This window comes from Dromiciops gliroides, chromosome 3 (assembly GCF_019393635.1).
Source record: "Dromiciops gliroides isolate mDroGli1 chromosome 3, mDroGli1.pri, whole genome shotgun sequence".
Taxonomy (NCBI): domain Eukaryota; kingdom Metazoa; phylum Chordata; class Mammalia; order Microbiotheria; family Microbiotheriidae; genus Dromiciops; species Dromiciops gliroides.
Window position 1 is genome coordinate 425,544,490 of NC_057863.1, and position 72,089 is coordinate 425,616,578.

At 35.8% G+C, this 72,089-nt stretch overlaps 2 protein-coding genes and 1 pseudogene across 2 annotated transcripts; 1 reads left to right on the plus strand and 2 right to left on the minus strand.

Moving 5' to 3' along the window:
* Window positions 1-2,020: 2,020 nt before the first annotated feature.
* LOC122751700 (chromobox protein homolog 3-like) lies at window positions 2,021-3,874 on the minus strand. Its single transcript, XM_043998847.1, has 2 exons — window positions 3,282-3,874; window positions 2,021-3,245 (listed from the first exon to the last, which is right to left on the minus strand). The coding sequence occupies exon 1, from the start codon at window positions 3,856-3,858 to the stop codon at window positions 3,307-3,309; it is 552 nt and encodes a 183-aa protein (XP_043854782.1). The 5' UTR covers window positions 3,859-3,874; the 3' UTR covers window positions 2,021-3,245; window positions 3,282-3,306.
* Window positions 3,875-22,097: 18,223 nt separating this feature from the next.
* LOC122747752 lies at window positions 22,098-45,003 on the minus strand (annotated as a pseudogene).
* A 39-nt stretch (window positions 45,004-45,042) lies between these two features.
* LOC122747754 (eukaryotic translation initiation factor 3 subunit J-like) lies at window positions 45,043-46,051 on the plus strand. Its single transcript, XM_043993607.1, is given in 3 exon segments — window positions 45,043-45,180; window positions 45,183-45,233; window positions 45,235-46,051. Coding segments are annotated over 3 exon segments (819 nt in total). The 3' UTR covers window positions 45,865-46,051.
* Window positions 46,052-72,089: the final 26,038 nt, after the last annotated feature.

The window sequence follows — 72,089 nt, forward strand, 5'->3', positions numbered from 1 at the left end:
GACATTTTATGATATATGGATCTGACACACGGTAGTGTTTTAGAATAATATTCTATATGATATCTTCATTATTTGTTTAATTGAAAATACTAAGAAGCATAGAAAGATTCTTATTAAACATGAATATTTTGTGGTTCAGAAAACAGTAGGATTTAAATCATGTTTTCTTTTCCCACTTGTTCACTTTATGAGGATAGTGAAACTATTTTTGAAACAACAAATAATATTTTACCAGTATGAATTTTATACAATGAGATTTAAAAAACAGATTTCCAAAAAGAATTAAGCAAATGAAAAAAAGAAAGGAAACTGGGCAGAAATGTATTTTTTTTTCTTCAGGAACTGAGCCAAAAATCTGTCCTCTAAAACCCTCTTGGGTTTCACTGACCTGAAACTCAGAGCAACAACTCAAGCTTTGAGTTATTTTTAATTCAATAAATTCCTGTGTTGGGAGAAATGTGATGACTAGGAGGTAGGGGGTGGGGATTCAAGTCATTACTGAATGTTAATGGGATTTCTGTAATGAATCATTTGTGGAGGTTACCCAGAGGTACCCATAATTAGACATTTCCAAATGTTACACTTAGGTTCTGGCCAAAGTGTGAATATAATTTTGGGGGGAGGATGCACATTCTGACTTCAAAATGACCTTGACAATGGTCATCATGAATATTTCATATTTGAATATATTTTAATGTCCAATCACAATATACAAATGAGATATTGCATGGAAGAGGGGCCAGAAGGATGGAGAGAATTTGAACTTAATTTGTTTTAAAAAGAATGTTAAAAGGAAAAAGACATATATATATATATATATATATATATATACACATATATACATATATACACATACATATATATATATACATATAAATGTATTTAGCAACTTTTTGGGGGGTGGCAAAGAATTGGAAGTCAAGGAGGAAGTCAAGGGGAAGGTCATCAGTTCATCAGTTGGAGAATAACAGAACAAGCTGTGGCATATGATTGTGATGGAGTACTATTGTGTTGTGGGAAATGACAAGGAGGTTGTATCAGAAAAAATAAAACAACACTAGAACTATGTAAACTGATGCAGTGTAATGAGAAGAACTGGCAGATCATTGTGCACAGGAACAGCACTGTTGCAAGGATGACCCACTGTGAAAGATTTGGCTCAATACAGAGAGCCAAGAAAATTTCAAAGTGCTTCCAATTAAAAATGCTATCCACCTCCAGATAGAGAGCAGTTCAACTCTGAGAGCAAATTGAAACATAATTTCCTCACTTTATTTATTTTTCTTGCTTTTTGAAAAAAATGAATAATAAGCTAATGTTTTGCAAGATTTCATATATTCATGATTTCATAATGCTTGCCTTCTTAACAGGTGGGGAAAGGCATGGGAGGGAAAGAATTTGAAATTCAAAATTTTAAAAAGAAAAGAATGTCAAAATAAATGAACATTTAAAAAAATAAAATGTAAAAAATAAATAATAAATTAAGGGCAAAAGAAAAAACCATATTATTATATTAATACTAAACAACCTTGTAAATGGAGCACCTATCTAGGTCACACAGACAGATCAATGAGTTCTTATTTGGCGTAAGGATTATTCCACAAAATTTTTCTGGTTCTCCCACCAAAAAAAAAAAAAAATACATGCAAAAGTATACTAGAGCACAGATATGCAGAAAACTTTAACAGATCTATTACTAGAATGGGAAAATAAGGATTGTGTCCATCAATCAGTTAAACAAACATTTTTGAATGCTTATGTTGTGCCTGTCACAATGTAATGTGCTGGATATACATATATAAGCAAATAGAATGACTGTCCCTGCCCATAAGGAGTTTACATCCTAATGTAAATTACAGATAAAAAGAAATAGAATAACAAAACAAGGAAGGGAAGATAGCAAAATCTGTTTATAGATCCTGATGAAGAATGCTGAGAAGGAAGGAATACTGACATAGGTCCTTCTTTTTTTTTTTTTAAAGGAAGAATATAAAACTATTTATTGACCACTGTTCACCAGTATTTACAATAAAGTAAACAATATACAGTTGTATAACATTCCAATGACTACAAAGTTATTTATTTTTGCCTGACTCCCACAGAGCCAAGGGACGGAAATACTCAAAAGGCTGGTTCTACATGGTGAAGGGATGGGGTGGGATAAAGAAGGAAAAACATGCACACTGAGAGTATAGAGACTACCTAACATGGGTGTGTTTGCTTCCCCATTTATGCCCATAGTTAGGAAAACACCCCCGCTGCAAAGGCCTGCCCTTTGGGCAGAATACTGAAGTTCCAGCAGATAGGGGGGTTACTACATGATTAAAAGAGGACCTTTGGTTAGTAAAATAAGATGGGACACCGAAGCAGAAGTCCGAGTCTCTCTGAAAATCAAGGCCAAAATGGTTCTAGTTCCACAGCATTTACCCATGCGTGCTTCTAACCTAGGACTGGACACCATCAATGATCGAGAAGTCAGCTGCAAACAAGCCTGGTCAGCCTTCCCCAAGTCCTGGCAGATGGGGCTCTGACCCACAAGGCTTCAGGGAGAGGATCCCTTCTGGATCAATGTGGAGCAGCCTCCTGGGTGTATCTGGGCGTCTGAGCATTACTGCCAGCACTCCAGCCAGGCTGCAAAGGGCCCACATTATCATTCTGTTCCCTTTAAAAACAGTTAGTGTTTGGAAAAGTGAAGACAGGACATTTTCTGTCAGTCTGGAGGAACAGAACAATAATGGGAAATGGCTGCCTCTAGGTATAAAATGTAGCTTTTAATTAGTAAGTTGGATTTCAAGTGAAATGTCAAAATTCTACACGGACACAACATTTTCTTGGAGAGCTAACCTTAGGCATACATGGGGGCTAAACATTTCTTAGGATTCAGAGTAGTGACTACACAGAAGGTATTAATCAGTATTTATAAAAGTTTTTCTCTACTGTGGAGGAAGTTAATAATTCCATCGTATCAAATGCTCTTCTGTGATCAACGTTAAGTAAATGCAGAAAGCTTGTATTTACTTGTTCAGTTACCAGTGCTATTGATGCAAAATAAAAACCAGCCCAAACAAAAAACAAATCAAACAAAAACAAAAACCTACTTAAAAACCTACCAACTCAGTTCTCATTAGATGTAGATGGTGCTCACACTGTTAACAAATCAAAGAATGCAACTGAGATCCAGATTGTATAATATATATATATATATATATAAAAGCACATATATATATATATATGTATGTATGTATGTATGTATGTATGTATGTATGTATGTATGTATGTATATGTTTTAAAAAGCAACACCAATGATTATTGTGCTTCATCTTCAGGACAGGAGTGCCAGGTCAGCCGCTCCTCGTAGAAGGCGATGACTATCTGAGGGCATTTCATGTTTGCTTCCTTGGCCAGCACCAAGTCGGCCTCATCAGAATCTTTCCACTTCATGAGAAACATCAGTTCTCCGCTGCTGTCTGTAGCACCAATGATTCGTTCTGGATCAAGGCCCCGAGCAAAGCTTCTCGGTTTGTCAGCCGACTCACGCTTCTTCTTGGACTTGCTGTCATCCGACTCGCTGTCCGATAAGGACTTTCTCTTGGCGCCATCTTTTTCTTTGCCGGCCTTCTGAGAATTCAGAAACGCTTCAATCAACTCAGGACAATCCAAGTTCTCCTCGGGCTCCCACGTGTTGTCGGCATCTGTGAATCCTTTCCATTTTAAGAAATATTCCACTTTCCCATTGACCACTCGCCGGTCCAGCACCTTTTCCACCACAAACTCCTCGGGCTCTGCTTCTTCCACTTTCTTACTCTTGCCATTCTGTTTCTTTCCCATCTTTTGCAATGTAGTTTTATTGGAGGCCATTTGTTATTGCAGACTTGAAGAGCTTTTACGTTGGGGGCCGCGGTGCGGTCCCCAGAAAAGAAGACAGGACTGGGGCGAGGGGGAGGAGGGCCGCTGCGGCTGTGGAGAGTCAGGCGGCCGCGCAGGCTCAAGCGGGGCTAGGCTAGGGTTCCGCGGCGCCGGCGTCACCGCTGGCGCCCAGGTCCTTCTTTAAAATGAAAGTTTGGGAAAAATTAATCAATGGGAAAAGAAAGTCACAAGCCAGAGTACCCTCTCACAGATACTAAGGGAATTTTCAGGATGAGAAAGCCACAGGGAATAAGACAATTTATAGGTTGAGAAGGCAGATGAAGTATCATGTTTATTTTTTAAATCATACATATTTTTATTTAATATTCTGAATTACAAATTTTATCCCCCCTTCTCTCCCTCCCCTTTCTCCTCCCTGAGGGGGTTTATAATCAGATATAGTTTAAACAATGCCATTATGTAAAATATTATCATATTAGCCATTTTATATGAGAAAACTTGAATAAAAGAAAAAATGAAAGTGAAAAATAGCTTGCTTCACTCTGTATTCAATCGATATCAGTTCTTTATTTTGAGGTGGGTAGTATGCTACATCATTAGTCCTTTGGGATTGTCTTGGATCATTGTATTGTTGAGAAAAGTCAAGTCATTCACAGTTCATCAAACAATATTGCTGTCACTCTGCACAATGTTCTCCTAGTCCTGCTCACTTCACCATACATCAGTTCATCCAAGTCTTTCCTGGCCTTCCTGAAATCATGCTGCTTGTCATTTTTTATATCACAATAGTATTTCATCAGCATCATATACCACAGCTCATTTAGCCATTCCCCAATTAATGGGCATTCCTTTGGTTTCCAATTCTTAGCCACTAAAAAAGGAGCTTCTATAAATATTTGTTTTTGTTTTTGTTCTTTTATTGTTTTGTTTTTGCATGGGGCAATGACTGTTAAGTTACTTGCCCAGGGTCACACAGCTAGTAAGTGTCTAGTGTCTGAGGATGGATTTGAACTCAGGTCCTCCTGAATCCAGGGCCTGTGCTTTATCCACTGCACCACCTATCTGCCCCCAATTTTATAAATATATTTGTACATACAGGTGTTTTTCTCTTTTTTGGGATGTCTTTGGGATATAAACCTAGCATGTATTGCTGGATCAAAGGGTATGCACAGTTTTATAGCCCTTTGGGTATAATTCCAAATGATGCATCGTGTCTAGAGAGTCAAAATCAGAACTGCAAGAACAATTTGTATAACTTACTCATATAGAGTTGGCACAATTTCCTATTTCCAGACAACTGATAGACTACTTCTCTAGCCCAACCCCTGGTTGGCAACTTGGCCTCCTTTTTGCCCAGGAGAGGAAGACTGTGTTTACCAATATGATAAATTCTTTACTTCCAGATTAACCTGGGGATCTATATCATGGAAATGAGGCAGGGACCACCATAAGTTCAACAGAAATGAAGGTTGTGAGCCTTGAGCTGTCTGAATTTACCAGCCACCACCACCCCCATAGTAAACTCAGACATTGCCCTATTCAAGTCACTATGATTTCTTTGTACTCTTTATCCATTGTTCAATATAAGATCTTTCATCCATTGTAGGATAGTGGAAAGTGCTTTTACATAGAGTCAAGGAGACCTGAATTCATATTCTGTTTTTGACATTTTTTTCTAATTTGGGTAACAAAGGACAGTCACTTTACTTCCATGCATCTCAGTTTCCTTTTTTGTAAAATGATGAATATTAATAATCATTTCAGCTCTAAATGTATGATTTTGTGATTTATCTTATATTTATTCCTATCAGATGCCTCCCATTTTCTGTTGTTCATTGAATTGTACTTTCTTCTTAAAATAACATATATTTTGGCTCTCTTCAAAAATAATTAATCTATAAGAAATGGCTTACTCCTTGTTTTTCCTTTAAAACCACTATCAAAGTAAGCCATCTCCTTATTACCATCACTCAGTAACCTTCTTTCCAAATTTAAGGTTCATTTCATCCTGTCTAAATCTTTCTCATATAGATCCCTATGGGTTACTCTTATTTCTTCTAAATAACTTCATCATCTGCCTTACAATCTTATTTTCTATCTCTTGCCTCCTCAGAACATGCTGAATTAGATGGTGGAGGCAAGATAAAGGGTAAAAGACCAAGGACTTTCCTGAGCTCTTCCAAATTTCCCTACAAACGACTATGAATAATGCCTCAAAACAAATTTTGGAGCAGAACCCACTAAAAGACAGATTGAAACAATTTTCCAGCCGGGACAACTTAGAAAGTTGTCAGGAAAAGTCTATTATCCCAGGGTAGGAGTGAAACTCAAGTTGTTCCAGCACAGGCCTCACCCCAGCAAATCAGCATAGGCTTTGGAAATCACTGAATCAGCTAGAACAGCAACATCTGCCTCTGCAGCTCTCAATCTGCAGAGAGGAAGTTGTGTCAGACAACTGGTTAGAAGGATATTACAAGCATTCCTTTGTTGTCACTGGGTTCAGGACTGTGTTGAATTACCTATACTTGAATCCAGGTTGCAGTCATTGGTTCCCAGGACTAGATGGGAATTACACTAGCACACCAGAATTCACAGATAAAGGGGAGTAGAGATCCTTGTCACAGTTCTACGGTAGAAAAGATTACTTGTGGTTGTTCACAGATTAGAGCAAAAGCCAGGAGGTTAGTAAACACCCATCTCCCTATATCATAACATCTGGGAAAAATTGAAAGTGTGAAGACCCTCAAAATTAGCTCTGAAAGCAGCTGTAGAAAAAAACTGAAGCTTGGGACAGTACCCCCTCCAACTTGAGAGAAAAGCCTAAATTTAATATAAAGATAAAATTCTAGAAATAGTCTGGGGAAATGAGCAAATGACAAGAAAAAGTAAGCATCATCTTTCAAAGCGTCATCAAGGTGAAGTGAGCAGAACCAGTAGAACATTGTGAAGAGTGACAGCAATATTGTTTGATGAAGAACTATGAATAACAACCAACCTTAGCAATACAATGATCCTGGACAATCCAGAAGGACTAATGATGAAGCATGCTATCCACCTCAAAAGAAAAAAAAACTGATATTGATTGACCACAGACTGAAGCATGCTATTATATATATATATATATATATATATATATATATATATATATATATATATATATATATATATATATATATATATATATATAATAAAGCATCCCTTTATTTCTTTCATTTTTTCTTTTATTTGTTTTCTTGTACAAAATGACTAATATGACAATGTTTTACATAATTGTACATATAGAATCTACATTAATTTTTACTGCCTCAGGGAGAGGGAGGGGAGAAAAGGAAGTAGGGACAGAATTTGGAACTCAAAACTTTAAATTAAAATGTTCATTATCAAAAAATAAAATTTAATTAAACAACAGATCATCAAGAAACAAATTTAAGAAACAACAAATCATCAAGAAAATGTGCCCTGATATTGGAGAACAAGAAGATAAATTAGAAATTGAAAGAAGCAACCAATAATATTCTAAAAGAGAATCCAAAATTAAAACTCCCAGAAATATTATAGCAATATTTCAGAGCTCCCAGGTCAAGGAGAAAATGTTGTGTGCAGTCAGAAAGAAACAATTGAAATATGGAGACACAGCCAGGATAACCCAGGATTTAGTAGCTTCTACATTACAGGACTGGAGGACTTGGAATAGTATATTCCAGAGGGTAAAGGAGATAGGATTATAACCAACAATCACCTACCCAGCAAAACTGAGCAAATTTTTTTTTGGTGGGGGAGGGGGCAGGAGGAGGAATGGATATATCAATGAAACAGAGGACTTTCAAGAATTCCTTATGAGAAGACCAGAGTTAAACAGACAACTTGATTTTCAAATACAAGAATCAAGAGAAGCATAAAAAGGTAACCAGGAAAAAAATATTAAGGATTTTGATAAGGTTAAATGGTTTACATTCCAATATTGGAAGATAATGCTTGTAACCCCTAAGAACTTCATGATTATTAGGGCAGTTAGAAAGAGTATACATAGAGAAAGGGAATGGGTGAGAGTTGAATATAATGGGATAATATATAAAAAATAAAATTATGGGGTGAGAAAGAGGAATGAGCTTGGAGAAGGGGAAAGGGAAAGGTAGAATGGGGCAAATTATCTCACGTAAATGAGGTATGAAAGAGCACTCACAATGAAGGGGAAGATGAAGAAGGTTGGAAAGAGCCCCTGAACTTTATTCATATCAAAATTGGTTCAAAAATGGAATGACATATACTCAGTTGGGTATAAAAATCTATATTATCCTACATAAAATAGGAGGGGATATTCAATAAGAGAAGGGAGATGCTGAGAGAAAGGAGGGAAGACTAGAGGAGGCAGCGGTAAGAAGCAAAACATTTTTGAAGATGGACCTGGTTAAAGGAAAGAATAGGATAAATGGGGAAAACAGAATTCAGGGAATTACACAGTAACCATAACTTTAAAAATTATTACAGTAAATGTCTCTGATGAAGGCTTCATTTTAAAAATAAATATAGAACTGAGTCAAATTTATAAAAATAAGAACAATTCACCAATTTATAAATTGGGCATAAGGGATAGAAGAGATCGTTTTCAGACAAAGTATTCAAAGCTATTTATAGTCACATGGAAAATTACTCTAAATCACTAATTATTAAAGTAATGCAAATTAAAATAGTTCTGGTCTATCATCCCACACCTATCAGATTGGCTAATATGAAAAACAAGGAAAATGACAAATGTTGGAGATGATGTAAGGAAATCAAGACATTAATGTACTTGTAGTTGTGAACTGATTCAAACATTTGTAAAGAAATTTTGAATTCTCCCCAAAGGGCTACAAAACCATATATTCCTATTGAACCAGCAATGCCATGACTAGATCTGTATTCAAAAGAGATAAAAACAAACCAAAAAAAGGAAAAGGACTTAAACAAACAAAAATATTTATAGCAGGTCCTTTAGTGGTGACAAGGAAATGGAAATTGAGGGGATGCCCATCAAATGGGGAATGGCTGACCAAGTTATGGTATATGATTGTGATGGAATACTAACAGAAGAAATTATATCAAAATATTTGCCTTCCTAAGGGACCCACATGTACAAAAATATTTATAGCTGCTCTTTATGTGGTAGCAAGGAATTGGAAGTTGAGGGGGTGCCCATCAACTGGGGAATGGCTGGACAAGTTGTGGTATATGAATACAATGGAATACTATTGTGCTGTAAGAAATGATGAGCAGGAAGAGTTCAGAGAAACCTGGAGGGTCTTACGTGAGCTGATGATGAGTGAGATGAGCAGAACCAGAAGAACATTGTACACAGTATCATCAACATTGAGTGTTGACCTATTGTGATGGACTATATTCTTCTCACCAATGCAATGGTACAGAAGAGTTCCAGGGAACTCATGATAGAAGAGGATCTCCAAATCCAAGAACAAAAAAGTAAGAAAGAACTGTGGAGTATAGATGCTGATTGAACCATATTATTTCTTTTGTTTTGGGTGCTGTTGTTTTTTTTTTTCTATTTTGAGGTTTTGCATCACTGCTCTGATTTTTTCTCTTGTAACAGGATTAATGCAGAAATAGGATTAATGTTATTATGTGTATATATATATGTGTGTGTATATATCTATATCTATATGTGTATGTATAGAGATATATAGATATAACCTATATCAGATTACCTGCTGTCTAGGGGAGGGGGGAGGGAGGGGAGGGAGGGAGAAAAATCTGAAATTGTAAAGCTTGTATAAACAAAAGTTGAGAACTATCTTTACATGTAATGGAAAAAATAAAATACCTTATACATTAAAAAAAATGTTTGCCTTCCTAATGAGCAGAGAGGGGGGAGAAACAGAGGGAGAGAATTTGGAACTAATTTTTTTAAAAGAATGTTAATTATTTTTACATGTAATTAGGGAAAAAACTTTTTAGAAAAAGAACACAATAAAATCCTAGTTTTTCACCTTCCTTAATTCCCTTATTCTTGTTTCCAATCCATTTAAACATTTAAAAAATAGTCATACATCCTCACCTTGGCCCATTCAATTGAATTTGTCTGATTTGATGTAATTTTTGACAAGGATCAGAATATTGACATTGTTGTTGTAGTTCTTGTTAATAATAATAGCTACCATTTATATACAATTGCTATTCCAAGCACTATGATAATGATTTACTATTGTTATCTCATTTGATCCTCATGACTCTCCAAGGTAAGTGTTATGATAATCTCATTTTTACTAGGCTTGGAATTGACACACTGATTTATAATCTCGCCTTATATCTTTGAGCAAGTCACTAAACCTCTCACAGCCTAGTTTCTGTATCTTAAAAAAAAGGCAGAAATAATATTTTCCTTAATTACCAATTGACTTTGGAAATCTTAAAGTGCACTAACATGTAAATAATTATTAATGATACATTTTTTGAACTTCGGTTTCTTATTAATTTTTATGTATCTATTAATTTATTCATCAATTTATCTATTTTGTTGGTTTTTTATTACTCATTCATGCATTCATTTGTGTGTTTATTTGTTTAGGTAGCTGTCTCTTCTGCTTTTATTAAGATCATACCATTTTTGCATTTTTTATCATGCCCATTTTTGCATGAAATGTTTCCTTATCTCCAAATTTCTTAAATAGATTTCTTGTCTTTCCTATTCTATTGCTTCTTTCTGTTCCTTTGCAATGTTCATTCTTATCTCTCCTTGCTTTTCCTCAAATTATGAATTCATTTGGGTATAACTGTAATTTTCTCCTTTACCTACTACTTTCTTTCTTTCCTCAGTTATTTGTAAAGCCTCATCATAAAGCCATTTTGATTTCTTACTCTTCCTTTTCTTTGGAATTTTTTTTGCTACCTCATATACAATATTGTGTTGATAGTTCTTCAGGCACTCTTTCTACCAGTTCTAGTCCCTTAAATCTATTCATCATTTCTACTTCATTCTAATAAAGGACATTATTTAGAAACCTGAGGTTTTCCCTACTTTCTTCAATTTAAGTCTAAATTTTCCAATAAGAAGCTCATGACCTCAACCACAGTGAGTTCCACGTCTTCTTTTAACTAAATGTATAGACCTCCACCTTTGGCTACAAGATATATAATCAATTTGATTTCTGTATTTTTCATTTAGTAATATCCATATATGGGGTCACCTTTTGGGTTGTTGAAAAAGAGGTTATTTGCTATGACCAGTGAGTTATCTTGGCAAAACTCTATTAAGCTCTTCCCTGCCTCATTTTGTATTCCAAAGCCAAACTTGCCTGTTATTCCAATTACCTTTGAATTACCTGTTTTAGCAGTAGAATCCCCTATGATGAATGTGTCTTTTGTGTGTGTGTGTGTGTGTGCGCGCGTGCACATGTGTATTAAGAGCTGATCAACTTTTCACTATTAAGCATTAGTGGTTGGAGTACAGACATGTATTATAGTGACACTGAGCACTTTGACTTGGATTTGAAGAGATATCATTCTGTCAACCTTGAGATTATACTCCAGTACTACCTTTCTCACCTTTTTATTTACCATGTGTGCTACTCTATTTTTTCTAAGGGATACTTGCATATATGTGTGTGTGTATACATACATATGCACATATATATACATATATACACATACACACATATATATGTATGTGTGTGTGTGTGTGTGTGTATAATGATCACCTAAATAAATTCATCCATTTCCAAGGCTCACTTTAGGCCTCTCAATTACTTTCTGTGTAACACTAAATTTAATTCTTTGGATACTGTGTAATTTTTATCTAACTCCTACATGGGTGGTTGGTTGTTGTCCTTCATTCTCAAAGAGGACTAAAATGTCATCACTATGTTAGAGGAAAGTTACAGTTTATCCAGCTGTAGCTGATCAGACCAATATAAGCTGAGAATGCTCTACCAAAGCTCAGGCATAAAAAGCCCACATAAGCTTTTGGGATGGTTTCTCTATTGTGCATCTTGAATTTCTTTTGAGCTATCCCAACTCTGCTTTGAGCATATCAGGACCATGCTGGGTGGTACTTTGCTAGCATCTTCCATGTCATGTAATAAATTCCAAAGTTCTTCAGAGAGACCTTGAGAGTATCCTCATATCACTTCTTCTGACCAACATGTGAGTGCTTTTCTTGTGTAAGTTCTCTGTAAAATGATCTTTTGGTAAATGCCCATTGGCATTCTAACAATGTGTCCAACCCTTGGAACAAAGACATTTAATGATTTGATGTTTATTGACAATAATCCTGTTTGGCTCTGGAAATTGTCCTGATGACAATCATTATGAATCGAAATTATCCATACCAAAATTCATTAATATGTTCATGTTGAAGTATATTGTAATTTTCAGTTACAAAGCTAAATTGTCATAAAGCTTAAGTTTTTTCATACACTTTAAACACCTAATAAATATATTGATACCTAAATGTGAAAGTTGTGACAATTAGATTTTCTTGCAGGCATGGATAACAGTAGTCAAAACTACAAAATAGATGATGTTTGGGTTCCCTTAATTCCCTTTCCCAAATCTTATTAATGCTATTGCCCTTTTTTTCTAGCCTCTGCTTCATTCAAAAAGTGCTTTTATCAAAGTAAGCTACAATTGGTACCAATAGCAATCACTGGAATTCCCAAAGAATGAGGGCATTTTAATAAAGGACTCTTGAATTTCACATTATCTGTAATGGAGAAACAGTTGTGATCTTTCTAAAAAGATTAGAAGAGAAACAAAGATGTTCATTTTCACCACTACTATTTGATGTGATTTTAGAAATGCTAGCTATAGCAATAAAATTAAATTAAACGAGAGAAAAATATAGGCAAATCACAAACAAAATTACTATTATTTGAGGATGGTTTGATGGCTTACTTATAGAATCATAAAGATTCAACCAAAATCATTGAAGCTATTAATAGTTTTAATAGTGTTGTACATTAAAAAAATAGACCTATAGTGCTTCCCTTCTCCCAAATCACCAAAAGTAAAGAATGGTCATCACATCCGTCCATTTTCTATCATGGCCCAGGTACATATCCTAGGAAGAAAGTAGTTTCCTTCATTATTTATATCTAATAATGACTATGCTAATTATAATAAAATAATAATATCTATATAGAGTGTTAAGGTTTTACGTTATTTCTTTCCATCTTCACACTAACACTCTGAGAAAGATGCTATTAATACCCCTATTTTACAGATTAGTAAAAATTAGTCTGCCTGGAATCAGGAAGACTCATCTTTCTTAGTTAAAATTTGACCTCAGACCTTCACTAGCTGTATTACCCTGTGCAAGTTACTTAACCCTGTTTGCTTCACTTTCCTCATCTACAAAATGAGCTGGAGAAGGAAATGGAAAATGACTCCAGCATCGTTTCTGAGAAAACACCAAATAGGGACAGAAAGAGTAGGACATGACTAAAAATGATTGAACTACAACAAACAACATTTAGACTGAGAGTTAGGTGCTTCCCCAAGGGTCATACAAGTATTATATGAAGCAGTATTCCAACTTAGGTCTCCTGGGCTCTAGGTCCAGTGCTCAGGTTGACAAATAGCTATCTTCAAAGGGAATCATATAAAATTTCTACTGTTCTCTTCTTTTTACATGACATCATTCTTGATACATACATACATGAATATAATCATTTATGGAATTTAACTTGTATATATTTTGTTTATACATAGTTTGTGTATTATCTTCCTCATTAGACTGAATTTCTTAAGAGAAGTACCAGTGGTTTTGCCTTTCTTTTTAAACCTGATAAATACTTGACAACTTGATTAGCTGGCTTGAAGTAAAAGGAATTATCTTTTCCAGAGATAGTATGCTACACCCTCTGCAAGAAGAGACTCTATTAGCCATCTTTGGCTACTAGTTACTATCTTTCCATTCAATTTCCTTAAGAATCATCTCTTCTGGTTCTCTTCCTACTTTTAAATCATTCTTTACAGGTCACTTTAAGTGTTTTGTCATGCTTTTCTCACTCCTGCAGGGTCACACTTCATGCTCTGTACTTTGTCTTCTTCATTTTAACACTTTACCTAGGTAGCCCCTTCCAACCATAGCTTCTTTTAACATTTTTTATGCAGGCAAAGTTTCAAGTGATACATTCAGTCATAATCTCTTCTCTGAATTTAGCACTTCTCCAACTCTCTATTAGACCTCTCTACCCAGATGATCCAACAGAAACTCAAACTCAATGCATCCAAAACTGCATTCATCTTCCCTCCTACCAACTTCCCTAATTCTATCGATGACAATCATTAATTTTCCAGACTTCTACACTCAATACTTTGGAGTTACTATTGACGTTTCATTCACTCTTATCCTCTACAACCAATAAATTGTAGAGTATTATAGAGTCTATCTACAATATCTGTTTCATTTGTGAAATCCTCCCCATGTATACTGCCCCCACATAAATTAAGTCTCTAATTAACTCTCTTCTGGATTAGAATAATAGCATCCTGTTTTCCCTACTTCTAATCTTGTTATTCACCAATACATCATTCACTTAGCTGCTAAAATGATAATTTAACGCACAAGTTTACTTTTCATAGTATTTAAGCAAATATTTTATCTATGTTCACTGATAATTCAATGTTGCAAAAATCTTCTTCCCCAATTATTATCTTTAGCAAACAGTCCAGTGGGAATCTTTACTTTTTTTGAGTTACATCCCTTGTTTCATTCTTATCTCCACCAGCCTCTGGACTCCTCCTCCCAGTCTTCTTCCTGGATTCCAGACTTCAAAATCATACCTTTGCTGTTGTTTCATATTGGAATACCCCTTTTAACTAAGGAGCTCCTCAAGCTGGAACATACAAATACTACTGTAACCATCTCAACCTAGATTAATGCCTTATAACACCTGCCCAGTATTCACATCCCTAAAGGCGGTGTGTGTGTGTGTTTTGTCTTCCTGAATTAAAATATAAGCTCATTGAGGGTAGCTTTATGTTTTTGGTTTCTCCAGTGTTTGGCACTTAATAAATTCATGTTTCCTCACTCTCTCTTTCTCTCTCTTTTCCTTCCTTCCTTGAATATTTTAAGTACATAAATGTATAAGATTCAAATAAAGACAACTCTATTATTTTAACTTTTTTTAAAATGTATGGGCAGGCAAAAACATTTGCCCTAGTATATGCTTCATGAATAGGTTAGTGGGGTAGAGCAAGGAATGGTACAATTTAGATTTTTTCCCAATATAACATATTGGAAGAAATTAGTATACCAAGGTTAAGTTTCAAACCAATTTCTTTTAGTAGTTTATAACTTATCCCAAATGACCTGAGAATTTGTTTCCTATTTCATTTACAAAAATAATTAAGTCCCCTTAAACCTGAAAAATATTTTGAAAAGTTAAATTCCAGGGGCAGCTAGGTGGCACAGTGGATAAAGCACTGGCCCTGGATTCTGGAGGAACTGAATTCAAATCCGGCCTCAGGCACTTGACAGTTACTAGTTGTGTGACCTTTTGCAAGTCACTTAACTCACATTGCTCTGCAAAAAAAAATAATAATAATAAGTTAAATTCCACTCTGAAACTTTGAAATAGCCCCTTTAAGTTTGTTCTGGACTCTTTCATAGAACTGTGTGTCAAATCTAGTTAAAATGAAGGATATTGACAAAATGTTATCATATTGAAAATCAAGTATATAGATTATTACCCGAAATACTTGCTAGGGCTTAGAAATCTGTTTCTTGTTTATATTGATATTTTCATGATACTAGAACTTACATTATTTAATTTCATATGTCTCATAATCTTCTCTGTTCATGCTAATACTTTAGTACAAAGCTATACAATGCTGGCGATGCTGATTTTCTTCTCTATTTTCTTGACTAAATTCTTCTCATAGTGGCATAGTACTTGCAGGACCATTATTATAATTTTATAGTTTCCAATGGTGCTAGTTGCCTGTGGGCAAAAGCTACTATTTTAAGGCAGTCTGCAACTGTCAGAAGTTTCTGTGTCACCTCATTGCTGCTTCTTATAGAACCACTATTAGAATCAGTGGGGTCTTTGCCTGCATAATAACCTGAGAATCAAACCCACTGGTTTTAAATACTGTGCAATCACTACTTAAGGTGACTTGCTAATTGTAGTCATTTGTTCCACTGACCAGTGAAATTTCACTCCTTGTGGGAGTTCCTGCTTCTTGCATAACAGATCACACAGCCTTCTCTGTGCATTCAGGGCCACCCACATCCAAAATCACAGAATCCATTGTGCTCTATCTACTAAAAGGGCTCATAATTGAAAGCAACATGCACCTGCAAATATCCCAACTACAAAGTGGCAAATTCAATACATGTGTATGCTTCTCTCCATGCAGCAAAAAAGCTTTCTTTCCTCCTCACTTGTAGAAATATCACTAATTAGAAATCATAAAAAGTAAAGGAAATTTGTAATGCATATGTCTGATGATCTTTTCATTTACCTTCTTGTGCTGAAATAATTTGAAATGTGGCAAAACTTTGAAAGAATGATTTCAAGTTATTGTTATTTGATGATGTTTTCCTCCTCCTGTTTTCCAAATAAAATCTCTTCAGGATGTTTCGTGTTTATGTACTACAATTTGAAATATTTAAAACTACAATTCTGAGGTGAAAATTCACATGTTACACTTTACAATGCTAACAACAACAGTGTTATTTACAAAGATGCCTGACAGGATAAACCTGGAAGTCTGGTGAATTTATGAGATGTTCTAGAAACATGATCACATTTAAGTTGGAGGAAAAAAGAAAATTGAATAAAACAGAAGCAATATCCATATTTAGAAAATCTAATCTTTCAAAAAATTTTTAAATGTTTTAACACTAACATTCTGAGAATTTTAAAACAAAAGTTGGGTTAATTTCCTAAGGATAATACAATGTTTTCACTTTTTTCTCTATGTGAAGAAAAAAGCTTTCCATTCAAGGTAAGGCTATGAAATCCAAATTGCAGCATTAAATCATATTATTAAATGCCCACTGGTGTTAATATTTACTAAGCACCACATAGCTCTGTGCAAGTAATTAGAAGTTTAAATTGAAAGTCACTTTCCTCTGAAATGTTTCATTTCACACACACACACACACACACACAAATATTCAATGCAACATTTATACAAGAATGAGTTAGATTAGATATCTTTGCCCTTTAAAAGTATATTTATTGAACACATGACCCTGTTCCAATATTCATTAAGGTGACTGAAGCAGGTGCTATGGAGTGCTTAGAGCTTCATCGCACACTGAAGACAACGGAAGCATCCACTACATCCTGGGCCATTGCCAGTTGTCTTGACTCTTCTGTTGCCACTGGAATGCAGTTACTCTGAAAGAGTTGGCCTCACTTAAGCCCAGTTCTTGCATGAGTCAAGGCCCTCTTTCATTATGAAGGATGAATAACAAACAACTAAGTACATACTACAGCAAAGTCACTGTATTATGCAGTGTAAAGTTCATGAAAATGAAGAAGATATACTCACCCTCAGTGAGCTTAAAATATCAAATATGTGTATGAAAAATACACATATGTAACTATAAAGTAGAATAAGTGCAATAAGAACAGTACCAAAAAAGTGATCTTGAATTTCAAAGGAGAGTAAGAGAGAGGCAACTGAATTAGCTGTCAAAGAATTTCAAAGGAGAAAGAAAAATCAGAAGTCAAATATTACAATCTCAACTTCAAGTAGGAAGGACTTTCACAATATGTCAGGCAAGTGATCATTTAGTCACAAAGTCCTGAGTTTGAATCCTGTCTCAAGTAATCATCAGCTGTGTGATCATGGGTGGGTCCCTTAAGCTTTTACAGGCTCAGTTTCCCCATCTGTAAAATAAGCATAATTATCTCAAAGTGTTGTTTGGAATAGACATACAAAACATATACACAGACATATGTTTATAGACATACATACATGGATTGACTCCAAAAAATCTTTCTTTTTTACATTAAGAAAAATCTTTCTAATCCTGAATTTAAGCAGTTGATTTTTTAATAAAGTCATAAAAAAAATGTTCAGGGCTTTACATTTATCCTTAGGATTTTTTTTCCATTTTTCACTCACCCTATAGTTCTAGATTGTCGTAATCTTTATGAATCACAATTCTTTCAAAGGGATTTAGCTATTCTGTTTCTCTGATAGAGAAAAGAGAAACAAGGTAGGACTTGAACATTTCCATTTTTTTTTCTTATATATTCGTGTCATTGTCCAATCAGTTTGAGGAAGTGGAGCTATCTTATCATTCTTCTTCCTTTCTCTATCAACATAGATTCAATGTGTCCTCATTTTTAGTGGAAATGGTCTTATCCTTTTTTGACTCAACTCATTCATTGTTTTTCTTGCAGGATGAGGCTTTTTAAATTTTGTTTTGTTTTTGTTTTTCCCTACTCCATCCACCAGATTCAGGAAAAAAATCCTCTTGTTATTTACAGCATCTTCTTGAAGAAGATATTATTTTTATGGCATGTAAATAATTTATCAGATTAAAGAAATTAAGAATTCCAATAGTGCAAATCATTGAATGTTCCCGTCCCCACACATATAATCACAGCCTTTTGGCTTCAGTATTGGATAGTGGAGAGAAAGTTAGTTTGGGGGTTTGAAAAAATGATTAATGTCCCCAAAGATGTATACTAATTACATGATCCTGTACCTATCACTTAAGGTCATTGCTGGCAAGCAACTCTCCAAGACTGACCTTCAGAGTGTGTGTCAATTTGCATTGATAGAGGAAATCTCATCATTTTGATGTTAGAAGTTTGTTTTGGGGAGTTCCCTATAGTGAGGAAATCACAGATCTAGTATTTAGATAGATTAGATAGATAGATAGATAGATAGAAATATATATGCATATCTATTCCTATCTATATCTATCAATATACTGGCATATATCCATGCATATGTATGTATATATATATATAGATATATCTATCTAAATCAATCATATACACACATAAATGTATTGGCATGTATGTGTGAACACACACACGTGTGTATGTATAGATAAATATAAATATATAATATAATACATAAATATGATATGATTTTATATGTGTGTGTATTTTATGTCTCAGGTTACACTTACTCCATAGTAGTCTTGCTCTGTCCAGGAAGTATACATCATAGAAGAATAATTATACAATTTGTCATTGTCTTCTTCTTCTTCTTCTTCTTCTTCTTCTTCTTCTTCTTCTTCTTCTTCTTCTCCTCCTCCTCCTCTTCCTCCTCCTCCTTCTCCTCATTCTTAACTTACTCATCCTCCTCATTCTCCTCCTTGTCCTTTTCTTCCTCCTATTTATGTCCAAAATATCTCTCCCTCCTTCTAGCCCCTTCCCCATCCATTGAGAAGGTAAAAAATATGATATACATTAAATATATGAAATCATCAAATACCTGTTCCATATTAATCATGTTGCAATAAATAAATTAATTAAATGACAAATAATATGCTTCCTTTTGCATTCTGTTCATCTATTCTCTCTTTCTGGAGGTGGGTACCATATTTCATCATGAGTCCTTTGGAAATATCTTGGATCATTTTATTTATCAGAGTAGTAAAATCTTTCATTTTTATCAGTGTTATAACACTCATTAGGGGCCCTCATTAGAGGCCAAATTTAAGTCAATTGGGTGGCTACCCATAATATTGACGTTCAGAAAATAATGAGGGACCTCTAGGTCCAAAATTTCCTCCCTTCCAAATGGCCTTTTTTAGTTATTTCTCCCAGGCCAATAAGAAAGGATATTAACAGCCTCTTTTCCACAAACAAATCAAGTTTTATTAATAGGAATAAAATACACATCAAAGGTGAAATTAATAAGGTCAAGGACAAGGAAATAGGGAAAGAGGAAAATGAATAATCTCCCTGGCTCTAGCAAAGATTGTCTCAGAACCCAAACTGGCTTCCAGCTCAGCTAATTCAAAGATCTGGAGGCCAAACTGTAGGGGTTAAATTTAATATGGAGAGAGTTAATTGCATGACTGGCCATAATATTGGGGTTCAGAAAATAATGAGGGACCTCTAGGTCCAAAGTTTCCTCCCCTCCAAATTGCATTTTTTTGTTTTTTTCTCCCAAGCCAATAAGAAAAGGGATCAGCAGCCTCTTTTCCACAAACAAATCAGGTTTTATTAATGGGAATAAAATACACAGCAAAGGTGAAATTAATTAAGCCAATGACAAGGGAATAGGGAAAGAGGTAAATGGATAAGCTCTCTAACTCTAGCAAAGGCCTATAGAATCCTCAAACTCCCTTCCAGCTCAGCTAATTCAAAGAGCCGGATGTTTTTATTAACTCACCACCAGGGATCCCTAATTTCTATGGGAGTCAACTGTTCAGCTCCTCTCCAATCTGCTCTGAAAGCTCCTCCAAGGCAAGAAACCCTACTTCCGGTTGGGGGGTCCCTTTTTGCACTTTTTTTTCCCTGCCCCAAAGGGGAGGTCCTTCAAGTTGTGTGGCTGAGAATGGTCTTCTGTTGATGATGCAGTCCACAGTCTCTGAGGACACTCCTTCTCAGGGTTGGCCAAGTTTAAACTAGGTTTAACAGGGCCAGCCAGTTGTGGCTAAAAATCTAATCATCTTAACTGGGTACTTAGTAGTTTCTCATTCACACCTAATTCAAACACTACTAAATCAATCAGGTAGGACCCCTGGGCATCTACCAAATTCCATTATTTTACCACATTCCCCCCCCCTTTTTTTAACAGTACCTTGAACATAGTTAGCACTTAGTAAATGTTTCTTGACTGAGTATTACTGCACCCAAAGTCCTTCTAAATATTAACTACTTTTAAGCAAGGTATACCACAATATTGCCAAATCCTAATCATCATGTTCATGCCACTATATCATGGTAATGACAATATGTGGTTGTGCCTTAAAATCTCAAGTTCACTCCATTAAACACATATTCTACACATTATTGTATAGATATTTGAGGGCATGGGACTGTCATATCTATCTCACTTCCCATTTATATTTTACTAGAAATTATTAGATTGATCTACTGTCATTTTTCTTTCCTTGTCATAGCTTTTTTTTACCATGGTTGTTGTCCTTCTCTTTCCTGATGATGCTATGGTTTTAAATGAAGACTCCCAGATCAGTCCTACTCTCTCTCCTGAGCTGTAATCCTGCATTGTCAGCTGTCTAATGTTGATTCTATAGTAATAGCATTGAATATTCTTTGAGAAAATATTATATGTTCATGAGAATTTAATGGAGAAAGTGAAAATCATAACCTGACCAGAACTTGAAAAATTGAAATAAAAAAAAATGAATTTTGAAGTGTTCTTGCATAGCTATAGAAAATACATTAAAGACATAGCCAGAGAAAGTCTCAAAATTTTGTTCTTTCCACTTGATTTGGTAGACAATGTTTCATTGCCTTAATGGCAAGTAGATCTATAATTTTATTCATTTGATAATTCATATAAAATCATGAGGTCAAGAATTCTACATAAAATATGTAACCCACTTTCTGTTCTTCTGTAAGCCATGAGGAAAATTAATATTATGTTTTATCATTGGAAAAGTAATATTCTGTAATGCATTTTTTTCTCTAAAAAGGAGCTTTATTCTTTGCATTTCAATTCATGAAGTTTGAGGTCCATGCAGCAAAGGAGGAGGAGAAGAGCACAATTATTCATTTGCTTCTTGAGAGGAAAGAATTGGGGAGGGGGAGGGGGGGAGGCCCAGTTTCCCTGGGCCAGAGGGATCCAGAAGAGACACTGTGCCAGGAGGCAAGTTCATCTTTGAACAGGAAGACTGTCTCTGCAGCTTCCAGAGGCAGAGGCAGAAGCAGAGGCTAAGGCAGCTGTTGTGGGAGGTCCTCCCACGCCTGGAGAGCTGCTCCTGGGGGGGGGGGGGATGCACTCAGAGGGCGCACGTTGGTAGCCACACCTCAAGAAAATGCTGTAAATAGGTTTTCATTGGATTTTTCCCATTTCAAGAGCATTGGGCATACAGCTCAACTTACTGAAATATTGATTCCTTTGAAAAACAAAAAAAACAAAACAAAACAAAACCAGAACAGACCAAAAAGAAATGAAAAAACATCGCTAGCTCTTTCGGTAGGCGCTTTTCTGGCCCACAGCTGGGCTGTGTGTACCAGTGTCTTTGCCCTCCGGAGGCTCTGGAGGTGGCGGGACTCTCAGGTCAGGCCACAGCGGCAGAAATGGAGTCTGAGTGGCCCCGTGTGAGGCCTCAGCCGGGCTCAGTGGCCCGTCACCTGAGGGGTCTGCCCGTCGGAGGCCTGGTTTGCAGACTGAATGAACATGGGCTGCGCGAGGTCCTGGCCTGCTGGCATGGTGACCTGCTGGATCTGGTACAGCTGCTGTCCATCTGTGAACTGGCTAAATTGCTGCTGTCCTTGCTGGACCTCTGTCTGTGTAATCTGCTGTGCACTGGCTGGGAGAGTCTGGATCTGTTCCTGAACAACCTGGGTGCCTGATACACATTGTGGTAAGCGGATATACTGCACTTGGCCAGCGTTTAACTGCACCGGAATTTCCTGGATTTCCCCAGTGTTGGTGATCATTTGTTGCATCACCTGCATGGTCTGTCCTCTGCTGCTCGGTGCCTGCTGTGTCTGGCCCTGGACGATCTGCACCTGCTGGCCTTCTCCAATCTGCATTGTCACTGGGGTGGTCTGGCCCTGCTGAGGCTGGGCGATGATGATCTGTCCTGACTGAATGATGGTGGTAGAGGTGGTGGTCTGCTGGCCAGTCTGTTGGCCTTGGACCTGGACGGCCGCCGCGGGTTGCTGGGCCAAAGTGAAATAGTACTGGAATCGGCAGGAGTCACATATTGGCGCACCTCCTTCTGACGCTTGGAAGGTTTTAGTGCATCTCTTGGAAAAATGTCGATGAGAAAGTCGAACTGGTCAAATTTTGTAATCGCCATGGCAATGTCATTTCGCTGCAGAGTCTGGCAGTTGATGTCTTCTGTGTGGATCCAGGCTCGCAATGTCAACTCAGTGATGAATATCTGGGCAGCCTTGGCGAAAAGCACAGGGGTTTATCATCTTTACATCTTCATCCACTTTCATGATCTTCTTAATACGAGGTAGTGGACGCTCCTGCACATGGAAATCTTTCATTGTCAACTTTCAGATTTTTTCCATGACACGAGGCCAAAAGGACTGGGGACTATGCTGAGCATCACTGCTGCTGGTACTTCCCTCCATCAGTGGACATTCTGGTAACCGCCCCGCCGCTGGCTGCTTTGATAGAGGTCTCGGATTGCCCCGTGTCACAGCGCCATGGAGGAGTCAGCTCAAACCTGGGGAGGAGGGGCGTGTGAGTGACTGAGAACTGAGAGAGCGCGGAGCCGAGGCACAAACAAGATGGCGGCCGCGCGGTTCGCACCGTCTCCCCCCCCAAGGTACTCCCTCCCCCTGCAACTTTCACCCTTTACCCCTTCCTCACCCCCATCTTTGGCGCCTTGGTTCTTGTAATGCATTCTTTACCCTGTTTTGTCAAAAGTGCATCTCTCAGTCTAGCTCAAAAGGGGGTCTCTAAAGGCGTGAACAAGTAATGTGATCACTTCTAGCGCCCAGAGCACTTGCTTAGGAGCTTAGGACCCTTACTTCTGATTTCAGATAGAGAACCAGACTGAACTAGGCCCACCCCAGGTAACAATTCTACAATCCTTCAGTCTCCTTGTTAAAATAAACAGCAATGGCTCCAATGCAGAGACCAAACAAACCCAGGGAAAACTGATTGGTATGGTTTGATTTTCTGGTCAATATTACTAGAGGTAGCTGTGTCCCATAAGTAAGTAACCTTCCTTAATTGCCAATGATAATCTACACTGGAAGGTCAAAAAACTTTTCCCTACTACAGAGTAATCCTATCACATGAGGATTAGTTTGCCAAAGAGGAAGTAGTAGAGAAGAGCTGAAGTAACTCTTAACCACCTCATTAAAATTTCTACCAATTGGGACTGTCTTAACATTGGCAGGGAAGGTCCAAATGAAGTACTGGAATGAAGACGTGTATGGCACCCACTGAAGGCGTTTGATAATTGAGAAAGGCCATTGACCCAATTTATTAGTTATTGTTAGCCTAACTAATGAATTGATTATGTTTAGTTCCCTGGCTTTTTGGCTGAGATGATTAACATATCCCACTTTATGAAACAGTTTATTCATCACTATTAATTCATTTTCATCTTACCCAGGAGAAAACTGTCTCAGTCTGCCTTTTTTGAAGTTTTACTTGCCATTGGCTTTTCCATTTAATGTCATAATTTATTCTGTCTGAAAGACATTAATTCTGAAAAATGTTAAGTAACATATTGATTATACTGTATTCATTTAAATTATAAGCTGCTTGAAAGTAGCAACCATTTCTTATTCATCTTTGTTTCCTTCCAGCCAGTAGTAGTTACTTGAAACATAGTAAAAAGTCAATCTACTGTGCAACAAATAGTTGTGGAATAAATGTTTGATTAAATGAATTGCTTTAATAAATGTGGTTTTATTTAATATAAACACAAATATCTGCCATTCTTTTCCAAAACACAGCTCTCCAGTCTTAATTTAGGGGCAGCTAGGTGGTACAGTAGATAAAGCACAGACCCTGAAGTTAGGAGGACCTGAGTTCAAATCTTATCTCATACACTTACAAGCTGTGTAACCCTGGACAACTCAATTAACCCCAATTGCTTTAAATATCTGGGGTCAAGTCTAGTCATACTGATGTATATCTTGCCACTGGACCTGAATGGCTCTGGAGGAGAGAGTGAGGCTGGTGACCTTGTATAGTCCTCTCTCAAATATAAACATGCAATCTTACTTTTGAGTTTCTGGATTAACAAATTTAATGAGACTTGATTAACAATTATCCCTTTCCCCCCATACTTTTTTTTGGGGGGAGGAATGGAATTATGATGATATCTATAGTGTTAATCTATGAAGCATTTTATGATGCACATAGTAAGATATTTCATTACTGCCTAGTTTACAGCAACATTGACATAAAGCAGAGACAGGGATATCAAAAAAGTCAAAATACAGACAACTAAAAGGTCAAAGCCATATTCTACAGTGATGAAAAACTAATGGACATTCAAACAAAGATACATCATATTAATGTGAAAGTTTGTAATGAGAATGGAAGATGATTCAATGTGTAACTATTTTCATGACAAACCTGTAATGAAAATGGAAAATATTACAAAATGTCCAATCTTATTACAACTCAAGTGCTTGTAAATTAAAATAATTTCTATTTCACTTAGATGAATGTTGCTTTGTTGTTGCCTTAGACAGGTAGGCTAAAGTATATTTATCATCAGATAATCTCCCAAATCATTATATTTAACTAGTACTTTAAAATGGTCACTGAAGGAATAAAGTAATGGAAAATGGGATAAATATGTATTTTGAAGGCATTGGGCTTTAGAGGCAGTAAATACCTAGTCCAAGCCTATATAATTATAGAAAAGAACAGTGAAGCCAAAAGAAATACAATGTGGCACGTTATATAGCTTTGGATGTGGAATCAAAGCAACTGTTCAAATTTGAGGCACTTAGTACCTATTTAACCTTGGGCAAGTAACAGACTCCACAGACCTCAGTTTACAAAGTTGGAAAATGAAAGCATGGGAATAAGTGAATTGTAAGATCTCTTCTAGCTCTAAAACTATGGAGCCAATGCCTTGTTTAAAGTTTTTGTTTCTCTGATATGACTAACAGATGCAGGATTACTAAACTCCAGCCAGAAGTAGAAATTCCTAATTAAGAAATAATCTAGGGGGCAGCTAGGTGTTGCAGTGGATAGAGCAATAGCCCTGGATTCAGGAGGTCCTGAGTTCAAATTCAGCCTCAGACACTTGACACTTACCAGCTGTGTGACCCTAGGCAAGTCACTTGACCCTCATTGCCTTGAAATAAATAAATTAAATTAAATTAAAAAAAGAAATGATCTAGAAATATCTTCATCATGCCTGGTCATAAAAAGGCTGGAAGAAGTGTGCAAATCAATAAGAAGTTCTTAGAAGTCAATGCAATCTAGCATTGCAACAAGGTTTATAGGACAGAATTTACTTTCCATTGGACTATTGTTGTTTTCCTAGATTTAAACCTCTTTTGTCATGTTAAATTGCTAAAGTTGACTATTTCCCCATAGCATCTGTTAGAAATGCAACATCATTTAATACATCTGGATCACTGTGAATATATATTTTAAAATGGAAAAAAGAGTTACTTTTAGTTTCAAAATTATTTATTCAAATTGTAAAAAGTAACTTTTTAAAGGGTTAATTCTTGTGCACTTCCATTTTCCAGAACCCCGTATTTATACACAAAGATTGCCAGATAAGATCAAAAATATGAAAGGAAGAACAAGTCCAGAGGCAGATTTGTGGAATTTAATGTCTCTTTATTAAGCTCAGTAAGGTCCACTATAATTGAACTAATCATATAATAAGGGCCCCTTGCTGGCAGTGTTTAAATCATCACAAAGAGCCAGACTTCCTTGGCAGACGTCTTTTGGTAAATCTAAATGGTTTAAACAAATTCGATGACTGGCTATTAGGAAAAGCCTTACAAAATATGGACTGATAACACATGACACAAAAGCAAAATATTTCATTTTTCCCCCAATTAGTTACATGAATAAATGTGACAAAGGAAAAGTTTATGTGCTGTGTATAAAATCAATTATTAGGTGATAATAATGTCATCATCAAAATCATAAAGACAATTATTAATCTAGCATTTAACACAGTCTGGCTCACATTAGGCACTTAAATCCTATTTTTTTTCCTTCATAAAAGTATTTAATTATTTTCCAGTTACAGGTAGAGATAGTTTTCTTTTTTCTTTTTTTTTTGCAGGGCAATGGGAGTTAAGTGACTTGCCCAGGGTCACACAGCTAGTAAGTGTCAAATGTCTGAGGCCTGATTTGAACTCAGATACTCCTGAATCCAAGGCCAGTGCTTTATCCACTGCGCCACCTAGCTGCCCCAAGAAAGTTTTCAACATTTGTTTTTTATAAGATTTTTAGTTTCAAATTTTTCTCCCTCCCTCCCTCTTCTCCCCCTCCCAAAGAAAGCAAGCAATGATATAGGTTATATATGTACAATCACATTAAACATATTTCTGTATTAGTCATGCTGTGACAGAAGAATCAGAAAAGGAAAAAACCTCAAAAAAGTAAAGCAAGCAAACAAACAAAAACCAATAGAAATAGTACGGTTCAATCTGCATCTAGTTCCAATAGTTCTTTTTTTCTGGATTTGGAGAGCATTTTCAGTCATGAGTCCTTTGGAAGTATCTTGGATCATTATAATGCTGAGAAGAGTCAAGTCTATCACACTTGATCAACACAAACTGTTGTTGATACTGTGTACAATGTTCTCCAGGTTTTACTCCTCTCAATCAGCATCAGTTCATGTATGTCCTTCCAAGTTTCTCTGAAATCCACCTGCTCATCTTTTCTTACAGCACAATAGTATTCCATTACATTCATATACTAAGACTTGTTCAGCCATTACCCAATTGATGGACATCCCCTCCATTTCTAATTCCTTGGCACCACCAAAAGAGAAAATATAAATATTTTTGTATATGTGGGTCCTTTTTCCCTTTTTTATTATCTCTTTGGGAAAAATATCTAATAGTGGTATTGCTGGGACAGCACAGCTTTATAGCCCTTTGGGCATAATTCCAAATTACTCTCCAAAATGGTTGGATCAGTTTCACAACTCCACCAACAATGCATTAGTGTTCCAATTTTTCCACAGCTTCTCCAACATTTATTATTTTCTTTTATTGTCATATTAGCCAATCTGATAGGTGTCAGGTGGTACCTCAGAGTTGTTTTAATTTGCATTTCTCTAATCAGTAGTGATTTAGAGTATTTTTTCATATGGCATTATGTAGCTTTGATTTCTTCATCGGAAAACTGTCTGTTCATATCCTTTGGCTATTTCTCAATTGGGGAATGATTTGAATGATTCTTATAAATTTGATTTAGTTCCTGATGTATTTTAGAAATGAGACCTTTATCAGAAATATTGGCCAAAAAATTGTTTCCCAGCTTTCTGTCTCCCTTCTAATTTTGGATGAATTGCTTCTGTTTGTACAAAACTTTTTAATTTAATGTAATCAAAATCATCCATTTTGCATTTCATAATATTCTCTATCTCTTGTTTGGTCATAAACTGTTTTCTTTTTCATAAATCTGACAGGCAAACTATTCCTGCCTCTCCTATGGCATCACCTTTTGTGTCTAAATCATGTAGCCATTTTGACCTTATTTTAGTATAAGGTTCAAGGTGTTGGTCTATGTCAGTTTCTGCCATATTATCTTTAAGTTTTCTCAGCAGTTTTTGTCAAATACTGAGTTCCTATCCTAGAAGCTGGAGTCTTTGGGTTTATCAAACAAGTGCAGCACTTAAATTCTTATTAATTTGACTGATTCAATACCTTTTTAAAAATTACTAATAAACAATTGAACATTATGAAATCAACAGATAATCCATCTTTTATTTTTTGTTGTTTTAAAATATTCTTCAGTAATATATGGTACATTAAAGTTTGAAAAAAGACAAAATAAAACATTATACATATGTATACATTAACTCATTAAAGCTCTATACACACATGCTTTGTAGAAAAGCATTCACATTTTATAGATAAGGGAACTGAGTCTTAGAGGGCCTAGGTTATTTGTCTAGATGTGAATACACATCTAGAGTCAGAGACAGGATCTGAGTTTGTCTTAGGGTTATCTTCTTCAAAGTTAAATACACAATCTACAACACCAAGCTATTGGAGAGATGGTTGCCTAAATGCTTTCTGAAAATAAAATAGCAGTTGTACAACGGTGGCATGACATCGCTAATCTAATTAAATTTGAAGAATGGAGTGAAAACCTTTTCCAACCCAAGATGACATGGAAGGTCAGCAGGAAGATCCATCTAACTAAGGTGAGAGTGAAGCACAGATAAGTATAGGTCATGTCAGTGCAGGCTGTGACTAGCAAACTATCAGCAGATCTTAGGGGACAATTGAATAGGGTTGCAGTGGCTTCCAGAGATCTTAGTGCACACAGTAAAGGTGTGGGGCACCTGGTCATAAGGAGATTACAGGAGACCCTTTGCTGGCATAGGAATCAGCACTCTGTTGCATTGCCCATAAGAGGTCCCATATTGCTGTGACAGGACAAGGAGGACTGGAAGGTTTTGACATGGCTTAACTGTTTACATTACTACATAAGAAGTTGATATTTGTAATTCCTAAGAACTTTATCATTCTTAGGGCACTTAGAAGGTGTATATGTAGATAGAGGGTATAAGCGTGAGTTGACTATGATGGGATGACTTCAGAAAATTAAAGGGTGAGAAAGAAAGCTGTACTGGGAGATTAGGAAGGGAGAAAAAATTGGGTAAATTATCTAACATAAAAGAATCTTGAATGAGTTTTTAAAGTGGAAGGAAATATGGGGATGGGGGCAATGCTTGAATCTTACTTGCACCAGAATTGGAATAAAGAGGGAATGATATCCACACTCGGTTTGGTATGGAAGTCTACCTTATTCTACAAACAAATAGAATGGGTGTAGGATAAGAGAAGAGTGTGTGGGGAGAAGTGATAAAAGGGATGGATGATTGGGGGAGGTGGTGGTCAGAAACAAAACACATTTGAGGAGGGACAAGGTGAAAGGAGAGAGAGAACGTCAAGCCAAGTTGGGGGTGGGGAGGAGCCATCATAAGTGTGAATATGAATGGGATAAACACCCATAAAACAGAAGTGAATAGCAGCATAAATTAAAAATCAGAATTCTATAATATTTTGTTTACAAGAAACACACATGAAGCAGAGAAAGTAAAACTAAGGGGCTGGAGCAGAATCGTTTTTGTTTCAGCTTAAGTAAAAAATGAGGACTAGAAATAATTATTTCAGACAAAGCCAAAGTGAAAATAGATCCAATTAAAAGTTGTGGTTTGGCCAATGACAACACAGGGTGATATCTTGACTTGCACAAGAATCAGATTTAAGTGAAGCATAGTTGCATGAAGTCTTCAGACTCATTCCCTCTTCTAGAGACATCAAAATCCAAAAATGAAGACAAAAGTGGGCACGAGTAGCAGTGGCTAGGGATGAAATGGATGACCTTGGAATCTTCAGTGTCTGACTAAGCTCTAAGTCCTCCATAGTGCCTGCTTAAATGGCTTTCCTTGTCTTTGGAACAATTTGTTCTCATCCACCCATTCTGCTGGGGGAAGTCTTTACATGCTTCCCTTAACTCACTATCAGGTTTGAGGCTCATTGATTATCCTCAACCTGGTTTAGCCCTGATATTAGTATAAAAACATTTATATCAGCGATTATGGTTGTGGCATGCTACAGCTTCTTAGCACCATAGGTAAGAGTTGGGTGAGAAGTAAACACCAAAGGTGCATGAGCAGCCCTGAAAGGGTTCAGCAAGCCTTCATACCACAGGTATGAAGAAAGGTGGCTTAGCTCTATCAGATCTCAAACTGTATTGCAAAGTTGTGATTATCAAAACAATCTGTAGTATCTAAGAAACATAATGAAGGATCAGTGGAATAGATTAGGTATACAATACAAAAGAGTAAATGACCATAGTAAACTAGTTTTTGATGAACCCAAAGATCCAAACTTTGGGGACAATAACTCACACTTTGACAAAAATTACTGGGAAAACTGGAAAGCAGTTAGCAAAAACTAGATATCAACAAACATCTTACACTGAATACCATAATAAGGTCAATGATTAAGACATAAAGGGTTATCCTATAATCAAATTAGGGAAGTATGGAATAGTTGACCTGTCAGATCTATGGATTAGAAAAAAAAATTATTGCCAAACAAGAGTTAAATAGCATTATAGGATATAAAATGGGCCATTGTGATTATATGAAATTAAAAGGGTTTTGTACAAATAAAAAGAATACAACCAAAATCAAAAAGCAGAAAGGTAAGGGAAAATTTACAGGAAGTTTCTTGGATAAAGGCTTTATTTCTCCTCCATTAGAGAACTGAGTCAAACTTATAAAAATACAAGTCATTCCCCAACTGATAAATCGTCAGAGGATGTTAAAAAGCAGCTTTTAGAGGAAGAAATCAAAGCTATTTATTGGCATAGAAAAATGTTCTAAATCACTATTGATTACAGAAATGCAAATTAAAACAACTCTGAGGTAAAACTCATGCCTATCAGATTGACTAAGATGACAAAAGGAAAATGACAAATGATAGAGGTGATGGGGAAAGATTGGGACACTAATGAAATGTTGGTGGAGTTGTAAACCAAAACCAAACATTTTAGAAAGCAATTTGGAATTATGCCTAAAAGGATATAAAGCAGTGAGTACCCTTTGATCTACCAATAGTTTTAAAAAATGGGGGGCAGCTAGGTGGCACAGTGGCTAAAACCTGACCTTGGATTCAGGAGGACCTGAGTTCAAATTCAGCCTCAGAAACTTGACATTTACTAGCCGTGTGACCCTGGGCAAGTCACTTAACCCTCATTACCCTGCAAAAAAGATAGATAGATAGATAGATAGATAGATAGATAGATAGATAGATAGATAGATAGATAGATAGATAGATAGATAGATAGATAGAGATAGAGATAGATATATAGATATATCCATCAATAGCACTAATAGATCTGTATATCAATGATATAAAAAAGGAAAAAGACCTATATGAACAAAAATATTTATAGCAGCTCTTTTTGTGGTAGCAAAGAATTGGAAGTTGAGAAGATGTCCATCAATTGATGAACAGCAATATGTTGTTCATGACTGCTTTTATAACCTACATCAAATTTTGTAGCTTCTCAATGAGGGAACAGGAAGAGATGGAAGGATGAAAATAACTTGGATCTCAAAACTTTAAGAAGCAATTGTTAAACAATTTTACATGTAATTTGAAAAAAAGATGAAAAAATATGTATATACACAAATATAGATGTAGATACAGACATTCATTACATAAACCTGCTGATATATAAGAGAAGAACATTCAGGTAATCATAACACTAAGTCCGGCATTATTTTCTGCACTAGAAATGCAAGTTCCCCTAACGTACCTTGAAGTAGTGGGAACAGTTTCACAAGGCCACAGACCCCAGAGTTGTACTGATGAGATTGCAGGAGGAAGACAGAAAATAAGATCATTGAAAACAAAAACAGTCCAGCTTTGAAACAAACACATTCAATTTGTTATGAGCCTTATTTATAATACACATTAATGATGTACTATCCTCTTTTTTCTTCTCTTTGTACATAGAAGTTCATGATACCTTGTATTTGTCATGCACAAAAAATAAAAATGTCTTTTAAAGAAAACAAAGGAAGTAGGAAAGGGAAGAAGGTTTTAGGCATTCTCAGAAGTTTCGAACATGGCATTCTGAAAATCTCCAGTATGGCACAGGACATGATTCCTGTGGATAGTAATCTAAAGGGGTGGGTTTAAATCTCTTTCTTCTATCAAAGTTCTACTGCCTTCATGATTTTTTCTAGGCTATTCATTTCTAACCTCAATCCTCAAAGAAAATGATGGTTCACTCCTGATTTTTTTTCTAGAATATTTAATCTAGATCTTCCCTTTGTCCCTACCATATTGTGCCCTATTTACTTGGCTATCCACTGTACAAAACCCCCTCCAATTAGACTGGATGCACCTTAAGAACAGGAGCTATACCCTTCATAATTTTATATCTCCTGGCAGTTTACCATATATTTGGTGGATGCTTATAAATATGCCTTTAAGGGAATTTAATTGAATATGTAGTTCATGAAATGATGAAGAGTGAAGTGAGCAGAATGAAGAGAACAATAAATGTTATAGAGTTATCCTTTAGAAAAAAAAATACTGGCAACTATGGTTAACATCCATATGTTATCCTAATGTTTACAAAATGCTTAACATACATTATAGCCTGAACTTCACAATAATCCTGTGAAGTTGATATTATTATCCTCATTCAACAGATGAGTTGACTGGGGTTCAGTCTCTTGTCCAGAGGCACAAAGATAGTTATGTCTAAAGAACTACTTGAATTGAGGTTTTCCTTGCTCTAAGATTAACAATGTTCACACTATTTCTCTTAGCTGTCTCTAATAACATAAAATATATTTCACAGGAGAGAAGGAGTCATAGTAGTATGAGCTAGACAGAATCATATAGTTTGATTAGTCCAACTTCATCATAAATAGATGGGGAACCTGAAGAGAAGTGTGAGAAAATTATTAATAATAGGGCTTGCTGAGACAGCCGGGCCTGACCTTTCTTAAAGTTAGAGCAGAGTCAGGAAGTTACCTCACACAAAACCATACCTACATGAAAGGATCTGTTCTCTGACCTCAACACGACTGTGCCTTCAGTGAAACAGTAGATTTGAGTGATGCTAGCCAATTAGCTTTGAACAATGTTATGGGCAGCCTCTGCTCCTGCCCTCAGCAAGCTTGTGGAGACACTCCCTCTCTTTTGTTGGGGAAACTGGGTGAGAGCAGACACAGCCTTCTAGGGTTTCCCATTTTCTCTTTTCTCTCTCTTCTATTTTGTTGCTAGGCTTTTCTATCTTTCAGAGCCATGCACGCTCTCTTTACTAATATTTAACATACTTTAATAAATGTTTAATGCCCCTAAACTGGTGCAGTAACCTCTAATTTCTAAGTAACAAATATATATTAGAAACCCCATCTAATTTTCCCTAAACTTCGGACAGTAATAGGTCCACCACATATAGTTTTACTTGACAAAGTAGGAATGTAAAGTGATTTGTTGAAAATGCCACAGATAAAAAGTAGAGTCCAAATTGAAAACTAAATCTTCTGATGCTAAATCCAATCCTATTCTTTTTACTATATTACACTATAAAATTAGAATATCCAGAACTTTTTTTCAAATAGAATTTCAACATATTATAACACTAGAAAATAAATACAGATGTCAATAAAACTAATAACTTTGATAAATCCGTGGTCTTATAAGCGTGGATCCCCCCACTGGTACATATTGCAAACCATCTATGTATTTCTATCATCTGACATTCTTGTCCATGTATTCCTATAAATCTGCTATTGATTGTTGTTCTTTTCTGTTGAATCATATTTCAGTCATCTCTGCTACTTTATGACCCAATTTTAGGTTTTCTGGGCAAAGATACTAGAGTGTTTTGCCATTTCCCTCTCCAGCTCATTTTATAGATGTGGGAACTGAGGAAAAACAATGTTAAATGACTTGCCCAGGCTCACACATGTAATAAATTTCTTAGTGCAAATTGAACTCTGAAGATGAATCTAACTCTAGGCCTACTACTCTATCAGATTTAGATATCATTTTTTAAGAATACCCCAATACCATCCACAGAGAAAGACAAAATCCCATAAATTAAAAAGTGAAGGACAGTGCAAAATAGCCAAATCAAATTTGTTTAAAATTATTATCACTGAGAAGGAAGGAAAAAAAAGGAATGAACAATCATGAGAGATACTAACAAAGAAAAAAACATCCAATGCTATGAATAAATATTATGGATTAAAATAATTGAAAGCAAAGAAAAACATTTAACTAAAAGCAACAGAAGGAAAGCTGGAAATTTCAGAAAACATATCAAATTTGATAATAAATGCCTAAAGAGAAATGATCAATGAAATAGCATCAGTGAAAAAAATAGCAAAAAAATATTGCCTTATTTTTCAAGATAGATTTGTTACTAATAAAAAGGAACAAGGAGAAATTAATTTTTAAAGTAGGGTGAAATCTGTGGAGCATTAATAATAAAAACATATTAAACATTAATTGAGCTATCATTTCATCAATGTATTTACCTTTACCAAAAATACAGATCACAACCTCTTCATGTCATTTTATCCTCTTCAACTTATGACTGTGCTTTCTTATAAATCCTCCATAAGGTTTTCACCAAAAATATTCCTGAGAACTCATAAAATGAAAAATCAACCCTGCTTTCAAGGACCTGATTTTGTATTTGGAAGACACAACATGTAGACATATATGCACATATACACATATGTATATCGTGATAAAACTTTCTGTAAGAGATGGCACATTAATTGATCTCTTAAGAAAGCCAAGAATACTAAAGGTAGATATAAAGAGGAAGCACAATCCAGACAAGCACTTTGAGAGGAAGGACATTATATACAAATGCAGAAAGATGCATGATGAAATCCCCAATATCAGGGATGAATACATGAACCAGATTGATGGGGACATAGATCTGAAAAAGGAATAAGGTCAAATAAGCCTGGGGAGATAGGTTGAAGGTAGAATATGAAGGACTTTAAATTCCAAACTGAGGGGTTGTTAGTTTATCCCAGAGCCAATAGGGAGGAACTGAAGTATCCTGAGCAATGAAGTGTCATGATATTTTGTGTATAAATGCATTCATTTGAGCATGCATATATGTATACATGTTCATGTATGTGTATATATATATATATATGCACATATAGACTAAACACCATGAAACATCACTGATTAGGATATTTCATTATGTACAAATACATATACACACAAACACATATACACACCTACACATATTCCCATATGTGCACACATACATATGTGTATGTGTGTGCACATTCATGTATGCACTCATGTGTGCATATATATTTCCCTCCTTGATAAAGCTCCCTGAGCATAGAAACTGTATTATTTTTTATATTTGTGTCCCCAGCTTCTAGTACAGGCTTGGCACATAGTAGAAGCCTAAAAAAGGCATTATAAATTAAAGTCAGACTTGTGTATTGGTATGATTATTTTGGTAGTTGTTTGTAGGATCTACAGAATAAAGGATAGACTACAAGAATATAAGGAAGTTCACTAGATCACAAACCCTGAAGGTAAGAACAATATCCCACAGACTTTCTATACTCAAAAGCATATTATGAATTCATTTTTGGTTCATACTGTTATCAGTAAATAGTATTTTATCCTATTTTCTTCATAGAGAAAGCCCCTCCACTCTTAAATTTATAAGTAAATTAATTATGTCAATGTGTAGTTGGTATTGAGTTTAATCTTATGTCTTGGTTGCAGTTTTTCTGAGTTTCCATTACACTAAGGAGAAAGAGGGTCTCTTTCCTTTTTCTGAAATAAAAGTTCTCACTTTAATATCAGAATGAAGAATACACCTAAGTTTGCTTGAATGTTCCCTTTAAAAATCCCCAAGGTCCCTTCCAGCACTAATAGTTTATAAGATATGTCAAGATTACAACCATTAATGTCCACAGCCTTTCAAAGTAAAATCAGAAGATTTCTAAAATTGAATAATTTTATTTGAAGGCATTTCATTGAGAACACTTGATTCTATATGCCATGTCTTCTTTAAGTCTTTTGATATTATTTTCTGGGCTTTTTCTCATGGAGGGTTGAGGGGTGAAATGTAAGGGGTTGATATGATATTTGAAAACAGTGGCAGCATGATGCAATGGAAAGAGTTATTGATATTAGTAAACCCAAGTTTATTTACTCTAGCACTTACTAGCCTCTAGCACTTACTAGTTCTAGTCCCTTTATTTTTGGGGGCCTCAGTTTTTTCATTTATAAAAAGAGGAAGTTAGACTAGATTATCACTGGAATTTCTTTCAATTCTACCATAACTATAAGTTTTGGTTACTGTGCATGAAACATTTAAAGCCAAAAAGATAAGGTTGGGGATAATGATTCATACTACACATGAATTAGTTGTTTACAAAAGGTTTAAAAGCAACACAGTGCTTATAAAATATGATTTTGTTTGCGAAAAATAATTTCTGGACTTCTTTTCTTTTGGAAACATATCAATAGTATAATGAAAGATATACTTTAATATTTGTGGTTGTAATATCACCTTTTAAAAATAATTCCTACTATATCGATTCTTTTGGATGCCACTTAATTTATTCTAGGCCTTAGATGCATGGGCTTACCTAATAGGGTTATAGATCTATAACTTAAAAAGACCACAGATGTGATCAATTTAACCATCTTATTTTGCAGAGATAACCAGGGAGGGAACAGCAGAAGTAGAATTTGAATTAAGGACCTCTATTTGTAGAATCAATATTCTTTTCAGTGTAACAAGTTGCTTTCTTCTTAGAGAGGAGAAATAAGAAAATGTTCTTTCTACAGCACAGTGAAGCTATTTCTTCATATCTATAAAACAAATGGCTTGGGGGCAGCTAGATGGCGCAGTGGTTAAAACACCAGCTCTGAAGTCAGGAGTACCTGAGTTCAAATCCGGACTCAGACACTTGACACTTACTAGCTGTGTGATAGTGGGCAAGTCACTTAGCCCCCATTGCCTTAAAAAAAAAATGGCTTTCCTTTTCATCTTCCTACAATTCTTTCCCCTGGACCCACTCAAACTTTGCCTCTGAGTGTCTGGGCACTGATAGCTAAGCTTTTCTGTTGTTTTCTCTAGAACTGAAGCTCTAATTCACTTTTCAAACCATGCTGCCTGTACTCCAGCCATTCCCTTCAACCCCTTTCCACCAGAGCCCTTGTCCTGGGTTCTTTTATTTCCCAGAACCAGGTCTCCACATTACTTCACAGACTTTTCAATTGACAGACACAGAACCTGCTTGGACATCCATTTCTTATTATTTGTTCATTTCAGTCATGTCCAATTCTTTGAGACCCCATTTTGGGGGTTTCTTAGAAAAGATATGGGAGTTGGAGAAGCTGTGGAAAACTTGGAACACTTATGCATTGTTGGTAGAACTGTGAATTGATTATTCTATGGATTGTTATACACTTTGAACCAGTAATACAACTTCTAGGTCTGTATCCCAAAGAGATCATAGAAGAGAGCTGCTATAAATACATGTACAAAACTATTTATAGCAGTTCTCTTTGTGGTGGCAAAGAGTTGGTAATCTAGGAAATTCCCATCAACTGGGGAAAAGCTAAACAAGTTGTGGTATCTGAATGTAATGGAATGCTATTGTGCTGTAAAAAATGATGAGCAGGAGGATTTCAGAGAAACTTGGAATGACTTACATGAACTGATGCAGAGTGAGATAAGCAGAACCAGAAGAACACTGTACAGTAACAGCAACATTTTGTGATGATCAACCGATAGACTTGGCTCTTCTCAGCATTGCAATGATCAAAAACAGTTTCGCAGAACTCATGATAGAAAATGTTCTCTACATTCAGTAAAAAGGACAGTTGATTCTGAATGCAGATTGAACTATACTGTTTCTACTTTTTGGCTACTTTTTTTTCCTATTTTCAGGTTTTTCTCTTGTGTAATGCAGAAATATGTTTAATGTGATTGTATATATATAAAACATATATCAGATTGTTTTCTGTCCTGAGGAGGGGGGAGGGAAGGGATGGTGGGACAAAAATTTGGAACAAAAATCTCATAAAAACAAATGTTTAAAACTAACTTTAAATGTAACTGGAAAATAATAATAAAATATTAAAATACTACTACTACTAAATAACAATAATAAATAATAAAAAGAAAAAGGAAAAGGAAATAATAAAACTATAAAATACATTTATTTGTCATTTTCTTCTCCATATTAATTTACAGATAATGAAAGTGAGGTAAACCTGATCTTATGACTTGTCCAGGGTCCCACAGCTAGTAAGTATCTGAGGCTAGATTTAAGCTCATGTTTTCCTGACTCCAAGCTTAATACCTCTCAATTGTGCCAAATAGCTGCCCCTTGATCATCCATTTGTAATTTAATTTTATTTTCACCCCAATTACGTGTTTAAACAATTTTCAACATCCATTTTTAAAAGTTTGAGTTCCAAATCCTCTTCCTTCCTCCCTCCCCAACACCCCCCTTATGAACACAAGCAATTCAATATAAGTTATACATTAGTAGTCATGCAAAACATTTCCATATTAAGTTGTGAAACAAAACAGACAAAAAAACTTAAAAAAAAGAAAGTAAAAAAAATATGCTTAAATCTGTATTCAGACACCATCAATCATTTCTATGGAGATGTATCACACTTTTATAAGTCCTTCACAGTTGTCTTGGATCATTATATTGCTCAGAATAGAAAATCATTCACAGCTGATCATCTTACAATATTGCTATTGCTTTATATACAGCACATTTCATTTTGCATCAGTTCATGTAAATCTTTCCAGGTTATTCTGAACGCATCCTGCTCTTCTTTCTTATAGCATATTAGTGTTCCATCATAATCTTATCCCACAATTTGTTCAACCATTCCCCATTTGAGGGGCATCACCACAATTTCAGATTCTTTTCACCAGAAAAGGGCTGCCGTAAATGTTTTTGTGTATGTATGTATGTATATATATATATATATATATCCTTTAACTTTTTGGTTTTTATCTCTTTTTGGATACCAACATAGTAGTGTTATAACTAGGTCAAAGAGAATGCATGGTTTTATAGCCCTTTGGTCATAATTCCAAATTGCTCTACATAAAGTTTGAATCAGTTTACAACTCCACTTACAGTGTACTAATGTCTCATTTTCCCCATATCCCCTACGACATTTATCATTTTCCTCTGCTGTCCTATTATCTGAGGTTTGAGGTAGTAGCACAGAATTGCCCTTACTTGCATCTTTCTAATCAATAGTGAGTCAGAGCACTTTTTTTCATACGGCTATACACAACTTTGTTTATTTCACCTGAAAACTCTTCATATCTTTTTATCATTTATCAATTGCAGAATGGCTGTCATCCTAATAATTTTGACTCAGTTCTCTATATGTTTGAGAAATGAGGCCTTTGTCAGACAAACTTGCTTCAAAATTTTTTCAGTTACTATAGCTAACTCTATTTCCCTTCATTCTATTCTTTCCCCCTTGACATTTACTCTAATCTCTATCTCCTTTTACCTTGTCCATCCTCAGAAGTGTTTTGCTTCTGACTGACTCCTCTCCCAATCTGCCCTCTGTTCTATCACTGCAGCCCCTCCTACTTTTTTTGAAGGGTAAGAGATATACCCAATTGAGCACCACCCCCATATTCCCCTCCACTGTATACACTTGTTCTTGTTTCTTTTATGTGAGATACTTTACTCCATTCTACCCTTCTATTTCCCTTTCCCCCAGTACATTCTTCTCTTGCCCCTTAGTTGTATTATTTTAAAGATATCATCCCTTCATATTCAACTCTTCCCTGTGGCCTCTGTCAAAATATATTCCACCCAGCTGCCCTAATAATGAGAAAGTTCTTATGAGTTGAAAGTATCATCTTCCCATGGAGGAAAGTAAACAGTTTAACCTTATTGTGCTTCTCTTACCAAGCTGTTGACTTTTTTCATGAAATTCTTGCATCACATTCATTTCTCTTTCCATCTTTTCCTCAACTTCTCTTACTTTATTGTCAAAGTCCTTTTTTGAGCCCTTCTATGGCCTGAGACCAATTCAGTTTTTTCTTGGAAGCTTTGAATGTAGGATCTTTGACTTTGACTTTCTTATATTCTTCTGAGGGTATATTTTGAGCTTCTTTGTCACCATGGAAACGTTCTAGGATCAGAATCTTTTTCTGTTGGCTCTTTTTCCAGACCATTTCTTGACATTTAATTCTTTTAACTCTTTGTTAAAGTGTGGCAGTGCTTCCAGGGTGGAGGTTGCACTGTCCCAAGCACCATGGGGTTGGTGTAGCTGTTTTCAGAGATACTTCTAGGAATTTGTAAGTTTTAATTCTTCCAAGGTGGCATGATTTAAGGAGAAGTATTTTTATTACTCTCATGGGCTGTGCTCTGATCTACAAGCAATCACAGGCCTGCTTTTCTGCCCTGGAACTATGAACAAAATTCTGCTCCTCCGTGACTACAAATTCTTGAGTGCTTATGCTCCTTCCCTTACTGGGACTGCCACCCCAAGACCATGACCTGGATCTGTATATGGGCAAAACAAAAGAGGCATGCCTCAGTGCTAGCAAAGAGATCCCTGTAATCTCCTCCTGGCCAATTGTTTGACCTTCTTGCTGTCTGTGGGCTGAGTTCCAGAAGCAATTACTGCTGCTCCTGGTTTGCTGTGGCTGTGTTTGCAACTTCACTGGGGCTTAGTCCTCACTGGAGCGGCCTATTTTGTGCTGTGCTCCACTCTCACCCTAATACAAAAAAAACCTTTCTTGCAAACCTTTTATGTTGTCTTTGGCTGGAAAATTGTCACCCTGTCATTTTGTGTGTTCTGCTGCTCCAGTCATTGTTTTATGGCATTATCGGGAGTTATTTGGAGGGGTCTTGGGGAGAACTCAGGGAAATCACTACATTCACTTTATCATCTTGTCTCTGCCCCACGTCCAACCACACATTTCTAATTCCCTTTTATATGCTGTCTTTCCCTCATATGAATGAAAGCTCTTTGAGGGAAGTCTTAATTACAAACTTTCTTGCTTGCATTTATATGTCTATTGCTTATCACAATGCCTGGCACAAAGCACACACTTTTTAAAATAATAACTAAAAACAGACAGCACATATGTAATTTTTAAGGTTTGCAAAATGTTTTATGTATATTATATCATTTGCTACCATAATAACAGTGTGAAGTTCGTGCTATTGCTTTTTTAAAGCATTGTTTTAGATAAAGAGGGTGACAAAATTTAAATTATTTACCCAATGTCTGATAGCAAGTAAATATCTGAGGCTTTGACTTCAAAGTCCAAAATTCTGTCCACTGTTCAGTGTAGCTGCTACTTACTCTTCATTCAGTCATACAATAAACTAACAGAATTCGATGAGTAGTTTTGGAATTATTTAGTAGCCCAAATACCACTCAAGAGGAGTAAAACTATATAAAATATTTCGAGAATGATTTCATCAAGGAGAAAAGGAAGAATGCTAAGTATAAGATGGAATTCACAGAGGAGAATTAAAAGGTCTTAGATTAAATTTATGGCACCAGCTGCCAAATTCTTGTTTCAGCTGCCCTAAGAAAATCTCTTAACTCCATATTCTGGGAGCAGGGAGTTTTGCATTTTACTGTCTTTGTTTCCCAGGTGTACATTCTATTAGGACCTGACTCAGCTTTAAAGTCATTAATTTACAACCTCTCATAGTCTCAAAGTGAAAATTATCTTGATCTGCAATTCAGGTAAATGTAAATGGTTGAAGTTATAATTTCTAAGTATCTACCTTAAAACCCAAAGAAAAGCAATTAAAGTAGCATGATTGAAATACCTTCACAGGTAACTATGCATAGTGGCAAAGTTCTAAACTAAAAATAGACTCTTATGTTTCATTTACAAAGTATTGATGTTTTGAATTGTACTGAAAGTAAAACATTCCTTGCAGTCATATATCAACAAAATTGCCAGTGGTATATAGTGACCCATTAAGTTGTCTTACTCACCTGCCAGATTGTTTCTCCACTCAAAAAAGCTGAGGAGTAAGCTGAAAATAAATCATGTTATATAGATTTCAATGAAAAAAATGAATAAAAAATAGTTATGAGAAAATCACTTGGAATTTAGAGTTTTAAATCATTGGAGCTCTGCTGTTGATTAACAGACAAGAAATAAGTACATTATACACACACACACACACACACACACATATCCATAATGCACAGAATCTTGCAGGAAGAGAGATGAGATTTGGAAAATCAGGAAAGTATTCAGTGGTTTCACAAATGATTTAAGGAGTAGAAAAGTTAAATATTCATAAAGATTAAAAGAAGATAGATATATCCTTGAGGGAAAAAAAAGTTAAAGGTTACTTCCTTTAAAAAAGGCTACAGAATCAGATCATTTGAAAGTTTCAATGGACCTCAGCAACCTTGCCAAAATCTACCTTGTGGCAAATTAAGGAGATTTCCTCTGACTTTGCCCTAATTGAGAATAGCTGATCAACAAAAATATAATGATGGTTGATCACCGATTATATATGTGTGTGTGTGTGTGTGTGTGTGTGTGTGTGTGTAAAAACAAATGCCAACAGTGAACTTTGTTAATAAACAAATACATGGTTTTCCCAAAAAGTTTATGTGTCTATCTCAGAAGATCTTATACATTTGGAAAATTATTTAGAATGAATGATTTGGGGACAGTTCTAATTAGATACATGGGTAAAGAAAAACTGACCTGTCAAAGAATAAAACTTGTTCAGACCTCTATGGAGTGTCTAAGAGTAGAAACTTTCATGGTCTTGTTAGGATTGGAAAAATGATAATAATACAGTGTGTTGGACCCCATGGGCACCAGAAATAATACATTTTAATAACTTTCTAACGCTCTAAGTACAGGACAATTGCCAATCTACAGTGGCAGAGGGAATATCCTTACCTCAGAGCACCCTACACTCATGAAATAAGAGATCTGGGTCAAAATAAAACTAAGACAGATGACAACAACAACAACAAAATGAATACAATGAATAGTTTCTGTGCTTATTGTATAGAAAATAAAGTGTACTGTTAGGGAATATGCAGTTTGGGGAATTCCATTGTAACATAGAATTCAGAATGGAGGATTATGGGACTAAGCTCAACTGAGGTAAATCCAGGAGTCAATAAACTGGAAAGCCTAGAGAGATAATCATCTTTGAAGTTTCCTATTCTAGGATAATCCACAGTTAAATCATTAGCTGGCAGGACTGAATAGAAGATGACAGGCAAAGTACTGAAAGTGGCAAAATTTTATAGGGAATAATATTATAATCATTAGACTCTAAGTAGTCAGCATTTGGATAATTCATACTCCTTATCTTGCTTTGTTTTCACACATAGACTAAATTAATGATGTAATTAGGTACTACTCATCAATCATTCATGAAGGTACAGTAAATTAACCAGTCTTGGATATCCAATAAGTCTGAAAGTCCAAGGGGCTGGTATCTTTCATAACCCTGGACTAGAAATCTATATCAGAGAACTTAAGATCAATCAGGTTATGTATCAGAAGAAAGTTATGTCAAGAAATGTCTGGTCATATCACATTATGCCTCCCCTGGTGTATTATAAATAGGTGTGGCTAAACTGGAGCTCTACCGGTAAATATTTAACAACCAACACTCAAGCCCCCCCCCCAAAAAAAAAACCCACACTTCACATACTTTTAAATTTAATTTGCATTAACAATTTTTCTATCACTCTCTTTAGTGTAGACAATCAACAAAATAATAAATCAAGCTTTGATTTGTAATGTTTGCTGACTTCTGAAGTATAAATGTTCACATTAAAAATTTAACAATCTGTCTCAAACAGGTACAAACTGACTCTAGCAAACCCAAAGGCTTAACTAAAATGTGTTGAATAAATGAATGAATGACTCTATGTAATTTAAAGCATTTGTGAGATGTATTAAAATTTTCATCCAAAGTGAGAAGCACTAATTGAAAGGATGCCCCTCAGGGAGATGGTTAAGGAAGTTATTGGAAAGCCATGACAAAATATAACTGGACAGAAGAAAATATGGAATTTTATCAGGGAGAGGGAAAGAAGAGAATTTAAAACATTTATTCTCATGTAGGGTACGAGGTAGGGAGAAAAGGACATACTTAGAAAGGTATTGTATTCTGTCTTTTAAAATCTAATCAAGTTAAGTCAAATCAACATACAACTGCTAGTTGGCACAGGGAACAGAGCTCTGGAGTCAGGAAGACCTGGGTTCAAATCTAGTCTCAAATAGTTACTATCTATGTGACCTGGGACAAGTCACTTAACCTCTGTTTTTCTCAATTTTCTTATCTGTAAAATGGGGATAATAGTAGCACCTATATCCTCTGGTTGTTTGGAGTTTCAAATTAGATAATATATTTTAACTGTTTAGCACAGTGTCTGGCACACAGTAGTCACTTAAAAATGTTAGTTTTTGTTATTATTATTATTATTATTATTAAGCAGATATTATGTGTTAGTCCCTATGATAAGTTGTAGCACAACAGAGGCAACTAGAGATAAGATATGAATGGGGTGGAGATAATAGCTGGAAGAGGAAGAACTAGAATTATGATTTCAAGGGACAGTATTGGGACATTTAGAAGGGCTAGAAGAAATGATAGTGGTAATTTGGGAATTTAGATTCTTCCTACTATAAATTCTTCAGGTTTTTCATCCAAGTCATGTGCTGTGTAATATAATGATTTACCATGTCCAAAAAGTACATTACTTTTTACCTTTTCATGCTCAACATGTTTTTACTGTCCATTGTTGACAAAGATTCACACATGTTTCAATATAAGAAAAACTCAATTTGAGCACATTGAAAATGGAAAGAGCCTTCCCTCTTCTCTCCTTCTCACACTCACACACCCAGCCTGAGATGGCGGCGGTGTCCGGGGACTCGGATTCCTGGGACTCCAACACATTTTCGTTGGAGGAGCCGGTGCGGAAGGCGGGGGGGGCGTGGCCGGTGGGGACCACTGGGAGGGCAAGAATGAGGATGACGACGTCAAGGAAAAACTGGGATGATGATGATGAAGAAAAAAAAAAAAAAGAGGAGACAGAGGTAAAACCAGAAACGAAAGTTTCAGAAAAGAAGAAGATAGCAGAGAAAATCAAAGAGAAAGAACGGCAACAGAAAAAAAGACAAAAAGAAATTAAGAAAAGGTTGGAAGAGCCTGAAGAATCTAAAGAGATCACACTAGAAGAACAATTAGCAGATAAAGTACGGCTAAATAAATTACAGGAAGAGGCAGACCTTGAATTAGCAAAAGAAACCTTTGGTGTTAATAACACAATCTGTGGTATAGATGCCATGAACCCCTCTTCAAGAGATGACTTCACAGAGTTTGGCAAGTTACTAAAAGATAAAATCACACAGTATGAAAAATCTCTATATTATGCCAGTTTCTTGGAAGCATTAGTTCGATATGTGTGTATTTCATTGGAAATTGATGACTTGAAAAATATTACCAATTCCTTGACAGTGCTATGCAGTGAAAAACAGAAACAAGAAAAGCAAAGCAAAGCCAAAAAGAAGAAAAGTGTGGTTCCTGGAGGGGGATTAAAGGCTACAATGAAAGATGATCTTGCAGACTATGGTGGGTATGATGGAGGATATGTGCAAGACTCTGAAGACTTCATGTGACATTTCATCTTCTCCCCAATGTCTTCTGTTGCCCACAGTCCCTTCAACATGTAGCACAACTTCCTTTCCTTTAAGTTCTGCCAAATGCTACAATCAAAAGTGCAGTATCTTTGTGCTGGTTACTTAACCCCTTGATACTTAGGTGCTAATGCAATGGGGAACTTGGTTCTTGTTGCCAAGGGGTTAAAATCGGGAAACTCGGGTGCTATTAAATCACAGTAAAACAAATCCTAATAATGTCATCATTTTTGCTATCCGGTTCCAGGGCAGCAATAGGAAACAATAGTTGCAACATGACAAAAAAAAATGTAGTATTTACCAGCACCATTCAATAATACAGCCTTAACCATGCCTCCTTGAACTACTTCATATCTTGTCAACAAAAGCAGTTTGCAACAAGGGCATGTGGGTGTGCATCTAGTATTAAAATTGCTTTGTCTTAAGGTGGAGCGTGAGGATTTTAAAAATACATTGCAAAGAAGACTGCTTATTTCAGAGTAAGGATACTGTGCCTCAAATGGCTACTAGTTTTGACATTTAAAAAAATTAAATGACCAAAAACTACCAACTTTGAGGCCTCAGAGGTAATGTCTCCATTTTTGCATTTGACAAAATCCAACTTGTGGTATTTCGAGTGTGTAAACAGTCTAGTTTATATTTACTGGAATATTTCTACTGATGCAGCTCTTAAGAGGGGGGTAATTCTTGACCTGTTTTATTTGCCTGATTTAAAATGTCTGAGAAACAAAAGTTCCTTTGTTCTCCTAGGCTGAAACAGAACAACTTTCACAGGGTTTTGGCATTTCCTTTCCTTTACAAACATGCTTAGCAAACTGCAACAGTTAACTACAGTTTGGTAAATTATTATGTTAACAATTATGACATCTGCAATGTTTTATAAAGCAACTAATTTAATAAAATCACTATTGTGAGGGAAAAAAAAGAAAATGGAAAGAATTACCTTGGGAGGTAGTGTTTCTATCACTGGATATCTTCAAGTACAGTTAGATGACCACTTGTCAGAGATGGTGTGGAGGGCTTTCTCTTTGGGTCTAGTTGGATTATGTAATTTGGTGATTTTATATATATATATATATATTATATATATACATATATATTATATATAATATATATTGGTGATTATATATATATATATAAATGATATATATATATATACACACACACACATATGTATATATGTATATGTATACATACATATATACATATATATGTATGTATGTATAAATTTTATTGTGAAATAACTGTGGACAAATCTTGAGAAGATGGAAAAATGAAAGGTTTCCAAGCTGTAGCTCTCCCCTTCACTACATCAAATAATGTAAGTAGAAAGTCCCCAAATCAAGTAAACTCAGAAATGACAAGAGGAAAGTAAGTGAAAGAACTCACCACAAGAAACTGACATCTGGAGTTATCTCTGTTTCCTATTTCAAGCAGTAGCCATGCCCAACTGACTTTCTGGCTATAGAATTCAATCCCCCTCTACCTTTCACTTGAGTCCCTCTTGATATTTAGTTGGCCAATTTAAACTTTAATCATGTGATAAAATAATGGGATTTGGAACATGCCTGCCCAGGGTCCCCATCTGAAGATTGATTTAGAATTGATTGAATTCGGCGAGATTGAGAAACTGACTGAAAATCTACTAAAGAATAATTAAATTGAGGCCATGCCTGCCTATCCCTGAGTAGCTTGTTGTTCTCAGAGGCTGTGGATGATGCCATCAACAGGAGACCATTCTCAACCAATCAGCTTGAAGAACTTTCCCTTTGGGGAGGGAGACAGGAAGTAGGAAGTTGAGGCTGGCTTCCTGGATCGCTATCTTCTCAACTGGAACTGGCTTGGTGGCAGCAGACAGAGAAAAGAAGGTATCCCCCTTTTCATCCAGGACTTTGGAGAGGTGAGGGACTTCACATGGACTGATAGTAAAAGCAAGGGTTTCTATCTGGCTGTACTAAATAGATCTAAACTAGGGTTTCAATTCCTCTCTTCATTAACTTCTAATACACTTTAATAAATCCTTAAGAACCTAAACTCTTGCTGAATTTATCAGTAAATCTTAGCCATTTCCCCCCAAAAAGCCTGGGGGCGGGTAGGCAGATTATGACACACATTTAGATTTTAAATATCACAATCGTCCCTTAATTCCTTGATATGTCCCAAGCCCCATGTCAATTATCAATTTCACAAATAGAAAATATTAAGGTTTTCTCATAATAAAGAAATTATATAAAAGATAATTAATTAGAAAATCTGAATTTCTGTTGCATATATCTTGTTTTATATGTGTGTTTGTGTTGTTGTTGTTGTTTGTCCTCAAAGAGGACTATGACATCTGGGTGATGTCATGACTTGCAGTGAATTGGATTTAAGTGAGGTAGGACTGAGAAAAATCACCAGCCTCACTCTCTCCTCCAGAAGCATCTTGTTCCAGTGACAAGGTAAATACCAGGATTCCTGGAGATGGACCCAGACGTTTAAGGCAATTGAGGTTAGGTGACTTGCTCAGGGTAACACAGCTAGTAAGTGTTTGAAGTGAGATTTGAACTCAGTTCTTCCCAATTTCAGGATCAGTGCTCTATCTACTATACCACCTAGCTACCTCATGTGTATACATTTATACATACATACACCCATAAGTGTGTTGATACTTCCAAGAATCTCCTGCTTGTCTTAGTCTCCATCTGAATTTTTCTGTTCTCTTCTATAATTTTTAGTGTTTAATTCATATCAATTTCTTCCCTTTTTTGTGGTATCTGTATTCCTACCTTTATCCCCCATAACTCTTGCCTCCTTTCCAGAATATAATTGAATAAATTAACATTCTTCTTTATGGCAAATAATTATTACAAAGCAAAATAAATCAATACATTGGCCCTGTCTGAAAATATCTTCTCCATCTTTCTCCATATCTTTTAATATCCCTTATGAAGTCTTTTTCCTGTTTACCTTTTTATGCTTCTCCAGGATCTTGTATTTGAAAGTCAAAATTTCTATTCAGTTCAGGTCTTTTCATCATAAATGCTTGAAGGACCTCTTTCTTATTGAAGTTCCATTTTTGCCTCTGAAAAATTAGACTCAGTTTTTCTGGGTACGGGTTTTTTGGCCGAAGTTCCAATTCCCTTGCCCTCTGGAATATCATATTCCATGCCCTTCTACCCTTTAATGTAGAAGCTACTAGATTTTGCTTTATCCTTATTGGAGATCCACAGTATTTGAATTCCTTTTTTCTAGCTGCTTGCATTAATTTTTCCTTGACCTGGGAGTTCTGGAATTTGGGTATGATATTCCTGGAGGTTTTCCTTTTGGAATCTCTTTCAGGAGGTGATCGGTAGATTCTTCCAATTTCTATTTTAGCCTCTGCTTCTAGAATATCAGGGCAATTTTCCCTCACAATTTCTTGGAGGATGGTGTCTAAGCTTTTGTTTTGGTCATGGTTTTCAGGTAGTCCAATGATTTTCAAATTATCTGTCCTAGATTTATTTTCTAGGTCAGCTGTTTTTCCAAGGAGATATTTCACATTGCCTGCTATTTTTTCATTCAATTGGATTTGCTTTACTGTGTCTTGGTTTCTCATAAATTTACTACCTTCCCTTTGTTCAATCCTAATTCTTAGGCAGTTATTTTCATCAGACAGTTTTTTAATCTCATTTTCCATTTGGCTTTTCAAACTGTTGACTTTTTTCTCATGAATCTCCTGCATCGCTCTCATTTCCCTTTCCATTCTTTCCTCCTTTTCTCTACATCTTCTCCTACTTTCTCTTCAAAGTCCCTTTTGAGAGCTTCCAAGGCCTAAGACCAGTTCATATTTTTCTTGGAAGCTTTGGATGTTAGAGCTTTGACCCTGTTATTATCTTCTTCTTCTGAGGTTGTATTGTGGTCTACATTACCCCCAAAGAAGTTTTCGATGGTCTTCTGCTTTCTCAGCCTACTCATCCTGGCTTACTATTTCTTGGCTTTTAACTCCTTCTTAAAGTGTGGCTCTGCTTCCAGGACACTGTTCAAGCTACAGCATGGCCTGGAGGATGGTTGGGCTTCTTCTCAGACTGCCTGGCCTCACTTTCATTTTATTTTAAACTCTCCACTGGGAGGTGGGGGTTGGGGGGGCTGCTTCTCGGCTCCGCTCCTGTTCTCAGCTTCAGAGGGTCCCAGGTGTTTGGGGTTGAGGGGGGGAAGGTTTTAATCTCACCTGGCCTATTCTCAGGTCCAAAGATAACCTCAGGCCTACTTTATTAAGAAACCAACCAGCAAAGCTTTCTGTGATATGGTTCTCAGCTTCATATGAGACTGCTCCCCTGCTCCCCTCACCCACCTGTGTCTCCCGAAGCTCGGGATTTCTTCCTGGTTGCCCGCTGGGGTGGGACAGTCGAATCCTTCCCCCAAGTCCACTGGGACCCCTGCACTTACCCCCCCTCACCCCAGGCCAGCTGTTCAGTCCTACTGCGTGCTCCATTCTGGAAGATGCCAGTGCTGCAGCCAATTCCTAGGCACTGGGGCAAATTCCGCTCCATATTTATCCAAATTAGCAGCTAGGTTGTAGAGTGGATAGAGTATATGGCCTAGAGTTAGGAAGACCTGACTTCAGTTCCAGATACTTACTAGCTGTATGAACCTGGGCAAGTCACTTAACTCTATTTGCCTCAGTTTCCTCAACTGTAAAATGAGCTAGAGAAGGAAATGGCAAACTACTCTAGTATCTTTGCAAAGAAAACCCCACATGGAATCATAAAGATCTGGGTATGAATGAAATGAATAAACTTACTTAGTTATTTCCTTATCTGAATCAATTGCTGTCATCATTTCTTATGGAAAACTGATATTCCATCATATATGTAATGATAAAATAACTATTACTAGTTTTACATAATAATGTCATTATTATCACTGATATATATATATGTACTAATTACTTCGTTAATATTTTAAATTATATAATGGTATATACAATACTGATAATAATTATTATCAGTAGTAGTATTACATTGAACCTTAAGGTTTTCAGAGTACTTTTATAAATTTTATATAATTCCATCCTCGCAATAGCCCTCAGTATTATCCTAAACTCATTAGATTATAAGTTCCTTGAGAGAAAGGCCTGCTTTTCTCTTTTTTGTCTTTATATCTCCAGTGCTTAGCATAGTGCCTGGGCAAACTGTAGGTACTTCACAAATGTTTATTGCTTTAGACTTTTCATTCTCTCTCATCCCAATCAGTTGCCAAATCTCACAATTTCTACTCCCAATAAATTTCTATGTGATTTCTTCTTTTTACTCAGTAGCTAGCACCTTAATTTGGTACTTCATCTCCTTGCCCATAAATTATTGCTGTGCCTTCTCTAGCCCATTTTCAATTCTGATACCAAAATAATGTCTTTAAATTCAGAAATTATAATCATGTCACTCTCCAACTCAATAAACTCCAGTGGCTCCTATTGCCTCTATGATGAAATAGAAATTTATCTATTAAATATTTAAAGCTATTTACAACCTAGCTCCAATTTATCTATTTACCATTATTGTACATTACTACCCCTTCTATACTCAGCACTCCAGAAAAACTGGACTTCTCTCAAATTCTCACACACATGCTTCCATTTTCCATCCATAATTAAGTAATATTAAATAAATAATTATCTATGTACCTTAAAAAAATCGTTTCTAGTGTTGTTACCCATGCCTGAAATGTACTTCTTCACATCAGCCTCATAGAATTTCTCTCTTCTTTTAAAATAAAACTCAATTGTAACATTCAATATAATCCTTTCCTATCCTCCTGAACTACTATTAAGTACTCCCTCTCAAATTACCTTCATTTAACTACTTATTCTTATATATATATATATACATATATATATATATATTTAATCTGTATATGTCTACATGTGTATATATGGATATGTACCCCCAACACACACATACACTTTGTTTTCTCCTGATATAGGCTCCTTAAAAATAGGGAATATTTTATTCTTTCTATTGATATCCCCAGCATTTTCACCAACAACGCTAATGGTTATAGAGACAGAGGCAGAGTGACATAGAGAGAGAGTGAGAGACACACACAAAGATACACAGAGAGACAAAAGAGAGAACTCTCTCTCCATAACCCCCCACCCCATTCCCTACCTCCCCACCCTACCTTTTCTCAGGGAACTGAAAAGGCAAAATAAGAATGCATTAGGGAGGCCTTTGACTAAAGTATCTGCACACTAACAAATGTGAATATGGAGATATACTTATATCTTTGGGAGGTATGATTGCTCATGTCATGTTTAACTCTTTTTCTATTGTTAAAGAAAAAAATGTAATACTGTGAACTTTAAGGGTGAAAGTCTCATGATACTAGGAGGCATTTTGAATATGTTTTCCCAGGGCTTCTTGGTAGTGGTTACTAGGTAGAAGAGTATAAACAAAATCATCTTTGTGACTCTTTTGTGCTATGTGAGGCTGTGTCTTAAGGATTACATTCATGAAATGAGTGGCTTGAAACATAGAATCTGTTATGGGGAAATAGAGTGGAGGTTTGAGATAGGGGTAGGGGTTCTTAGGAATTTCTCTTTAAAAAATTATACCCTCGGGGGCAGCTAGGTGGCGCAGTGGATAGAGCACTGGCCCTGGATTCAGGAGGACCTGAGTTCAAATCTGGCTTCAGACACTTAACACCTACTAGCTGTGTGACCCTGGGCAAATCACTTAACCCCAATTGCCTCACCAAAAAAAAAAAAAAAAACCCACAAAAAAAATTATACCCTCTTGCACACAAATGCAATTAAAATAAAATAATAGTTTATTTAGGGTGCTAGGGAAAGGAAACCAAGAGAGAAATCCTTGGACTTCTTCTTCTCATGGGGAGAAGGCATAGCACAGAGGCATGGCTCTGAGATATCTACCTCTTTGAGCAGGAGACAGGTAGATATTTTTATAGAGGTCTGATGGTGGTCTTATGGGGTGATCATCATCTGACTGTGCAAAGTTCCCCTATTGGAGAACTGGTGGTGGCTGGGGGAAGTTATGAGAGAGGTGGCTCTGGATCTCTCAAGCCATCTCTCTGCTCATCATACCACAAAGGCAGCAGCTGCACCCATTCTTATCTCCCAGAGGGGTGGGGGAGACGGGTTAGGTGTGTCTGTCCTTTGGTTTAGTTTCTCAAGGAGAAGGTTCTTTTGATTTACCCCACAAAACTTCTAGGGTAGCCAGGGCCATTTAAATGAGGTACTGTGGGAAATGTGCTTCTCCCTCCCCCCCCCATCAAAAGTCAAAAATGCTAATATCCACAAATGGGGGTCGGGCTCCTCCTAGTCTAAAAAGGGGCTGCCTCCCCTCCAGTCCCGAGGAACCCAAATGACATGATGAAGGAGACCCAAGGCTGGTCACGTGGGGGAGGAGTTTAGAGGGCTGTCTCTGTGTTGCCTCACCCCATTGGCTACATTGAGTTCTGATTGACTAGTTTTTGGTGCCAGTGTCTTGCATGCAGACGTTAACTGGGGAAGAGGGGGGGGATCAGCCATGTTAAAGAATAAAAGGGCTCAGGGGCCCTTTTATTTTCATTTTGCTGCCATTCTGTTAGGGAACTGCCCATTCTCACTGGAATGTAAATAAAGACCTTTTATGCTTCTCCAACTCTGAGTCCCAGAAATATTTAAATGAGGTTTCTCACAGGTACTCAGGCCCATAACAGAATCTGTAATGTCTCTTCCAAGATTAAATTCTATGACCCTAAATATAAATCTAGCTTTTAGTTAATTCCTTCCAAAATCCTTCTTAGGTAAATGTAATCAACAGTTTCTAGATTATGAAACTGAATTGTATGAATTGTGTTTGACAGTGCAGTGTTTGTTATCCACAGAGATGCAGATAAACATGGTCCAAAATCTAACTCTTAATCCCATCAGCAGTTAAAAATATTTGATTACTTTACTCTCATTCCTGAATCATATACAAATTTATCCTGATATGTAAAAGACACTATTTCAAGCAATGAAAACCAAACCATATGCAAAAAATTCTAAATGAAACAAACTTAGCCAGGCTCCTCTGAATTCAGATCATCATAATTGTCGTCAGTCAGTTAAATATCATCATCAATGTAGGTACCAGGGCAAATTTCAGCCTCTTGATACCTTTTCCTGGGTGATGTCTAATTCTTTTGTTAAAAATTGTGAGAAAATAATTATTAATAATTAATTTCTTGGGGGGGTACCCAGATATAAGTTCCTCAGTTTTTTCTCCACCCAACCCCCACTCCAGAAAGTTCAGATCTTGCCTGCTACAAACCTAAGGGAACAAAAGAAATGGAGATAGACCCTTTTTGTCTAACTCAGTAAAGGACCACACCTAGATAATGGACATTGCCTGAGTGAGAGTCTTCTCCTGGATGTCATCTGTAGAGTTCATTTTAATTTAGACCATCCTCAATCATGTGAACAAAAGGAATTAAATGATGCTAACTAAATAGCTTTGATCAATGCATAATGCTCTGTCTCTATCAAAAGAGAACTCTCTCTCTGCTGGCATCTGGCTCTCTCTTGGTGCATGCTCTTGGACACCTTAGTTTTGATAGCCGAGAACAGGACCAGGAGAAGTTAGAGAGGCATGTGGTCAATTCTTTTTTAGTGTGTGTGTGTGTGTGTGTGTGTTTTCTTTTATTCCCTCTATATTATAGTATTTTATTATTTTCTAGTTGCATGTAGAGATAGTTTTAAACATTTGTTTCTATAAGATTTCTAGTTACAAATCTTTCTCCTTCCCTCCCTCCCTCCCAAGACAGCAAGCAATCTGATATAGGTTATATACGTACAATCACAATAAACATATTTCTGCATTAGTTCATGCTGTGAAATAAGAATCAGAGCAAAAGGGGAAAAGCTCATAAAAGGAAACCAAATAAAGTAGAAATAGTATGGTTCATTCTGCGTCTAGATTCCACAGTTCTTTTTTTTATGGATTTGGAGAGCATTTTCCATCATGAGTCCTTTGAAACTATGTTGGATCACTATGTTGCTGAGAAGAGTGAAGTCAATCTAAATTGATCAACACATAGTGTTGTTGATACTGTGTACAATGTTCTCTTGATTCTGCTCCTCTCAGTCAGCATCAGTTCATGTAGGTCCTTCCAAATATCTCTGAAATCCACCTGCTCATTGTTTCTTCACATTGATTTATTTTTAAACTTTGTCTTCTAAATTTTCTTCCTCTTTTTCTCCTCAACCCTCCCTGTAAAATCAAGCAATTCAATGTCATACATGTGCTTTTATGCCAAGCATCTTCACATTCCCGTGAAAGAAAATAGAATAATTTAGCAAAAGGAACTAACAAATAAAATTATACTTCAATCTGTATTCAAATACCATCAGTTCTTCCTCTGTTGAAGGTTTGCATTTTTCATGTCCTTCTGATGGCATCCCGCCCATCATTTCTTTCACAATTACTATTGCTAACTGTATTACCCTTCATCCTATTCCCTTCCCTTGATATTTACTCCATTTTTTTTTTTACATTCTTTCACCTTATCCCTCCTCAAAAGTGTTTTGGGTTTTACTGCCCCCTCCCCCAATCTGTACTCCCTTCCTTCACTTCCTCCTCCCCTTTTCCCCTTCCACTCCCATTTTCCCTCAGGGCAAAATATATTACTAGACCTACTTGAGTGTTTATGTTATTCCCTCTTTGAGCCAATTCTGATGAAAGTAAGGCTCATTCACTCCCCCACTCTTTCCCCATTTTCCCCTCCACTCCATAAGCTTTTTCTTTTTTCTTTTATGTGAGTTATTTTACACCTTTCCACCTCTCCCTTTCCCTTTCTTCCAGTGTCATCCTGCGTTAGCTAGGTGACACAGTGGACAAAACACCAGCCCTGGACCCACAAGGCCCAAAGCCCAAATCCAGTCACAGACATAAGCCACCCCACCCTGCCTGCCCTACAAAAAACAAATATAAATGCTTTACATATATCATCCCTTCATATTCAATTCACACTTGTGCCCTCTAAGTATATTCCTTTCAGTCGCCCTAATACTAAGAAAGTTCTTATCAGTTGGAAGTATTATCTTCTCATGTAAGAATGTAAACTGTTTATCCTGTAAATGTCTCTGATGACTTCTTTTTTCCTTATTACCTTTTTGTGCTTCTCTGGGGTCTTGTATTTGAAAGTCAAATTTTCTGTTCAGTTTAGTTCTTTTCATCTCAAATGCCTGAAAGTCCTCTTTTTCATTGAAGTCCCATTTCCCCCCCCTGAAAGATTATATTGTTTTGCTGGGTAAGTGATTTTAGGTTTTAGTCCCAGTTTCTTTGCCCTCTAAAATATCATATTCCATGCCCTCCAGTCCTTTAATATAGAAGATGCTAGATCTTGTGTTACCCTTACTGTGGCTCCATAGTATTTGAATTCCTTCTTTATAGCTCCTTGCTATATTTTCTCCTTGACCTGGGAGCTCGGGAATTTGGCTATAATATTCCTGTAAGTTTTCCTTTCTCTTTCCACCTCTCTTTCAGGAAGTGGTTGGTGGATTCTTTCAATTTCTATTTTACCTTCTGCTTCTAGAATGTCATGGCAATTTTCCCTGGCAATCTCTTGGAAGATGGTACCTAAGCTTTTATTTTGGTCATAGTTTTCAGGTAGTCCAATGATTTTCATATTATCTCTCCTGGATCTATTTTCTAGGTCACCTGTTTTTCCAAGGAGATATTTCATATTGCCCTCTATGTTTTTTCATTAATTTGGATTTGCTTTTCTGTGTCTTGGTTTCTCATAAAGTCAATAGCTTCCATTTGTTCAATCCTAATTCTTAGGCAATTATTTTCTTCAGAAAGCTTTTTAATCTCCTTTTCCATTTGGCTTTTCAAGATGTTGACTTTTTTCTTATGACTCTCCTGCATTGCTCTCATTTCTCTTTCCATTCTTTCCTCCACCTCTCTAAATCTTCCTTCTATCTCTCCGACTTTCTCTTCAAAGTTCTTTTTGATTGCTTCCAAGGCTTGAGACCAATTCATATTTTTTTGGAAGCTTTAGATGCAGGAGCTTTAATTTTGTTATTAACTTCTTCTGAGGGTGTATTCTGGTCTAGCTTTTTCCCCAAAGCAACTTGTTTTTTTTCTGCTTACTCATCTTGACCCCTATTTCTTGGCTTTTAACTTCTTCTTAAAGTATAGCATTGCTTCCAGGACACACTTTTCTGAGCTGTAAGCTTGGCCCAAGGGGTGATTGGGCTTTTTTCTCAGCTTGCCTGGCCTGTGAATAACCATGGCCTGCTTTCACTTTGACCAGGAAATAGAAGTCTGATTGAAATCTGATTCATTATGGTCAGAAGCTTGGTGTGCCTGTGCCCCACCCCCACTGGGTGGCTGTCCTTCAACTTTGCTTTCTGGTTCAGAATGTGGGCTCCCCTCCCAAGTCCCAGCAGAGACCACAGCTATTTTTCCCAAATACTGGACCCTCTCACTGTTCCATGAGCCAAGGTTCAGAAGAAGCAGCTGAAGATTTTGAGCCTTTGGTTGGAGATGCTGCCTGTTCGAGGGTGGTTCTGCTCTGCCACTGTGCTCATCTCTGAGCCCAAATAGCAGGTGATTCCAGTCACCTAATTAAGCCTTCTTTGGCTAAAAAGAGTTTCACTCTGTTCTTATGTGGGTTATGCTGCTCCAAGAGTGTCTTATCTCATTATTTTTGGAGGTATGTGGACAGGTTTTCTGGACCTGGGAGAGTCACAACCTTTCTTCTGCCATTTTGGCTCCACCCCCTCCATGCAGTCAATTCTTTATTGCCATGTCATGTTAATGAATAATAAATGTTTACTGCCAAAACTAGTGCAATAACAATTGATTTATAAAACATATCAGTATCCATAATTAAAAAAACACAAAATCCTCAGTAAATATATGTATATATGTTTATGTACATATATGTATATATGTGTATGTTTATCTTAGTTGAACTAAGTGTAAGGAAATAAGAATAAGTAATCCCTTTTTCATAAAGAGAACATGGAACTGATAAAGGTGAAAGTAATGCTATATTAATTTTACAAGTCTCGGCAAGCTAAGATTTTATTTTTCATGATGAAAATGAAAGAATGGAATTATATACATTTTAAATTAAGTTTACCTGGCATTCATGTCAAGTAAATATACCCAATAGCATTAAAAAATACTCCTTGAGTTTTGTCAATATTTTTTTTCTAAGTGCTTAGAGAGACATGATACTTAAAATTCAGAATAGTATCTTTTGGAATAGTTATTTAGAAAATTTTTGATAAAATGCAAAACATTTGTAACAGGATCTTCTATTTCAAACAACTCATTTATTTTAGTTATAACTTAAAGAAGCATATTTTATAAGCTCTATTTCATGAGACTCTAATGATCCTAAAAACAACTGCCTCATATTCTAATGCCTTTTGCTTTGTTGTCTTTATTTTCATATGGAATGGTCTTGCTAATTCTATTTTGGGATAAAATTCCTCAGTAACTTAATGCTGCTAGAAAACTACACCTTCCAGAATATTCTGGGACTAAATCCCATCTTAATTAAACTTTGATACATTTGATCTACTCTTGCCTTTTAATCTTATACATCCCTTGTCCTTCGTGTACATAAATCATCCACAGAGGTCAGCTGTACCTGTTGATTGGTAGGAAGAACAAATAGGCAACAACATCCTCTTTTTCTCTTAATCAATTTTCTCTATCAATTCAAATGTATTTTTCAGCTGCCCATCAGTTATCCTTGACTTTCATCACATGTTTGGGTCACTTATTTTTTTCTGGTCATTTGTTTCTCTGATAATATCTTTTATACTTCACTTGCATGATTATTGGCTGGTGATATATTAGAACTTCTTTATACCTGATAGGACTATATCCTTTGCTTTTGGGTGATGTTCAGCTTTAATTCTTTACAGGTTATAGCTAACCATCACTGATAACTGTATAAAATCACCTAAAAGTGTTGTTAAATATATAGGCCTTTTTTTTTCAGGGAGAAACTTGGAATCATAAAAACACTGCACAATTTTTTTCAAGGCAATTTAACTCACTCTCCTATTCAATTGTAATTGGATAGACAATCCATAAAATAGTCCTTCAATAATTATTTCTTAAATATATGCATAGAGTTAGCTGGGTCTAGAATTGAATATCTTAACCTATTTTTCAAAAGGGAATACCAACATTTAATTAAATTAAAATAGTAAAGGAGCCATCAGTTGATGGTTGGTTTTGCTGACAACAGCTCTCACTGACAAAGGTAGACAAGTGGTTTATATATGTAACTGGGGATATTTAAAGTACTGAAGGAAAAACAAACATTTTTTTTTACATTCTGTATAATACTAATGTTTCTGAGCCAGATGAAGTGTTTCTTTAATGTTACCAGTGTTTCTACTATGACAAGTATTTCTGAGTCAAGCACATATTTCATTTATTTCACCTCAGTATTTAATTCAATCTTTTCCTATTTTAATAAAATTTCTGTTTTCATTCAAATATTGCTATTGCTGTAGAGAGACTAGAGAATTATAGGAAAGCTGACAACATCTTCCTGACATGCCTCTGTTAATGTGACAGTAGGATAAGTCAGGTCATTTCCCAAAAGAATGTTATCAGAATTAGTAGCTTGAAAGTATAACCCAAGGAGGCAGAATTATTTTGTCCTGTTTCTCACTGAAGCTGGGTAGAAAAGAGCAGGATATAGCTAAGCAGTATTATTGGCTCCATATAGTAGAGAATTCAGGAGAATATAGTTTGAATTGTCCCCCAATTTTAATGGAAAAATCCAAATGAGTGATTGCAGACAAAGGAATGAATGTCACCCTATTTGAATATATCAAATACTTGAAATATCTAGAAAATGTATTTGTCTTCAATTTAAAAAAGAAAAAAAAAGTTGTGCATCCATGCCTCAAAAACTTTGTCCTAACTCATACTGCTATCTTTTTGAGATACACTGATGAATGGAATTCATATCCCTAATCAAGAAAGATTTTCATTTTACAGATATATAAATCACACTCTGTAGGGGACATGTCTCCCTGGGGTGTTTAAACAACAAAGTCAATTGCTTTTTTTGTTTGTTTGTGTGTTTGTTTTGTGGGACAATGAGGATTAAGTAACTTGCCCAGGGTCACACAGCTAGTAAGTGTCAAGTGGCTGAGGCCAGATGTGAACTCACATCCTCCAGAATCCAGGGTCAGTGTTTATCCACTGAACCCACCAAGCTGCCACCCAAGTCAATTGCTTTTGGTTGCTCTTTGTAAAGTTCCAGTTTAAAAAGAAAAATCAAGAATTGAAATGCATAACACATGGTGATGAAGTTCAGTAAACACATATAATATCATTCAGTTAAACTGTAAAACACATTGATGATAGGTGATACATATTGAATATATAAATCATATATATGATATATATATATATATATATGCACATATATCCACATATGTAGAAGGAGAGAAAAGAGAAAGAGAACATGTAAGAATGTGTGGTATGATTTTCTACATGATGAAACGTTATCACTACAAGTCTCTAGCAAAACTTCCTACCAACATTCCATCAATATGCAGTCACAGTGGAAAATGCATCAGACTTGGAATCAAGAATATTTAGGTTTACATCCCATTTCCAACACATACTAGCTGTTTGGCTATGACCAAGTCACAACCTCTTTGAGGGAAGGTTACTTTATAAAATGGGGACAATAATACCCATATTACCTAGAAAATAAAGTTAATGTGAGTGACAAATTAGGTCATGCATTTTTAAGTACCTTAAAACCTTATCATTATAATAGGAAGTTTAAAAGAGAAAACTGCTTTTGGGAACTTAAAAGATTTAAAATAATTTCATTGTTTCCCAGTGGCCCCTGACAGGCATAAGACATTCTCACCTTTAGCTTATTTCTTTTAACCAGAAATATGAACAGAATCAGAAAGACTTGAAATTCTTGCCTTAGTCAGAGAACATCATATATTGGCTATATATCTGTTAATTAAAATAATAAAAAAAACTTTAACAATAATTTAAAAACATAATAATAAGGGGAACAACTATTACATCCCAAATACCTTACTCTCTAGCTGAGGAAATGAAATTTTAAATTAAAAGTCATATTCTTAGAGTTCCTTTGGGGAACACTATAATTCATTAGTACAGGAAGGGATCCTTAAACTCACTCCAGATAACACAAGGGGTTGCAGAGCCAGGAATGCCAATGGGAAGTAACTATTCTACCTGTCAATAATGGAAAGGTGAAACTGTGATTACTGGAGAGAATAGTGTAGAGAAATTGCCAACTGAGTAACAGAGAATTAGAGCTATAGTTACTAAAGATTTGGGAGTGTAGCCCCTGCCACTGAAAGTGTATATTACATTGAAAAATACTTGGTGTGGGACTTTGTATAAATTGGAAAGAATATAATTGGCCTGGAAGTATGACCTTTAATTCTTCCATCTCTATGACTAATAATTCCTTTTGAGAAATTGTAGTTAGCAAAATCATGGTTCGGGAAGTGATTTCAATATGCTGGATTATCTACTTATTATATTTTCTCGAACTTGTTTGATTTGGTCATGAGACAGGAAGAGTAAGATATTTTTCACAATTAACTTGATCCTTTTGTACAATTAATATCTCTGAGGAGAGGCAAGAAGAGAAGAATGAGGAATAGAAATATAGATGCCATAGATGTACTATACATATACATGTGAACATAGATACTATATTGGACATGCATATAGATGGTCATCAATAAGTCAAATCAAGAATCATCCAAAAATTTATTAAACACCTATTCCAGGCACTGTGCTAAACATTACACATATTCCCTCAAAATATGTTTGTATGTAAGTATCATATTACAAATATGCAGTCAGAAATATTCACAGTACAAAATCTACACAGTATGATATATATATATATATACAGTACAAAATATATACTGTATGCTATATATACAATAAAAATACACAGTACAAATACATGTATACATGTATCTATATGTATATAAGTATATGTATATAGGTGTATACATACAGATACACAGGAATTTTGCAAAACCTCTCTGCTATCCCCCTTTTTTCCTTGGCTTTGAGGCTAGGATGTACTATTATATAAAATCTAATGTAACATAACTTAAAATAACATGATATTATTTATGTAATATTGGAATACAGTATATTATATGTCATAACATGGCACAATACAACATAATACAATTTAATATAAAATATGTAACATAAGAACATGATCTAATCTAATAATGTAATATATAAATTAACAGCACAATGTAGCATAACATATAATATAATATGATTGATATGATCATATAATATAACATAACAATATCAAGTATGTAATATAGGATAAATGATATATAATGTGATATGTCATAATATAACACAACCTAATCTATATAATATAGCATAATAGAATATAATATCACAGTGTAGGGGGATTCAGATAAGAAGTAACCACCCATATATACACACATGCATGAACAAAATGAGTCTGCATATGTAATATGTACATACATATATGATTATTCCCTCCATCTCCTACCTGAATTAAAATTTTCACTAGTAGAGATTCATTGCTCCAACAAAATCCTTCTGGGATGGCTCATCACAGCATGAACACAATTCTGACTTCTTGAAGGTTGTTCCAATGAAATACAAAAGCTGGAAATTCCTACCAGTCTTGGAAGGCTACAAGTAGATATCCAGTGATAGACTATGTCTGTTGTCTGCACTGGATTTCATTACTGGGCTGCTTTCAAAGCAAATTGTCTACCACCAATAATCCCACCCCTATGAAAAGTTTTAGAGATCATTCAGCAACCTAAAGAGGGGTTTGCAATATATAGGACAATATACATTTACATATACAACATTCAAGAGTAACCATGCTGTTGAAGTTTTGATTCCTTGAATTATGAAACTGGGTGGGATTGTTTAAAGGGTTGTGCAGTTTTTCAATGCCAATCCGAACTCTTCTGTTTCTTTTGTTCAATTCTAAGCCCAATCTATTTTCCATCTAAAATCCCTATTCAAGATAAATATGCTTATAGACTATTCCAATAGGGTCTAAATCCAACTGCATTTATAGCATAGTTTTCAATACAAGCTCATCATCTACTTTGTTCTTTATATGTTGATTTTTAGGCAGAACTCTTTTGGGTGGTTTCGTATCCAATTTAAGAGAGTCTGTTGTTTTTCTTGATCTTGATAAAATGGGTACAATGTTATCCACAAAAAAAGCATCTGGAAGACCTCTCCAGGTTTAAAAATACATATATCGGGGGCAGCTAGGTGGTGCAGTAGATAGAGCATTGGCCCTGGAGTCAGGAGTACCTGAGTTCAAATTCAGCCTCAGACACTTGACAGTTACTAGCTGTGTAACCCTGGGCAAGTCACTTAACCCCAATTGCCTCACTAAAAAAAAAATACATATATCATTTTTATTTGGACATCAATATCAACCTCAAGGTACTATATGACATATAAACACACACACACACAAAACACATATGCATGCACGTATGCATGTACATACATGTATACACATATGTATGCGTATACATATGTGTATACACATATGCGTATATACAATATATGTATATTTGTGTATATGAAACATTAAAATATCTTAAGAATAAAAAATAACAATGGAAAGACATTGGTTATAAGCAGGCTATATCATAATATTGAGTTACATATAAGAAATCATATAACAGGTTTATCAGCCATTATATGTGAGAATGGAAAACAGATAGATAGTTCAAGTGCCATTCTGTTCACTACATAACATTAAGAACCTATTGTATGGCATATAGCATGTTGAATGGAGCACAGTAGAGGATTTATGAGAGTATGTCCAGAGAAATTCGATGAAATAAGGTATGGATTTGTTTTAAACTACACTTTTAGAGTAGAAGCTCACATTGATTGGTCATGAATGCATTGAAGTACTGAATCATATACCTATGCAAAGGACTTTTTTAAACTTTATAGCACTTATGACCTTCCTGAGGACATAGGTTTGTCCCAGAAACAACTCTATTGATTTGTATATAGTAAGTACTTAGTATACTATGTAAATAAATTCATATAGATATAAGCATCTATATAATCTTGTGTCAGAACTACCTAAGATACAAAAGGCTCAAGTTAAATATATAACCATATTACCTATCATCTTGAAAAAGCAATCAGATTTAAAATTTAATCAAAAGAACAGATATTCTTATAGACATACCCACAGATATTTATCTCTTATCTATGTATCTATGTATCTATGTATCTATGTATCTATGTATCTATCTATCTATCTATCTATCTATCTATCTATCTATCTATCTATCTATCTATCTATCTATCTATCTATGCCTTCCTCCATGTAACACTTGGGAAAATGAAAGATGCAACATCACTTTATTTTTTTAAACCAACAACTATAATTAAGACAAATAGTATAAGTGGAAAAGCATATTTGAGGATGAAAGTATAAAAGAAATGCATTTAATAATTTTTATTTCTAATATTCCTTGTGAACATTAAAAATTAACATGTGAGCTTCTGCCCTGCAGTCTGTTCACTGTTCAGGAAATATTTGTACACACATATATGGATGCATATATTCATAATTAAAATATACAAATTTCATATACTCATATAAACAACAATAAAAACAAATTGATCTACATTCAAATAATGTTTTAAAAGGAGACATCCTATAAAAAGTTATATTTTTCTATAAGTGAACAATCTCTACCTAATTTGTGTATTCTGTATCTGAAATCTAAAATGTTAATGCATTGGAGCACTTCTGTGTTGGTGATCCTATCTGACCAAGATATGCCAAGGATGTGCCAAAGGCAGCACATGTGGAAGCTGTTAAGCTTCTTCTCTTGTCTAGTATATGTAGTCCATGTTTTGTACTCAGGACACATGCTCTATGGACAGCAAATTTGGTTCATCTTGTCAGTTTACTGTTTGCCCAGACACACTTGACAAGCTTAGCCATGGTTGAAGTAACTTTCCCAATCCTCTGATTGATCTCAGAATCAAGTGACAAATTGTTACCGACAATAGAGCCAAGATACGAGAATTGGCTTACAATATCCAACTGGTAGCTACCAATGTGTATCAATGGAGGCGGCACATGACTGAAACATGACTTTCGTCTTTTCTTTTTTTCTTCTTTTTTTTTTTTTTTTTAGTGAGGCAATTGGGGTTAAGTGACTTGCCCAGGGTCACACAGCCAGTAAGTGTTAAGTGTCTGAGGCCGGATTTGAACTCAGGTACTCTTGACTCCAGGACCTCTATCCACTGGGCCATCTAGCTGCCCCAACTTTCGTCTTTCTAAGATTTATGGTTAGGCCAAAATCTGTGGAAGCTTGGGAGAGGCAATCCATCAAGGTCTGCAATTCACACTCTGAGTGACAGGCAAGTGCAGCATCATTGGCGAAAAGCAGGTCTCTAAGGGTGCTACCTCTCACTCTGCTTTTGGATCTCACACGTGAAACATTAAACAGGCCTCCGTCCAACCAGGAATGCAGATAGATGCCATCAGTTGACAAACCAAAAGCATGATGCAACAGCATGGAGAAGAAAATTCCAAACAGCGTGGGAGCAAGCACGTGTCTTTGCTTGACTCCGCTGTTTATGCTGAATGCTTCAGAGGTGTTGCCTTCGAACTGTACAACACCTTGCATGTTGCGATGAAAGGAGCGAATGAAGCTACGGAGTTTAGGAGGGCAACCAATTCTCGAGAGAATTTCGAAAAGACCTCTGTTAACCACATCAAACGCTTTGGTCAGGTCTATGAAGGCAATGAAGAGGGGTTTTCTTTGTTCTCTGCACTTTTCTTTCACACTAAATAAACTGTGGTATATGATGGTGATGGAATATGATTGTGCTATAAGAAATGACAAGAAGGATGACTTCAGAAAGGCCTGTAAAGACACCTATGAAATGATGTATTGTGAAGTGAGCAGAACCAAAGGACTATTGATGAAATATACTATCCAGGGCAGCTAGGTGGTGTAGTGGATAAAGCATCAGCCCTGGATTCAGGAGGACCTGAGTTCAAATCACACCTCACATACTTGAAACTTACTAGCTGTGTGACCCTGAGCAAGTCACTTAACCCTCCTTGCCCTGCAAAAGAAAGAAAGAAAGAAAGAAAGAAAGAAAGAAAGAAAGAAAGAAAGAAAGAAAGAAAGAAAGAAAGATACTATCCACCTCCGAAGAAGGAACTGATATTGATGGAACAGACTGAAGCATGATATTTTTCACATTCTTTCATTTTTTTTATTTAATTGAGTTTTCTTGTATAAAATGGCAAATATAGTAATGTTTTACATAATCATATATTTGGGTTTATTTTATATTCTACAACTTTGCTAAAGTTGTTAATTATTTCAAGCAGTTTTTTAGTTGATTCTTTAGAAATCTCTAAGTATACCATCATACCGTCTGCAAAGAATGATAGTTTTGTTTCCTACTTGCATATTCTAATTCCTTTAATTCATTTTTCTTATTGCTATAGCTAACATTTCTAATACAATATTAAATAACAGAGGTGATAATGGACATCCCTGTTTCACCCCTGATCGTATTGGGAATGCCTCTAACTTATCCCTGTTAGATATAATGTTTGTTGATGGTTTTAGGTAGATAGTACTTATTAATTTAAGGAAAGCTCCACCTATTCCTATGGTCTCTAGGGTTTTTAATATGAATGACTGTGTACTTTGTCAAATGCTTTCTCTCCATCTATTGAGATAATCATATGATTTTGGTTAGTTTTGTTATTAATTTGGTTGATTATATTAATAGTTTTTCTAATGTTGAACCAGTATTGCATTCCTGGTATAAATACCACCTGTTCATAGTGTATTATCCAGGTGATCACTTGCTGCAATCTCCTAGCTAATATTTTATTGATTTTTGCATCAATATTCATTAGGGAAATTGGCCTGCAATTTTCTTTCTCTGTTTTGGCTCTACCTTGTTTAGGTATCAATACCATATTTGTGTTATAAAAGGAGTTTGGTAGAACTCCTTCTTCACCTAGTTTGTATACCTTTGAAATTAATTGTTCTCTAAATGTTTGGGAGAATTCACTTGTAAACCCATCTGGCCCTGGAGATATTTTCTTGGGGAATTCATTGATAACTTGTCCAATTTCTTTTTCTGAAATGGGCCTTTTTAAAGATTTTATTTCCTCTTCAGGTAACTTGGAGAATTTGTATTTTGTAAATATTCATCCATTTCATTTAGATTTTCAAATTTGTTTGCATACAGTTGGGCAAAATATCTCCTAATTATTGCATTAATTTCCACTTCATTGGTGGTGAAATCACCCCTTTCATTTATGATACTGGTAATTTGGTTTTCTTCTTTCTTTTTTTAATAAAATTAACCAAAGGATTATCTATTTTATTATTTTTTTCTCATAGAACCAGCTCTTAGTTTTATTGATTAGTTCTATAGTTTTCTTGCTTTCAGTTTTATTAATTTCTCCTTTGATTTAAAGGATTTCTAGTTTAGTATATAGTTTGGGATTTTTAATTTGTTCTTTTTCTAGCTTTTTTAGATGCATGCCCAATTCATTGATCTCCTATTTCTCCTTTTTATTGATGTAAGCATATTGAGATATAAAATTTCCTCTAAGCACTGCTTTGACTGCATCCCATAGATTTTGGTATGTTGTCTCATTATTGAAGTTACTGATTGTTTCTATAATTTGTTGTTTGACCCACTCATTCTTTAGGAAGAGATTGTTTAGTTTCCAATTAAATTTCAGTCTACCTTTCCATGGCTCTTTTTTACATGTAATTTTTATTGCATAATGATCTGAGAAGGATGCCTTTACTATTTCTGTCTTTCTCCATTTGACTATGTGGATTTTGTGCCCTAAAACATGGACAATTTTTGAGTATGTGCCATGTACTGCTGAGAAGAAGGTATATTCCTTTCCAACCCCCGTTCAGTTCTCTCCAAATGTCTATCATATCTAACTTTTCTAATATTCTATTGACCTCTTTAACTTCTTTCTTATTGATTTTGCAGTTAGATTTATCTAATTCTGAGAGGGGAAGGTTCAGATCCCTCAGTAGTATAGTTTTGATGTCTATTTCATCTCATTCATTTAATTTCTCCCCTAAGAATTTGGATGCTATACCACTTGGTGCATACATGTTTAGTAGTGATATTACTTCATTATCTATAGTACCTTTTAGCAAGATGTAGTTTCCTTCCTTATCTCTTTTAATGAGATCTATTTTGCTTTTGCTTTGTCTGAGATAAGAATTACTACCCTCCTTTTTTTACGTCAGCTAAAGCATAATATATTTTGCTCCAACCTTTTACCTTTATTCTTTGTGTATCTCTATGCTTCACATGTGTTTCTTGTAAACAACATATTGTAGGATTCTGATTTTTAATACACTCTGCTATTTGCTTCCATTTTATGGGAGAGTTCATCTCATTCATATTCACAGTTAAAATTCTTAATGGTTTATTTCCCTCTGTCTTCATTTCCCTTTTGTACTCTTCTTCCCTTCTTTCACCCTATTCCACTTGAACAGTGTTTTGCTTCTGACCACTGCCTCCCTCAATCTGCCCTCCCTTTTATCAGGTGCCCTTTTTTTCTTTCTTTTTTTCTTTTCTTTCTTTTCTTTTCTTTTTTTTTTTTTTTTTGGTGAGGCAATTGGGGTTATGTGACTTGCCCAGGGTCACACAGCTAGTAAGTGCCAAGTGTCTGAGGCTGGATTTGAAATCCCTCCTGAATCCAGGGCCAGTGCTCTGTCCACTGTGCCACCTAGTTGCCCCCTGCCCTTATTTTTCTTGCCTTTCTTGCCTCTTTTTACCCCACTTGTGCCCTCCCTTCTATAAATACTACCCTTTTTCCCATTCTCTTTTTGTTTCTTTAAAGAGTAAGCTAAGTTCCTTTATACAACTTGGAGTGTATTTTATTCCCTCCTTGAACCAAATCTGATGAGAGTAAGGTTGCAACAATACCCACCCCTCCCTTATTTCCCTCTATTGTAATGGGTTCTTTTTGTGTCTCTTCATATGATTTAATTAACCCCATTCCACCTCCCCTTTCCTCTTCTTCCCCTAGTCTTCTTTAATCTGCCCCTTAAGTTTCTTTATATCATCATGTCAAAGTTGATTTAATAACAATCAATACCTTAACAGTTATACTAAGAGTTAAAAGTATTGTCCTCCCTCAGGGAGGCAAGCAGTTTAACATCATTGAACAACCTTTCCCTCCCCTTGTTTACCTCTTTATATTTCTCTAGAGTCTTGTATTTGAAGATCAAATTTTCTGTTCAGTTCTGCTCTTTTTCTCAGGAAGCCTCAGAAGTCCCCTAATTCATTGAATGTTCATATTTTCCTCTGAAAGAGAATTATCAGTTTTGCTGCATAGTTGATCATGGGTTGTAATCTAAGGTCCTTTGCTTTCCTGAATATCATATTCCAAGCCCTGTGATCCTTTAATGTTGATTCTTCAAGGCCCTGTGCAATCCTCAATCTGGTCCATGATATTTAAGTAGTTAATTTCTGGCTGCTTGGAGTATTTTCTCCTTCATCTGATAATTCTGGAGTTTGGCTACAATATTCCTTGAAGTTTTCCTATCGGGGTCTCTTTCAGGAGGTGATTGGTGGATTCTTTTAATGATTATTTTACCCTCTGATTCTACAGTTTCAGGGCAGTTCTCCTTGATAATTTCCTGGAATATGGTGTCTAGATTCTTTTCTTGATCATGGCTTTCAGGTAGTCTAATAATTCTCAGATTCTCCCGCCTTGATCTATTTTCCAGGCAAGTTGTTTTTCCAATGAGGTATTTCACATTTTCTTCTATTTTTTTTTAAATTTTTTAAATTCTGCTCAGCAGATTCCTGGTGTCTCATGGAGCTATCAGCTTCCATCTGCTCAATTTTAATTTTTAAGGCCTTATTTTCCTTAGTAAGCTTTTGCACTTCTTTTTCCATTTGGCTATTTTTTTCTCCCATTTGGCCATTTTTTTCTCTCATTTGGCCACTTGTATTTTTTTTTAATTTTTTTTTTTTATTTTAGTGAGGCAATTGGGGTTAAGTGACTTGCCCAGGGTCATACAGCTAGTAAGTGCCAAGTGTCTGAGGCCGGATTTGAAATCAGGTCCTCCTGAATCCAGGGCTGGTGCTTTATCCATTGTGCCACCTAGCTGCCCCCGTATTTTTTAAGGAATTGTTTTCAACATTCAATTTTTGTGCTTCTTTTTGCAGTGTAACTCTCATTTCTTTTTCAATTTTTTCTTCTACCTCTCCCGTTTGATTTTTAAAAGCCTTTCTGAGCTCTTCAAAGAAGGTTTTTTGGTCTTGAGACAAGATCTTCTTCCCACTTGTGTCTTCCCTTGTAGGTGTTTTGACCAACTCATCTGAGTTTGAGTTTGGGTCTTCCCTTTCACCATAGAAGTTGTCAACGGTACGGGTCCTTTTTGTTTGTTGCTCATGTTGTAGACTATTTTTAAACTTATAAAGTTGAAGTCTGCTCCTGGGGAACAGAGTGCACTATTTTTAAGCTTCTTACTGCTCTCAGCTGCCCCACTCCCAGCTGTGTAGAGTTGCTGCAGTGAAGAGCTGCCCACTGAACCAAGCTTTGCTGAGGTCGAGCTGCGAGCTGAGATGAGTAGTGCAGAGCTGCCCTCCCCTTTCACCCAGGTGAGACAGACCTTTCCTGAAGTCTTCTACATTATCTCAAGTAGAAAAATTGTGCCTCTCTGTGTGTAGGTTCTGTAGTTCCACATTCTGTTTAGAAGCTTGATTTAATGTTGTTTTTGAGGGAAATAAGGGAAAGCTCAAGCAAGTTCCTACCTTCTCTCTGCCATCTTGGCTCTGCTGTGTGACCTTGGGCAAGTCACTTAACGCCAATTGCCTCACCAAAAAAAAGAAGTAAATCAAAAAGGATTTGCTAAATACCTATTGCGTTGCACATACTATCCTAAACACTTTACAAACATCTTGGTAGGTTTTTTTGTTTGTTTGTTTTCTTTCCCCTCATAATGACTAGAAGATAGATGCTATTTTTTATCCTTATTTTACAGATGAGTCAACTGAGGGAGGCAGTGGTTAAGTGATTTGCACAGGGTAACACAGCTGGAAAGTGTCTGAAGTTAGATTTGGACTCAGGTTTTCCTAACTTTTAAGTCTAGAGCTAATGTCACCACCCCACTTAGCTCCCTCAGAGAAATGTAAATTTCTTGAGGGCAGGGACCTCAATCTTGTCTTTTATCACTAGCACATAGAACAATACCTTCCTAAAAGTATATATTTAATAAATCAGTTTTAATCAAATTAACAATCCTGATAATCCAATTGAGAAAATGACTTTTGCCCCCTCAGGGCCAGATCTAAAAAATTTTAAATTATAGCAACTTACTTAACCAGCAAATAAAAAAAAATGACATCTATTAATGCTGAGATAAAAGTTATAATAAGGAATGGGGAATACATTTTATAGGCATATTCTTTGATTACCATAGATACAAGATAGTACTGCTTCAGGTTGCTGCAAGATGCCTAAGTTAGGGGAACTATTTTGTATTTATAAACAATTTATGTTTTAAAATATGTTTATTTCAAAACATATTTTGTTATTTTAAAAAGAAATAGAAAATACTATTAGCAGAAATATTTCAAGACAACTGTTTGACACTTTCATTATGGTATTGCTATTTTGAAGAGAGAGAGACTGAAGATAGGGAATGTATGAAAAAGGAAGATTGCAAAGTTACTCAACACTAACATGCTTGTTTTCCAACTTTCTGGACAATGTAATACTTTAGCAGATTGTCTATTCAGGTCCTTTTATTTTTTAATGCAAAAATATTTTTGCCAAAATTAAGAACATGAGCCAATGAGTTGATATCAATTTTTCGTTTAGTATTATCATTCAGTTCCTTTAATGGCATACTAAACAAGTCGGACTTATTCAGTAGAAAACTGGAAGTTTTTAAGGCAAGGAAATGTCAGTATAAAATGGCATTTTCGATTAATTATACTTAGAGTTTGGCGTTCAGATTTATTGAACCCTGTTCTTTTGATTTCAATCCAGCTCTTTTCCCATTGTACCACACTATTTTTATATAGGAGTTATTAGAAGAGAGATACCACTTCCCGTGGCACCATCTAACAATATTCCTCTTGCACACATGGGTTAGGTTAGTTCTTCTC

Coding starts and splice junctions, on each gene's coding strand:
- LOC122751700 (XM_043998847.1), bottom strand. CDS start 3,858: ATGGCCTCCAATAAAACTACATTGCAAAAGATGGGAAAGAAACAGAAT.